This window comes from Microtus pennsylvanicus, chromosome 4 (assembly GCF_037038515.1).
Source record: "Microtus pennsylvanicus isolate mMicPen1 chromosome 4, mMicPen1.hap1, whole genome shotgun sequence".
NCBI classification, from domain to species: domain Eukaryota; kingdom Metazoa; phylum Chordata; class Mammalia; order Rodentia; family Cricetidae; genus Microtus; species Microtus pennsylvanicus.
The window spans coordinates 37,074,686-37,146,774 of NC_134582.1; the positions used below are offsets into that span (position 1 = coordinate 37,074,686).

At 42.5% G+C, this 72,089-nt stretch overlaps 1 protein-coding gene and 1 pseudogene across 2 annotated transcripts; both read left to right on the top strand.

Moving 5' to 3' along the window:
• Positions 1 to 10,906: 10,906 nt before the first annotated feature.
• Fem1c (fem-1 homolog C) lies at positions 10,907 to 32,405 on the top strand. 2 transcript variants are annotated; one of them, XM_075968710.1, is made up of 3 exons: positions 10,907 to 11,045; positions 11,818 to 12,548; positions 29,377 to 32,405. In XM_075968710.1, exons 2-3 carry the CDS (start codon positions 12,005 to 12,007, stop codon positions 30,684 to 30,686), a joined length of 1,854 nt encoding a protein of 617 aa, XP_075824825.1. In that variant the 5' UTR covers positions 10,907 to 11,045; positions 11,818 to 12,004; the 3' UTR covers positions 30,687 to 32,405. The 2 variants fall into 2 exon arrangements, with proteins under 2 accessions (XP_075824825.1, XP_075824826.1); XM_075968711.1 differs by lacking the exon at positions 10,907 to 11,045 and adding an exon at positions 11,338 to 11,661.
• A 39,122-nt stretch (positions 32,406 to 71,527) lies between these two features.
• LOC142848655 (vesicle-associated membrane protein-associated protein A pseudogene) overlaps positions 71,528 to 72,089 on the top strand; it is a 576-nt pseudogene continuing 14 nt past the window's right edge.

The window sequence follows — 72,089 nt, forward strand, 5'->3', positions numbered from 1 at the left end:
ACTCTGCCATCCCAATTCCTTTAACCTGTGGTGCCTAACCTCCCGCCTTTTTATTATAAAAAAGAGATGGTAATGTAATGGTCTGTCCTGTCCCTTTAAGAGACAAGGTCTGGGGCTGGAGAGATGGCTCAGTGGTTAAGAGCATTGCCTGCTCTTCCAAAGATCCTGAGTTTGATTCCCAGCAACCACATGGTGGCTCACAACCATCTGTAATGGGGTCTGGTGCCCTCTTCTGGCCTGCAGGGATACACACAGACAGAATATTGTATACATAATAAATAAATAAATATTAAAAAAAAAAGAGAGAGACAAGGTCTGCCCACTCCCTCACCCTTCTGCCAAGTCAAGTGGATCTTTCTTCTGCTTCCAGCCTTAGTTCCTTCCTTTCTGTCTCTCTCCCAAAGAGGCAGCTTCTGCCTTGCTCCTTCTCCCGGCTTCTCCCCTTTCCCCCTCTTCTCTCTCTCTCTCTCTCTCTCTCTCTCTCTCTCTCTCTCTCTCTCTCTCTCTGCTCTTCTCCTTTCACCCCTTTCCCTTCCATAATCCACTAATTAAATACCCACTTTCTCTGCATGGCGTGTCTCTGTCTCTCACCTGCCACATGGCTCCCTGCCTAGGACCTGCTGGCTCTTGCAGCCTGAGAGCCACTTGAAGAACTGCAGTGTTTTACCACCTCCCTCCTTGTGGCCCACTGCCCGCTGCAGCCACTAGGGGAAAGGTGCCGTTTTATTTTTACCCTAACAATCATCATCATGATTACTACCATTGTAACATGTTGGCCATGGGAACAGTCGAATCTTAACATTGTTGACGGGAGTTTGTAAACAGCAAAAGCAGGGCTTTACCATTTTGCTTTCCAAGGACACTGATGGAGGGGAGCATAGCTGTAGACAACAGAGAAGCCACTGGCAAATCCAGCTTTCAGCCTAACTCTCCTTATGCCAAGGTGAGACTTACAAGCTCTTACCAAAGAAGTTTCTCTAATTCTATCAAGCCCTCTAGATGACTCCAAGAGCAATACTAAGAGTGCCAAGAAAGTTGAAGTCAACTTAGGGACCATATTTTGGGCAAAGCTACACTTCCATTGATCTATTTACCCCTCCAGAAGAGGTTTCAAAAACTCAGGCCTTTCTTTCTCCCTTCCCTAGTGACGGAAGCAGGGCCCTGCCCAAAGTATTGTGTTTACCCAATGTTCCTATGGGTTCACTCAGGATTGGAGCAGCTGCATGCTTTCCCAGGAACAGTAGGTGGGGATTTCACATGGTGGTAACATAGGGATCCAAGCTGGTGATTTTGCTAAGGCAAACACACCCTGAGAATTGCTGTTTATTCTAGTATCAAGATGAAGAACTGTAATAGGCAGGGCTCTTCTGGTCAGGACAAACAGGCTTCTACTGCCAGAACCTGCTGTATACACACACTGGATTAGTTGGGTGTGTACATCATTGTTTTTGTCTGATTTTTTATTTTTTGTAATCTAATGAAGACAAATTACATTCTTGAAAACTCTCTGTTCAAACGCAAACTTTGAGATCGATAAAAGCCTTGTGATCTAGTGGCTGTGGAGCCAAATTTCAGCACTACATCTTCTCACTCCAGGTCAAGTCAGAAGTTGATTTTTGCATGATGTCATAGAGGATAGTAGAAGTCAGGTCTGCCCTGTCCTGTCACTCAGGCTCACATGAATTCCTAAAATATTTTATGGCCAGCCTGCTTCAAAAGCTTTCTGCCTTCGATTCCCACTACTTCCTGGACCATAGTATTATTCACCCAGGAGTAGCATCTTTTAGTTCTGGGGGTTTCATTTTTGTTGTGGTTATTTGTGTGTGTGTTTGTTTGAGACAGGATCTCCTAGCCCAGAATGGTCTCAAGTTTACTGTGTAGCCAAGGACGACTTAGAGGTCTTGACTTCTCCTCCCAGTGCTGGGACTGCCACGTTGGTACACAAGCTGTGGCTTCTTTAAATTCTTAACAGCCAGCCCCTCTTCTGCCTTAGAGCATTTCTCTACTTCTTCATATCTTTTCTTTGTCACTGAAAACAGCCACTAGCCCTTCAGCTTCTGCTTAGTCATCATTGCCTCTGAAAGCCTTCTTCCTCTAGCCTTTGCTCGGCCCACACACAATGCTTCAAACGCAACAGGAGAACATGTACAACACGATCTTGCTCAAATACACTGTGTTCCCAGCCCCCTCACTGGGCGATACACAGAGTCAGCAATCAATATCCATTGACAGAATGAAGTTGGGTGTGGAGAACAGGGCTGTAATCACAGCTACTCAACAGGCTAAAGCAAGAGGATCCCAACTCCAAGGACTTCCTAGAAAACAGAATAGGTTCAAGTTTAGTCTGGGCAACTTAGTGAACTCCTTTCTTAAAGTAAATGTAAAAGGAGGCTTGGGATTAGAACCCAGTAGTAGAATACTTACCTGCTTCATACAATGCATTGGGTTCAACCCTTAACACCAACCTTAAGACTGACTGAATAAGTGAATGAATAGATAGATGGATGCGTGGATAAAAGACGCCTGACTTACATTAATGATCAATCAGAGGACTGTTTTTAATAGGGGCCCAAAAGGCGAGGGATATTCTTAATCCTTAGATTAGACGTCTAAAGGATATGGGAAAGTGCTTACTATTGGGAATAGCGATAATAATTAACTGATTTAACAAAAATAAATCATGGAAACCTGATTGAACTATGTCCACGCAGGATGGAAGCCCAACAGCCCTCAGTTTCAAAGACACAACATCTATCCTGTTCCTGGGAATGTGATCCAGGTTTCTCAAAGGGACTATTTTACAGATCTCTGTAATGTCAGTCTTTAAATGGCTCCTTGAGGGGCTGTACAAAGAATACCCTCAAGACTGACTCTCCAAATAGGAATTGTGAATCAAGACTGGATTGGAAGTATGAGCAGCTACTCTAGCTAGGCTGGAAGCAAGGCCAAGACTTGGCATGAAGCTGCCTTACTAACCATGGAGCAGAGAACAATGCCAGTGGAAGAACTGGACAGGAGCCATTCTTATCAAGAGACACAGCAGCCTCAGTCCGAAAACAATAGGCAAGAGATTTTCCAACCAGAAATGCTGGGAGCTCAAAAACATGTTCATGCTTGGCTTCAGCAAGAAAGTCAAGAGGAAGTTCCCTACCATTAGGGTTGAGGTCAGGCCTGGGATAAGAATAAAGTATGTTGCAACAACAGGAGAAAGAAGCCAGAAGCAAGTAGGACTGGGGGGGAGGGAAAGATACCCTGCTCAAGTCTTAAGAGTAAGCAGCAAAACATGCTGGGCCTGTGTAAGAAGAACCTGAGATGGAGTGGGAAGTACAGAACCAGTGGATACAGTCTCTGTATTAGTGGTTCTCAACCTGTGGGTAGCCTTATCCACAAGGTTGGTCACAAGGGTCACCTTAGACTATCAGAAAACATAGATATTTATATTATAATTCATAACAGTAGGAAAATTACAATTATGAAGTAGCAATGTGGTTGGGGTCACCACAACATGAGGAACTAAAGGGCACAGCATTAGGAAGGTTGGGAACCCGTGCTCTAGATGCTCAGGAAGTCAGAGGACTGGGAATGAGATGGAGCTGACCCTGGGCTAGAATCATCTTACAGAATTCCACAGCACCATGTTGTAGATTCCGCTGAGGGAAGGCAGGATGATCCTAGAGCTGTGAGCACCTAGGGCACTGAAGGGGTTCTGGAATTTGGGGTAGTCATTTTGTAGAGGGCACAGCATGGATAATGATTCATCCCAAGCACATGGTGGGAAGAGTATTTGAGGAGGTGGCTAGGAGCTCCTGTGTGTGTGGGCATCGTATTAGTGATGTGTGGGAAGACAGCTCTGTGTTTTTGCTTCTCCACTTTGCTTGCCTTTGCTTTTCTCAGTGCTGGAGATGGCACCCAGGGCTTGCCCATGTTAGGCAAGTGTTCGCCCACTGAGCATATCTTCCTTCTGAGTAAGCAATTTTGAAATTAAGTATAGAATTGGAGAAGGATGTAAAAACAAAGAAACTAAATTTTGCAAGGCAAGTTGATCTAGAAGGCTCTGAAGGAAGCCCCAGAGGGTCATTCAGGCATTTAGGGACAGGCAGCAGGGCCTCTGCAGCAGGCATTCTCTCCGGGACCTGGACAAGGCCTAGAAGTGCCCAAGACTCAGGCGGGAAGGCAGTAAGAATTCACTGCTCTGTGTAAGATTTGATAGACTAAATGGTCACAAGAAATCTGACTTTTCTCTACTGGTCTGTTTGCAACTGATAGTAACCTGGTGCCATCCGACATCCATCCGGGTGGTGGTAGAAAACTCATGACCAGAGTATGGTATTTAGGGCATCTCATCAAGCCATAAGATAATAAACTCACTGACTCAGTCACTGTTCTATTGGCATGAAGAGACACCATGACCCGGACAACTCTTAGAAGAGAAAGAGCTTAAGGTGTGTGGCATGGAGGGGCTTGTTTACAGTTTCAAAGGCTTAGTCCATTATCATAATGGTGGGGAGTATGGTGGCAGGCACGGTGCTGGGGAAGTAATTGAGAGCCACATCCTGACCCACAGGCAGAGAGAGTATAAGACTGGGTCTGGCCTGAGTTTTTGAAACTTCAAAGTCCACCCTCAGTGATACACTTCTTCCAACAAGTCCACATCCCCTACTCCTTCTAATCCTTTTAAATTCTAGTCCCATTCCCTGGTGACTAAGCATTCAAATATATGCACCAATAGGAGCCATTCTTACTCAAACCACCAAGCTCACAACATTGGTGGTATAGTCAATTGGCCATAAAGCCTGTGTCTCTGAGGACAGAACAGTGAGCTCTTGTATCCTAAATTTTCTTTCCTTCTCATCAGGTACTAACTTAATAAGAAGGAATCATGACTGACACCCACAGCAACCAATCAAGGGACTGGGATTCACAGAAGTGATGTCTCTTCTTTAGAAAAATCGGGGCAGTGATCTTATATAGCCTTGGGCCTCAAACTTAGCAGGCATAAGAATCATTTCTAGAATTTATTTAAAATGCACACTTTAACTAGTTTTATTAAATAAACTATTAAGAAGGCACACTTAGAACTAGTGGGTCTGAGTTTCCAGGAAGCAGTAACGCAGAGGTCAATTCTGCTGCAGGAAGCGGAGGCAGAGTTTCCACTTCATGAGGATTCGGCAAAACAAGCGGAAATGTGATTATGAGGTATCTGTGAGAGATGTGGTCAGTCAGACTGCATAGCAAATGATATCTGATGAGCAGATGCTGAAACTAGACAACTTCTGCTTCTGGCTTGCCAGTTAGAATAGAGTCAAGGCGATGGAGTTTCTGGTAAGGTTGGAGCTAACCCTGGATGATGAGCTAGACATTAGCATAGGCGGGGAGAGCCAGTCAGGGTCATGGTCAGGGATCACGGTAGGAGGAAGGACTGAGGCTCAAGCTGCAGTCAAGGTTACTGATACCCAGAAATCTTTTCCTGCAGTTCTCAGTGTGCTAGTGCTGGCAGGAGTCTGATACTGATAGTAGCCTTGTATCTGAGACTGGCTCTGGCTGGCTCTCTCCCTCAACCTCTACTCCCCCACTTCACTAGGCAGCTCCTTTAAGCTATAAAGAGTCACAAGAACAGATCTCCAGTCACCAAGTGCATCTCTAGTCCTCCAAAGAAACCTGAGATCATATGGCAGGAAGGCTGGACAATCTTGGGCAAGGCTGGTCTGAAGTTGAAGTTGATTCTTAAGCCCTTTTAGATCCTTTCTCACAGTTTACTCCTAGGGAGCTAGAGTTGGGACTGTGACAACCTCTGGCAGTAAGACAGCAAGCGAGAGATAGTTTTATAATGACACAAGATTTCTACCCCATCATAATGAGAAAGTGTTAGCACCATACCAAAGACAGAGTCAATGCCAAGAGAAATGATCAGAATCTGGTGACCAACCTACCTGTTCTGTCTTACATCATTCAGTAATTTAGAGACAAGACCAAAACATAAAGGGGGAACCTAGAATTCTCACTTCTAAAAGGATTCTGCCCTGCATATTTCTATAATTTTAAGCTAACGTGGGCTTCATCAGTTCTTTGATCAGATTGCACTCCTAAAAACTGCCAAAGATCAGCAGCATGGAGAGAATGGAAATTTTGGTGAAGCTGCAGAGAGAAGAAATGGGCCATTAGGATATTCTTGAGGAAGGTGCATTCAGAAGGTAGCTTGGGGTACCACTGCATGGAGAGGAAGAAGAAAAAGAGAAGGGGCCACTCCAGGGCTTCTCTTGCTCTGTTTACAGAATTGTGTTTCTTTACTTCTCCTCCTGCCTTGCAGCTGGGTCTGTTCCTGCCAGTCATTTAAGGTTCAGCTTCACCATCATCTCCTTCTCAGATTTGCCGGCTATGGTTAGAAGTTTTGCACTGTGGGCTCTCACTATTGTTTATATACATATTTTTGCATTATGTATGTATATATGTATATATTTTGAGACAGGTTCTCACTATGCAGCTCTGGCTGTCCTAGAACTCACTATGTAGACCAGGCTGGGCTCGAAGTCACAGAGATTTTGATTGCCTCTGCCTCTCAAGTGCCATGTTCAAAGGTGTGCTCTGCTCCACTATGCCTGGTTTGCAATGATTTGTTTATACCTAGAAATAGCCCACAACCAGCTCTTACCCAGTCCCACCTTTCTGTTCCCCCTCCTCCAGCTCTGTGAATAATGGCCAGGATCTCACGTATGCCAGGAAACTGTTCTATCACTAAACTTACCTCAAACTATCAATTTTTTGAAATCAGGGAAGTAATCTCCTTTCATGCGTTTCAAATTTGGTCTGTTGCCCAGCTAGTTACTGAGAACTAGAGATATTTTTGATTCATCTGTCCTATCATATCCCCAAATTACACCTCGTTAACAAAGCTTACCAATACTGTTCAGATTGTTTCAGAAAGGCTTCTGCTCAAACAAAAGTTGCTAATTGAAAATTCTTAGGATAATGTAGAAGAATTATGCTACCAATTACAGATAATATAGACAAAAAAAATCAAAAGGATGACCAGGTGTATTTGAGAAACTTGGTAGTAGCATTTTACATATACTATGCTAGCAAAAATTAAAGCAAAATGAAACACCAAATGAAGTTTTGCAGGCGGCAGTGTTCCCTAGTTGTGGTATGGCAGACTGACCTAACTCTCTAAAAAGTTGTATGAATACCCATTTCCTGTGATTTGTAACATAGCTTGTTGAAAGCAACTATTTGGATGTCATTTAACAAGATAATCTGTTACCCAGTTAGTAGACAATTTCTCAATGTGGCTCAATAATGTCAATTCACAAATAACTGACAAAGTTCCTTGGGGTCCTTGCATCCCAGAGTAATGCATCGCTTTATGATTCTCAGTGAGTATGAGGTATGCCTGTCTTTGTTTATGACGTGGGAAAGATGAAGCTATTGGAAATGTTGGGAAACGAACTAGCGAGATGCACTGAATACATTTCTTGACCAGCACATAGGTTGTAGGCAAGAGTATAAACATAAATTGAAGGTTCAGAAACCTGAATTGGCCTCAGGACTAATAGTTTACCTATCTTTTAAGAATCCTTTGGAGGAGCCCGTTGGTGGTGGCACACACCTTTAATTCCAGCACTTGGGAAGCAGAAGCAGGCAGATTTTTGTGAGTTCAAGGCCAGCCTGGTAGAGAGAGAGAGAGAGAGAGAGAGAGAGAGAGAGAGAGAGAGAGAGAGAGAGAGAGAGAGAGAGATGGTTCTAGGACAGCCAGGTCAACACACAGAGAAATCCCATCTTGAAAAAGAAAAAAAAAAGAGGGGGAGAAGGCTAGAGAGATGTTCAGGTAAGAGCACTGACTCTTCTTCACGGGCTATTTTTCCAGAGGACCTGGGTTCAATTCCCAGTACCCACATGGTAGCTCACAACTGTCAGCAACTCCAGTTTTAAGGGATCTGACACCTGTACACAGATATATATGCAGTCAAAACACATAAAATAAATAAATCTTTGGCATGAGCGAGGACAGATGCATCACAAAAGACACGTACACAGGCCTGCGGAAGTTGGCTCAGGGAGAGAGAAAGAGAGACGGAGGGAGGGAGGGGTAGAGAGAGAGAGAGAGCTGTAGAGAGAGATAGCGAGAGATAGGGGAAGAGGGAGGCAGTAGTTACTTCTTCAGAAGAGGGACTGAAGGAGAGCGTGGAGCGGGCATGTCCAGCTTTTAAAAGCTGCCTATGCATGCACACAAGGGCTTATGTAGCTGCATCATGCATAGATCACGTGACTATGCCGTGTGCACAGTCACGTAGGGCTTAAGGGCCCCAGTTGACTATGTAAATTGCCTGAGCACTTGATGGTGCATGCACGCCCTGGAACCCGGAAGTGTCAGAGTTTGGGGTGGCTAGACATTTTGCCAAAGCGCTGGCAAACCTAATACTATGGAGGATTCACACCCAGACCAGCAACCATGTAAACTTTCACATCATCTTACTGTAAACTTATTCATCATCTTACACGAGAGAGGCTATTTCATGAAGTTTGCCTTTTACTGGGTCAGGAATATGAAACTGTGACCTATCCTATTAATTTTTATAGGTGGATCATGTCTTAGATTTTCTTAGTAGTATTAACCATACTGTTTTTTTGTTTTGTTTTGTTTTTGAGATAAGGTCTTATTTTGTAGCTCTGGCTGGCATAGAACTTGCTATGGAGATCAGGCTGGCCTTGAACTCACAGAAATCCACCTGTGTTTACTTCTCCAGTGCTGGGATTAAAGACCAGCACCACCAAACTTGGTTACTTCACATTTGAGGATCTTATAGTAAACACACACAGACACACAAACACACACACATACAAACACACTGATTTCCTTGTAAATGTGTCCCTTTTCAAAATTGTTAAGACCATAAAAATAAGACAAGACACAAAGGCAAATCCATTAGAAATTCAAAGTCATCCTTAGCTATACGGGACTTCGGTACTTTACACACACACACACACAAGCTATATACTGTCAAGTCCCAAAGAAAGCCAGAACAAGTCTCCCAGGAGTCATCCAGCCACTAATTTCCTTCCCCTAGTTTCTGATTCCTAGAACTCTCTTGGACCTTTTGCCCTCTCTCTTCTCTTCTTCTTTAGCTTTCCTGCTCCCCCAGTCATGCCCAGATGAAATCTGAACCCTTCTAGATGCCTCTGGCTGTGTTCTTCCTCATATCTATAATAAAATCGTTCTCCTCTACCATACCTAGGAGTGGTCGTCCTCATTTTCCTCATTTTCATGCACATACATAAATTAAATTAAGAAGTGTAAAAGCATGAAAAATGTTCAGAGTATGATAAAGGAAAAAAGCAAAACATCTGTATGAAAATCATGATTGACTAAGTAAAGGTACATAAACTTCTGAATAACAATAGTGACCCTGTAGTCAGGTGGTGGTGGCGCATGCCTTTAATCCCAGCACTTGGGAGGCAGAGGCAGGCGGATCTCTGTGAGTTCGAGGCCAGCGTGGTCTACAAGAGCTAGTTCCAGGACAGGAACCAAAAGCTACGGAGAAACCCTGTCTCGAAAAAAAAAAACTGACCCTGTAAAAACCAAGTTGAATGTTTTTTAAAGCTATTTTTAGTTTTGTGCAGTTTCTCATGATGAAGTTTATATTGATGCTGAAGTTCAGACTTCGTACTCTAGTATTTTCTTTCCCAGTGGTGCTGAAGAATTGTGTGGGCTTAAGGTATGGCCAAATAGTGTTCAAGAGGTTGCAAATTTGTTTTCAAACCTGTTTACTCATGATTCATTGTTTCTCAAGGCATAGTTGAAACGCTCCCCAACCTATCTAAATACCATAAACTCCGGGGTTCTGTTTTTTGAGACAGTTTCCCAGGAGCCAAGAAGCCAGTCCTGGAACTCTGTAGACCAGGCTGGCTTCGAACTCAGAGATCCACCTGCCTCTGCCTCCCACGTGCTGAGATTAAAGACGTGAGCCACCACCACCACCCAGTTTAGATTCCAGGTTTTAACGTCACGAATTGTATAAGCTTATTTCCCGCTGTTAATTCATTTCATTGACTTTTTAATAGTTTTCTTTCAGGCTTTGGCTCAGTTTTTATTATTCAGAATTCAAGAACTCGTTGATTTTTGCCAGTCTTCGTATGTAGTATTCATGACTTTCAGTGGCCATTACAAAACAAATCACGTTTGGCCAGGTCCAAAACACAGGAAGAGACCGAGAGCACGAAATCCCCGACCCACCCTCGGTCCCCAAAAGAATCGCAGTCAGCGAGCCCAAGGGAAGGCTAAACGGCGCGGCCCCGCCCCTACCCGTAGCACGCTGGCACGTCTTCCGCTCAGGCCGTCGCCTCCACCCAGGACGCCCCGCCTCTCCGCAGCACGCAGGCGCACTCTCCTAGGCGCCCGTCTCCTTCGAAACGCCCCGCCCCCCATCACGCAGGCGCGTCGTCGAGTAGCCCTCTCAGGTCCCCGCCCCCTCTCAGGGAGCCCCTCCCCTTGTGTAGCACGCAGGCGCATTTTCCGAAGCGCTCCCTTGGTCTCCCCCCCCCCACACACACACACACTTTCCCCCCCCTTAACCCCCGCTCCCGCCCTACAACCCCCACCTCCCGTAGCACGCAGGCGCAGCCTTCTTGGAGCTCGCGCAGGCCCCGCCCCCTGCCCTTCCGCCCCGCCCCCGCCGCCCTACCCCGCCCCGCCTCTAGGCGGTTGCTGGCGGCGGCCGCCGCCCTCCCTCGACCCAATGGCGCGGCGGCGGCGTCAGTAATGTGAAGCAGTGCACTGGCTTGTCCGGCCCCCGGGCCTGCAGCCCATTACACCCTCGGCCGCGGCAGCCGCTGCATCCCGAACGGCCTGGGAGGGCGGGTGCAGACAGCTCCGCGGGGCGGGGCGGAGCGAGCAGCGCGGCCGGATTCATTCCTGTGGGGCGCGGGGCATGGAGGAGCTGTGCGACCGCAGGCGGAGCGGGGCAGCCTGGGCGACAGGGGCAACGGTTTCCATTTGAAGGGGCGGTCGGAGCCGGAGCAGCGGACGGCGGGACGACCAGCCCCCGGGGCAGGTAGTGGGGGCTGCGGCCTGGGGCCCGGCAGGGGAGGCCTGGGCGGGAGGAGGGCGTCGGGGCGGAAGGCCGCCGACGGGGTCGTTTGGGCCGCCGGGCCCGGGGCGGCGGGCGGCTGGAGGGATGGGTGACAGGGCGATCGCGGCCTCGGAGCAGCCGGCGGCGGCCGAAGTTAAAGGCTGGAAGGCGGCCTCCGGGTTTCCTGAGCGCCTCGCGTAGTTTGAAGGGAAGAAAGCCTTTCCGGCGAGGTTTTAGCTTGAGCGGGCCGCGGGTTGGTGCGTCTGACCTTTTTGTTCCTCGTCGAAAGCCATCCTGGCCACCATGAGGCCTTCCAGCCTCGCGCCCTTGTGGGTTCTCTGCAGATGCAAAAAGAAACATTTCTGAACCTGCCGCGTCTCTGGCTTCTTTCGGTTACTCGCTGGGCGTGTGCAAAGCCTAACCAGAACAAAGCTGGGCTGGTTAGAGCCGGACACGAGGACTCCGGTCGCCTGTAGTGTTTGATTTTCCGCACACGGGGAGAAACTGCCTCCCACCGCAACAGTCTGGTCTCCGTGTGAACCCTTTTGTATCTTCCGATCGCAGCTCCTCGGAGGGAAGGAGGAGAATCGTTCCTAAAGTACGGCCTTTCCCGTTTCTTTTCCAAGATTAGAAAATAGGGAAACCCAGATTGTGTGTGTGTGTGTGTTTGTGTGTGTTTTCCTCTACTTGATAGACAATCCTAAAACTGCTACTTTTTCTTCCTTCCTTTTTTTTTTCCTTTTTAATTCTCTAGTTTGGTGCTCGGCTTCTCCGATGTTGGAATGCGATCGGACTGAACACACTCTTCGGTGGTTTTATATCCGTTCTGGGGCGCGGTGACTAACATTGAACTTTGGCTCCTGTAACTTGCCTACGTGGAGAGTTAAACTGGAGCTTTGCTTTGAAGGATAAATAAAGCTCAGCCTCCCGACTGGACATAAATGGATCTAAAGACAGCCGTGTTCAACGCAGCGCGCGATGGCAAACTCCGGCTCCTCACCAAATTGCTGGCAAGCAAATCCAAAGAGGAGGTTTCCTCCTTGATCTCGGAAAAAACAAATGGGGCCACGCCACTCTTGATGGCTGCTAGGTATGGGCACCTCGACATGGTGGAGTTCCTTCTAGAGCAGTGCAGCGCTTCAATCGAAGTCGGGGGCTCTGTCAATTTCGACGGGGAAACCATCGAGGGGGCACCCCCTTTATGGGCCGCGTCTGCAGCAGGACATCTGAAGGTTGTCCAGTCTTTGTTAAATCATGGAGCGTCCGTCAACAACACGACTCTAACCAATTCAACTCCTCTTCGAGCTGCGTGCTTTGATGGCCACTTGGAAATAGTGAAGTACCTTGTAGAACACAAAGCCGATTTGGAAGTGTCCAACCGACATGGGCATACATGCTTGATGATTTCCTGCTACAAAGGGCACAAAGAGATCGCTCAGTATTTACTTGAAAAGGGGGCAGATGTTAATAGAAAAAGTGTTAAAGGTGAGTTCAGCTTTTTTTTTTAAGTGACTGCCTCCTGTTTTCAGAAAGTTTGATAGCAGTTTTTAGCATCGATGCTGAGTAGGCCTGCATTGTCAGATCTGTGTTTATTAGGTAACCCTTGCAATATTTCCTTGACTGTTACTTGATAGTGCGTTAAACAGATGTGGCAAACGATCCCAGATACTATATTAAACAGCGTTTTTTTCTCTCTTGTCCCTATAGTTACAGAGCATATTAGTGGCAGATGAGCTTAACCTTCCTGCCTTATAATTTGATCCATTTGGAAATAGAGTGAAATGCAATACATTGTTATGAATTTTTTTTTAGAATCACTTTGGAGTAGTGAGTCACCATCTTATTTATTCTAGGTAGGCATCTATTTGTTACTCTTTCATAGAAGGCTAGGCCACGCACGCTGCCTTGCAAGGATTAAATCTGAAAGGGGATATCTGTTTCCCCCCTTTCACTTACTTGGGGCCAACAGAAATCCTTTTATGTAGAACATGTATTTAGTGTAGCAAGATAGAAAATGGATTCTAAAGTCCTGCTCAGGGCTAGACAAGCTAAACAGGGACTAGGTTAAACCGTTGTGGGTTTGTTGGGAAAAATGTAGGGACCGTCGTCAGGAAGAGTTTAGGTTTACAGATGAGGGTAACCTTCACTATTGTATGAAACCAAAGACAGTGATAGGTTAGAAATTCTTCAAACCTTTAACAGATTTTCTCAGAACAATTTTGATAGCCTGAAGATCTTAAGTAAATCTGCGCAACAGTAAAATGATTCTCTACCGAATTTTAAAAAGCTGTTAAGATTTAAAAGTAGCAAAAATCAGGCGAAGAATTTTTCAAACATCATAAATTGGCTTGCATTGTTTACAGTGAAAAATGTCTTGCCACCCCTGCGTTCCAGTCTTAAATAGAAGCCTGCAATCATTTATGGTTTGTTTCTTTTAGAGATAGATGGTGCACCCCCCCCCCCTTTGCTTTTGCTGTTGGTGTTGGTGTTTGTGTCTGCACACAAGTGAATCTTTATCCTAGGTTATGTCGTTCAATTTCAGCAAACATGGCTGACTCATTCTTGTTTTATACAATTTTTCATTGAACATTTATCATTAATTGAGCTAGGACTGTGCTGGGATAAACAACCCTGCTGTGAATATTCTTGAAGAAACTGTATTAGCACACTTCTGTGAGAATAACTATAGTATGAAGCAATGTATGTGCTGTGGTAGAAGGCGAGACACGAGGTGGGGCCCTGTGCTACTGAGAGCAGCTTTTTTGTTTTCATAAAAAAATGATACAAGGCCATTGAGGTATTTTTCATTTTGTTTCGTTTTGCTTTAAGTTTTTCAGAGCAGATGTAAAACTCCTTAAAAAAAAAATCCTGGTGCTGAGACAATCTTTCCAATGATACTTCTAAATTTTTTTTTATAATTTTATATTTTTTAAACATACAGATGTGTGTGTGGTTTTGTTTTCTGTCTTGTTCTATAACCTGTTTTTTTTGATTAGTAAGTTATTTTTAAATTCTTAACCATAGTTCTGTAATTTCAAGAACGAAGCACTCATTTCTTTTAGTACATGCTTGTTCATTTTTATAAAATAATTAAATCTCTTTGGGATATTTGATACTGCAGGACATATAGTAGTGTTTTAACTTTTAAATTTTTTTTCCTTTTATTGAAGTTAGATTTTTTTTCTCCCACACTATATCCTGATTATGGTTTCCTTCCCTCTGCTCCTCCCAATTCTTCCCCCACTTCCTCTCCCATCCAGATCAATTCCTTTTCTGTCTCTCAGTAGAAAACAGGTTTCTGTAGGAATAATGATATAATATACTACTATAAAACTAACGCATTGGAATTGGACAGAAACAAACAAATAGAAGAAAAAGAGCCTGAGATAAGGCACAAGAAACAGAGACCCACTTGGAATCCCTTCAAAAACACTAACCTGAAAGTCACAGTATATATGCAGAGGACTGGTGTAGACCTGTGCATGCTGCCTCAGTCTCTGAGTTAATGTGTGTCAGTCAGCTGATTTATTGGGCCTTGTTTCCTTGCTTGTACTCCATCACCTCTGGCTCTTACACTCTTTCTGCCTCCTCACTCCTGAGGTTCCTTGATCCTTGAGGGGAAAGATTTGGTGGAGACATTTCATTTAGAGCTGAGTGTTCCAAGGTCTCTCACTCTGCATATTGTCTGGCTGTGGGTTTCTGTATTTCTTCCCATCTACTGCAGGCGGAATCTTCTCTGATGATGGCTGCGTAAGGTACTAATCTATGAGTATAGCAGAATATCATTAGGAGTCAAGGGCAGGAGTACTTATTTTTTTCCCTAGGTCTGTCTAGTCTCAGGTTCATGGTCACCCAAGAAGTGTTGGGTATGGGTTCAATCTCATGGACCTGACCTTAAGTCAAATCAAATATTGGTTGGTTACATTCACAAGCTTTGTGCCACCATTGCAGTAGCGTATCTTGTTGGCAGGGCACCATTTTAGATCAAACTGTTAGTGTCTGGCTTGGTATTTATGTTACTCTTTTGGTGGAGTGCATATAGTATCTTCTGGTACCAAAGATGCTAGAATGTAGGGGTGAAGGTTCTTTACAGGTCCCAGCTGACTTCTCTGTGTCTAATGAATTGTGTAGGTGTTGTCTTCAGCAATGGGGCCTTGCCATAATAGATTTGTGGAGAGCAACAGACACTTGGCGGCAACCTTGGTTGTTTGGGACTTCCCATGGGATCCACTCTGACCAACAACCAGATGTAACCCGATCCCAGTACTGGAAGCTTCGTTTGGTGACAAGGACTTGTTCTTTGGGGCTATCTTCCCATTATTTGGCCATTTCATTTAGCTTGCCTTCATTTGTGTATATATTTTAGGAAACTTCTACTGTATTAGGTTTCCATACTACTCCTCAAATGGCCCTTAATTTTAGCTGTCTCTTCCCATATTCCCCCATCTTCTTTCCCTTCCCCACTTGATCCTCCTGTTCCAGCCCACCCATCCATACATAGCTGTTTATTCCCTTTCTTAATAGATTTAATGGTTCCCCCTAGTCCCTTACTCTCCCTAACTTCTGTGGTTCTATGGCTAGTAGTTCGGTTATCATTGATTTAACAGCTGGTATGCACATATAAGTGAACACATACCATATTTGTCTGTCTGTGTCTGGGTTATCTCACTAAGAATGTTTTTTTTCTGGGGGGGGGGTGGGTGCTGGCTCGTGCCTTTAATCCCAGCACTTGGGAAGCAGAGGCAGGCGGACCTCTGTTACTTCAAGACCAGCCAGGTCTACAAGAGCAAGTTCCAGGACAGGTTCACGAGAACCTCTGTCGTGAAAAATAAATGATTTTTTTTTCTTGTTCTATCTTGCGAATTTCATAGTTTCATTCATTTTAATGGTTGAATAATAAACTCCCATTGTGTAAATGTGCCACATTTTTTATCCATTCTTCATTCCATTGAGGGACATCTAAATTGTTTCCAATTTCTGTCTATTATGAGTAGAGCAGCAATAAACATGGTTGAGCAACAGTCTCTGTGGTAGGATGAAGCATCCTTTGGGTATGGGCCCCAAAGTGGTACAGATAGATGGATATCCCATCTTCCTGAGAAACCACCACACTGATTGCCATCATGGCTGTCCTTCCACTAGCAAGGGATGAGTGTTCCCCTTCCTGCATCCTCACCAACGTGAGCTATCACTTGTTATTGACCTTGGCCATTCTGATGGGTATAAGATGAAATCCCAAAGTAATTTTGGTTTAAGAACTGCATACTTGCCTAGCAATGGTGGTGAACACCTTTAATCCCAGCACTTGAGAGGCAAAGGCAGGCAGGCAGATCACTGAGTTTCAGGCCAGCCTGGTTAACATGGCTAGTTCCAGGACAGCCAAGGCTACACAGAGAAACCATGTCTTAAAAACTCAAAATATTTAAAAAAGTAAAAAAAGAACTGCATACTCCTCTAATGGAGCTTTACATTGATTAAATTTTTTAATGATTTTTTTAAGCATTTTTCAGTATGTTTTCTTGTTTGTTCCTGATTCTCTTTACAGGTAGATTGTTGAGTTAAAATACTGAACTTTTTTTTTCAAGGTAATTAAAACAAAAAGGGGGATGGTTAAAATATATGACCTCTTGGTGAGGCTTTTTTCATGTTTTGTTCCTTTGTTTAGGACTTTTTATTTATCAGTTGAATAATGCCCATATTACTGATAGAGCCAGAGGTTAAAGTCTGATTGGGGTGTGTTTTAAGTTCTTAAGTCAGTAGAGAGATGAGTACTATACTGTTTATATTATAGTTACTAAATTTGGTATAGATACCTCTGTAGATAGAAAAGGACCAGCCCGCTGGGCAGTGGTGGCGCATGCCTTTAATCCCAGCACTTGGGAGGCAGAGGCAGGCAGATCTCTGTGAGTTCGAGACCAGCCTGGTCTACAAGAGCTCCAAAGCCACAGAGAAACCCTGTCTTGAAAAACCAAAAAAGAAAAGAAAAGAAAAAAGAAAAGGAACAGCCCCTTTCTCACCACCATTGTGTGTGAGGATCTGTGAGCACTTCTTTCCAAGTGATATGCTAAGTCTGAGTCATTTTCTTGGGTATCAACATTCTTTTTAAGAAGACAAGTAGGGCCAAGCAATGGTGGTTCACACCTTCAATCCCAACACTCAGGAGGAAGAGGCAGGTGGATCTCTTGAGTTTGAGGCCAGCCTGGTCTACAGAGTGAGTTCCAGGACAACCAGGGCTACACCCCCGCCCCAAAATAAGACAAGTAAGGAAAGAGTTTTACCAAATATTATTTCAGATACCTTGTATTTTAAATACACACACAGATAGAAGATTTTATTATTTTGTGTATACTGTATTAAACTTTTTGTGAAGCCACTTTTGGGCCATAATTCTTTTTTTGGGGTGGGGGTTTAGAGACAGGGTTTCCCTGTAAATTTGGTTCTTTTTCTGAACTTGCTTTGTAGACCAGGTTGGCATTGAACTCACAGAGATCTAAGAGTGCTGGGAATAAAGGCATGCACCACCACTGCCTAACTAGACCATGATTCTTTATGGATGTTGGTAACAGATTCTAATATATACACACACTTACCCTCCTGTACTCTGATCTTGCATCTTTGATTCTTTGATAATTGTTGTTTGACTGATCCTGAGATTCTTGGGTGAGGACATGAGGGAAGGGGAGTCATTGATTATCAAAAAGAAGGAACTACTTAAAACTGATCAGGGTTGGAAGAGTATCATAGCTGATTTAGCAGTGAAAAAGGATTTTCTCCCAGTTTTTAGCTCTACTTTCAAAGTGATAAATGCTGATAAGACTAGGTGCAGAATGGAGCAGTTTTTCTTTTTAGTGGTAGTGGGGACCCCAGGGTCTCATGCATGCTAGGCAAGGGCTCTACTTCTGAGCTCCATCTTCAGTCCAGTTTCTTAGAACATACTATGTGTCGTCCATTGGAAAGTATTTGGGAAAAAGATAAATACCAAGAGGTTTTGCTTGGTCTTACTTTAAAATGCATGTGAGTCCTTCTTTCCTTTCCTTTTTAACAAGTAGTTGACAGTTGACTATTACTTAAGCTTTTCCATTACTTTTTAACAGACTATTGGCAGTTTTTTAATGTATTTAAACAGAAGGTGGAATTCATTCATTAGTTGAGAGGGTACCTAAGTTCCTTAGTATGCCAATGGGCTGTTAGACCTAGGCTGTCCAAAGATGACTAAGGCAAGATCCCTGTTCTTGATTCCCAGCCTTTAAGGTTTGATCTCGGAGACAGCTTCATAAGCAGATACTATTAGATGTATGGGAAAATCTTTATCCCCAACAGTACACTACCTAAGGGGCAGTGGTTCCTTCTTTTCCCATAGCATTCCATAAGGGGAGAAAATATTTCAAATATTCAGGAGTATCTTTCTACTTTAACAAAACAATTGATCTAAACCATTTTTAATCTCTATTTTTATCTTATGTATATGGGTCTTTTGTCTGCATGCATGTCTACATCATGTTTATGCAGTGCCTGTGGAGACCAGAAAGGGAGTGTTAGATCCCTGTGGGACTAGACAGACAGCTTTGAGTTGTCACGTGGGTTCTGGGAACCAAACTCAGATCCTTACCACCAAGCCATCTCTCTAGCTCTATTACAGTTGATTTTTAAAAGTATTTATTTATTTCTACTTTATGATGTACATATTTGTCTGTGTGAGGGTCCCTGGAACTGGAGAACTGCCATGTGGATGCTGGTAATTGAACTTGGGTTCTCTGGAAGAGCAGCCAGTGCTCTTAGCCACTGAGCCATTGATCCCTCCAGTAACAATTGATTTTTGAGACAAGTTGGTTTAAAACCAATGACCTCTAAATCTGAAGAGGTTATATTAATCTCCAGAACTGTCACTCAGCACTTTACATTTATGGTCATTTTTAACTTCTTTTGCTACTGTTTCATTTGAGATTTTTTTATTTATGCTTGGAGTTTTGCTTTTGCAGCTCTCAAATGAAGTTACTTAAGCCCTTCATGTCTGTTTTTATATCCAGACTGCTGGGAATTTAGCAAGTCAGAGTGTTGGATTAGGCTCTGTAGGTTCAGTTGGAGATTGGGCCTAGAAGACGTCAGATCTTCACTCATGGGTCAGTCATTTTAGACAGTCAAGGTGATGAGTAAGTTGGTAATAAGGCAATTATTGTGGCGTGTGGAGGCTCTGAGATATGACTGCTAAAAATGAGTGTGCACTGACTACAAGTGCTTTTTGGAGAAAGATAACGTGTAAGGAAATAGAGAGATAAGATAGATCACTAGTTCAGAGTGATTTTGCTCTTTTCAGCGAACCTAAATTTTAATCTCAGCACCCATCCATCTTGGGCAGGTCACAACCACTCCAGCTCCAGAAGATCTGATATAGTCTTCTGGCCTCTGCAAGTACCTGCAAACACCTCTTAGACATAGATACATATGCACAATTCTTTTTAAAATCCAAAATATGAGTATAGTTTGTAAGATAGAGAATTTTAAAAATAAATTTCCCTTGAAATAATGTTGGATTGAGATGTGTTGAAAGGCTTTGATAATTTTTCAGGCTTAGGAAATGATATGGAGATGCATATTGAGAAAAATGCCACTAGAATCCAGTAATTGGGATGTAGGTAGGTATGGATAAGGACCAAAAGGCACCCAGGTTAGAATATAAAAAGAGCAATAAATTCAGGTAAAGAAATTTAATTTTGAGCTGGGTGTGGTGGTGCAAGCCTTGAATCCCAGACTCACAGCCAGGAAGGACTACATAGTGAAGAAACCCTGTCTCAAAAAAACTGGGGAGGGGGACGGGTGGGGCGTGTCATGCAGTGGTATTGTAGAAGATTGCTTTTCATTATATTTTTGGTCTTGAGCCTAGCCTTGAACAGCTGAGCCATTTCTCCAGCCAGATAACTCTTCATTAGATTGCTTTTCATTGTTGTGATAATCATGACCAAAAGCAGTTTAGGGAGGAAAGGGTTTATATTAGCTAATGTGTCTCCGCTGTAATCATAATGAAGGGACATCATGTCAGGAACTGAAGAAATGTGGGGGAACCTGCCTACTGGATTGCTCTCCATAGCTTGTTCGGCTTGCTTTCCTATACCACCCAGGATCTATTGCCCAGGGGTGGCACAGTGGGCTCAGCCCCTCAACATCAATCATTATCAAGAAAATATTCTATATAGACTTGCTTTCAGGCAATTTGATGGAGACATTTTCACAAATGATTTAAGTCTTTTTCCTAGAAAATTTTTGTCCTGTGTCATGTTGACAAAAACAGTAACCCAGCAAAATGTTTCCAATGGAGAAAGAACTAGAATTTTAAAAGCTTTCGGGTACACTGTGAGTGCTTGAGGCTGGAGACATCATATTTTTATCTTGTATATTAGGAAAAGAATCTGGTCCAGAGTATTGGTAAGTAGGCTTGCTAAATGGCTAAGTTGGATTAAGAGAGGAAAGGTTTGGTGGCAGGCAAGCCCTGTGTTTTATAGTCTTTCATTGGGGGATAGGTCCATAAATGAAAAAGGTTATACAGAAATCAGTAGTGTAGGTAGACTTGGTAGGGGTTGAGAAAAGAAGAAAAATCTGTTCGGCTATGTGACAGATAATTGCATTAAAAGATTTGTGAGACTTAATTTGGGCAGGTTTTTATCTTTGGTTCTTTAGTATGATATCATTTAAACACAGATGAAGAGAATATGTCAAACTACAGTGTACCAATCATTTTGCTTTAGCAAATATATTCACATTTCTCATATTTTATTTTAAAAAATGCATTTCTTTCTGGGCAGAGGTGGCATATGCCTTTAATCCCAGCAAATTTATGTGTGTATATATATGTGTGTTCTTTCATCACCTCTAAATAGTTGGAAGCAAACCCAAGGCATTGTTCCTTGATGTCCCACAGTAAGAAGCACTTTAGTGTGGATGTAGATCCATGCATCAGGGACTAAGTCATTTGATCATTGTATTTAAAGCTCTAGCTGTGTGGCGTTGCACATCTGTAATCCTAGCACTTTTGAGGCTAAGTTGGGAGGATCCTAAGTTTGAGGATTGCCTGGACTGTGTTTTGAAACTATGGGAAGAATACTTTTTGTACACTTAAGTGTATAGGAATCTCAACTAGTAAAAGCTCTTTTATAAATTAAAAATTGTTGAAGATAATAGATGAGGGGTAAGGCTTGTCATTGTGGTAGATAGTTATTTTAGTGTACTTGAACACTGTTGAAAGCCGGTCTCTGTTCTTTTGAGCTCGAGGACATTTATCAGCCATTGGTTATCTTCAGCACACCTACTTGCAGAACAGAAGGACTTAAACCTTCATTCTGCTCTGCTGTCTGGTTTTAATTTGGTTTAGTAATAGTTCAATAATTTACTAGTTGAATTCATTAACATTTTTAATGCAGATGTTCAAGTTGATCCCAACTTGCTTTTCCTTTGTTCTCTTATCTCTATGTATCCTTGGAAGACTTGGCCTACTCCTTGCAGGTTAGCTGTAGAAGATGTGTAAATTTAGTTTACGAGAAATATCTTTGTGGTTAGCTTTCTCTGGAGATGAAACTTTAAACTTTGAATTCTCACAGAATTAAACTAAGGTTGGTGAAAGTGAGCAGTATGGGATTTGTCTGCATTTTCTAGCTATTGCCCCCCCCCCCCATTAACTCCCAAGTTTTATCTATTAGCTTTTAGGTGTGTGGTCCCCTCATGGTGTTCATTTCAATCAGATTTTCAATGATTTGTTAAACCTTTTTGCTTAAAATAAAATTTAGGATTTCTTGATATTTTAGAGATTTGTGCCTTTGATATATTAAGACAATGTGTGATAGAAGAGAGACTGAAAGGGAATTTCCAATTTCAGAAGGCACTGTGAGTGTATCCGTCCAAAACATCTCTCTTCTTCCACCTTTCCCTTCCCTTTGGGAAGAATTGTAGTTACATAGGAGCCCATGAATTAGAACAGCTTGGAAAGGGAATTGTAATGAAGTCTGGATGTAACTGGTGTTTTCAACCTTCAAATGAGCTGTTTTACAGATGGGAGCTGGTTTCTGTTCTCATCCCTAAGCTCCAGAGAGTTTAGTCTTGAAAACTACTTCATATCAAATCTTCTGTAGTAGTTTTTTCATCCATCCTGCATCCTGCTGTGGCAGATAGAAACAGTAAAGTATTTACTCTTGTTGTGAGTTCATTCGCTTGTGTTACTGAGTTTCTGTATGTTTCTGTTTAGTGCCTTGTGCAAACACTTAATGGAGGGCACACAACAGTCATAGAAGTTTGTCATTTGTAACATGAGGGCTTGCTTTTTGCCCTGGACAACTGGCTAGCTTAGCCCTGAAATAATCACACAGAAACTGTATTCATTAAAACACTGCTTGGCCCAATAGCTCAGGCTTCTTATTAACTCTTGTAACTTATATTAGCCCATTATTCTTATCTATGTTAGCCACATGGCTCAGTACTTTTTTCATTGGGGCAGGTCATATTCTGCTTCTTCGGTGTCTGGACAGGACTACAGAGGAATGGGCTTTCTCCTTCCCAGAATACTCCTGTTCTCATTGCCCTGCCTGTACTTTCTTCCTGCCTACTGGCCAATCTCGTCTATTTAAAACATGACTAACAGAATACAGTATTGTCCTGCACCAGTCAAATTATTTTTATTCTTTCCTGCCCCTTAGTGTCTCCCATGATATATAATATCCATGGGGGAAGAGAACCGGCAGGACCTTCCAGTACTCCTTTCCTATTCTAACTCACTTCTGCATTTCTCAGCTCCTCAGTGCAGAAAGGGATCTGCCTTTTGGTGCATGTGCTCCACCCCCACTCCTGTCTGGATCACTTCTAAACTAGGCCCAGGTACAAAGTCGAAGAATGAGTCATTGGTCACCATAGTAAGCTAAAGAAGAAAAATGAATTATTTTTGTGTATTTTCAGACATATATTCTACAGTATGGTCTTTGTTTTTCTTGGTCAAAACTATGTTTTACCAGAAAAATGAATGCTTTGATTGTTACTGAATTTTCAAATGACTTTATTGAGATCCAGTTCACATGTCATCCACTCATTTAAAGCATACAATACAGTGGATTTTTCTTTTTATTGTGTTTAATGAGTAAAGTAGCTAGCACTGCAGGCTTTCATGCCCCAAACTCCATATTTGTCTACTTCATTAACTTCTCTCTAGTGATTACTAAGTTTCTTTCTGTCCCTGTAAATCCTCCTGTTTTAGACTTGTATAAGTACAGGTGGAACATATGGTCTCTCATAACTTGCTTCTTTCACTTAGCATAATGTGTTCTGAGCTTACAATTGTAGCATGTCAGTTTAGTTTTTATTATCAAATAATAATGCCTTTGTATAGATCAGTGGCTTTCAACCTGTTGTTCACAATTCCTCTGGGTTGAGCAATGCTTCCACAGGGGTCACCTATGATCACAAAAAACAGATATTTACATTATACTTTATAACATTAGTTAAATTACAGTTATGTAGTAGCAACAAAATAATTTTATGTTGGGGATCACCACAACATGAGGAACTATCTCAGTATTAGGAAAATTGAAGACCACGGGTATAGATACTACCACTTTTACCCATTTAGCAATTGATGAGTACTTGATTGTTTTATTGTTCAGCATTATAAGTAATGCCGTTTATATTTCCATATCTCTCAGATGTATGTCTTCCTAGGAGTAGAATAGGGTTACATTCATCACTGTTTAACTTTTGAGGATGTAACAGGCTATTTTTCAGAGCAGTTGCATAGTTTATATTCCTCAGAATATAGGAGGGGCCTAATGTTTCTGCACTTACCAGCACTTGTTCTTTCTATTTCTAGGATTGGGATTTTGGTTCATATTTTCTCATGGCCAATAATGTTTAGTATCTATTCATATGCTTACTTGTATTTATTTGCCATTTCTGTATCTTAGTGTCTTCATTTAGCTTTGTATGCTTTATAATTGAGCTATTTAGCTTTTTTGTATTACTTAGCTTTAAGAATTGTTTATATAGCTGGACCTGGTGGCATATGCCTTTAATCTTAGCACTTGGGAGACAGAGGCAGGTGGATCTCAGTGAAATCAAGGCCAGTCTGGTTTACAAAGTGAGTTCCAGGATAGCTAAGGTTACACAGAGAAGCCCTGCCTAAAAAAAGAGTTGTTTTTGTTTTTGGTATACAAGTCTTTTATCAGATATATATTTACAATTTTTTCCCATTCTATGGATTGTTTTTCATTTTTGGTGGTATTGTTTATAGCAATTTGAGTTACTTTACAGATTTAAAATTTTCCATTGTAGATCATTTGCATAATATCTGACTTAAAAGAGATAGTTGCCTATTACATTTTTATTTTGTGTTAGTATGTTTGTTTGTGGCACACACATACCACAGTATACATGAGGTGGTCAGAGATAAAGCTGTAGGGTTTACTGATACTGTTTATGGCTTAAGAACTTTACTAAAGATGAAAATTGTGACTTAATTGTAATATATACTAATTTCTTACTTTGACTCTTTTAAATTTAAATAGCAGGGCATAGTGGAACACACACTTCTATATCTTTTTCTCTTTTTTTTTTTGATTTAGGTTGCTTAGTAGCATTTATGTTTAAACATTGCATTCTATTCACGTGGGCTGAAGATAGATAATTCTTGAGACTCAAAAACAGTCCTGGTAGCCAGGCAGAGGTGGCGCACGCCTTTAATCCCAGCACTCGGGAGGCAGAGGCAGGCGGATCTCTGTGAGTTCGAGGCCAGCGTGGTCTGCAAGAGCTAGTTCTAGGACAGGAACCAAAAAAAAAAAAAAAAAAAAACTACGGAGAAACCCTGTCTCGAAAAATCAAAAAAAAAAAAAAAAAAAAAAAAAACCAGTCCTGGTGTATTTGGGTTACTGACTTTGAGGAACATATTGACTCCATTGCTTGGTACAGACTCTTGTGTTTGCTATTAATTAATTTCAGGAATCTTTAACATTTATATCAGTGAAAATGCTCTCTCCAAGTGCTTTTTAAAGGAATTTTACCATGTTTTAACACCTGAGCACCGGGTAGGTTGCTGTTCTGAATATCTTTGGAAGCATCCGCTGAATATGGCTACTATCTTTCTAAATTCTCTTTGCTGTTTTTGAAGCTACATAGCTGAAGATCAGTCATATCATATTAACTTTCTACAGAAAGTCTGTGAGTTAATGTTTAATATGCCATTAGCTAGCTAGCTTGAAATTTAAAAGGATGCCCACTTAATAGAGGTGCCTTTTGAGAAATTATACAAGTTTCCATTATGTATTTGGTGAAGGGAATTATTTTTCTTCAAATGAATTTGCTTAGGCATTGAAAATTGTGTAATACAAAGAGCATTTTTTTTCTTTAAATTTATGAAATTTCAATGTCAAATACCTTTATTTTAAACCATTTTTAAGATTTTCATTTTTATCTCATGTACATTCATGTTTTGATTGCATATGTATTTGTGTGAAGGTATTGGGTCCCCTGGAACTAGAATTATAGACAGTTGTGAGCTGTCATGTTGGTGCTAGGAATTGAACTTGGGCCCCCTGGAAAAAGAACATGTGCTCTTAACTGCTGAGTCATTGTCAGCCCCCAAATAACCTTTATTTTGATTTATGATGCTTGATAGCATTTTTGTTTAAACATTGCATTCTATTTTTCATTGTTTCTTACTTTGAAAGTAGACGACATAAGGTAACCCTGCTAAGTCTTTTGGAACTATAATCTTTGTGTTGTGTGGGTGTTTTAAGAGTTATAAAATATGGGAAATTCTTGAGTCAGATATGTAGTAATTGGCATATATTGCTTAAAATCTGTGATGATAGCTGTCAAAAGTATGGTCTTTGGCATGTAATTTAACACGGGTGACTAGAAAGAATATAATGATTTGATGTTTAAATTTGGATAGAATAGTAATGTTTTACAAAACATTTAGCAGTAAATTTAACACTTAAATGACTGTAGTAAGTATAACAAATAATTGTCTATCAGATTATAAAGAGTTTATACATAGACTCATCTCCGTCTGAAGTAGATGCTTTTTCTTTTCTTCTTTTTTCTTTTTTGAGACCAGGCACTGTGTAGCTCTGGCTGTCCTAGAACTTACTGTGTAGATCAGGCTGACCTCAAATTTACAGAGATCACCTGCCTTTTCTTCCAGAGTGCTAGAATTAAAGGCATAAGCCACTATTCTGGCTTTGGTTAATTTTTTTAAAAGCAGAGAAATTTTTGTAAAACAGGATAAAAGGTTTCATTAACTAGGAATGAAGTCATAAATTAAAAAATAAATTCATAATACTATAAGAGTGACACTTTTTTTCCCCCATTTCCAAATTTTAATCTTTTTATACAATGTATCTTAATCCTGTCTCCTAATTCTTGGGCGGCCTCTAACATGTCTCCCTGGTCCTTTCATGTCCCCTCTCCCTTCCTCCCTTTTTCCCTCTCCACATAGCCTACTGAATCTCATTAGTGTTGCCTGCTGGAATGTTTGGTTGGATTGGTTTTTTACAAGTAATCCTAATGGCAGCAAGTTCATGACTGCAATGGCGGTGTCTAGAAATCAGTGTTTGCGACACTTCCTTTGGCTCAGACGTCTCCTGAACCTTGTGGGGGTATAGATCTCTCACTTAGGACTGAATACTCAATAAATAGTCATTTATTCTCATAAATAAATGACTTTTTGTGTGTTGTTTTCATTGGTTGAATAAAGAGACTGCCTTGGCCTTTTGATAGGGCAGCCCTTAGGTGGGCGGAGTAGACAGAACAGAATTCTGGGAAGAAGGGAAGTGTGGCAGATGCTATGATTCTCCTGCCTGAGACCGACCCTGGTTAGACTCATGCCGGTAAACCACAGTCAAGTGGCAATACACATTAATGGAAATGGGTTAATCAAGATGTGAGAGTTAGCCAATAAGAGGCTAGAGCTAATGGGCCAGGCAGTATTTCAGTGAATACAGTTTCTGTATAATTATTTCCCCAGGCTAAGCTAGCTGGGCGATGGGACACCGCCCGCCGCTCCTCATTACTACACAATAGCATCTTTCTAGCTAGTTATTGTGGGCAGCCTAGTGCAATGGCAGTAGCCTGTATTGTTTGGGGACCCTCCGTAACCTCCTTTGCCAGTAACTCGTAAGGGGGGGGTACCACCTTGCTAGAGATTTCCATTTAATAGCCTGTATCTTCTAGAAGTATTTTCAATTTTTGGCAGGTATTGGTACTGGCATAGAAATGTAAGAACAGAAAGTCAACTTCTTTTCCCTTTGTAGTTAATCCTTTTCTTCAGGCCCCAGCCTCTGTCCATCATTGGTCTGCTACATGTCGTTACTGTAGGCACTATTTTAGTAGTGAAATTTAAAGATTTATACCCACAGATTTTCCCTTTTTGTGTATCTGTGCCCATGTCTCCTGGCTCCCATGTACTGTTCCTTCTGCTAAAAAAGAAAAGAAAATCCAAGATATTTAGGCTTTTCTTAGTAATAAATGTTTTTTATCTGATAATGTGTGTTGTTTTTATTTATCGATGATGTGAATCTAGAATTGCAGTTTGGCAGTTCTTTTCTGTTAGGGGTTTTCACTGTGATTCAGTGTCTCAGCTATGTTCCTAGTGAAACTTTGCTGTTTTCTTGTTACTTTCTAACAGAGAATGAGTGGAAAGCCTTCTGTGGTTTAATGCTTTTCTCTTTGACCCCCCCCCCACATCCCTTTATTGAACCTTAATACAGGTGCCCTCTACCTGTGTTAATTTTGGAGACAGGGTCTCTCCACAGCTTTGAAGGTGTTAAGTAGACTGGTCTGACTGGCTGGCCCCAGGAGTCTACTTGTCTACTCCCTCCCTGGTGCTGGGTTTGCAAGTGAGTGCCACCACAGTCAGCATTCTCTACTAAGGTTCTAGGAATCAAGGTCATTTCCTTGCTTGCAGGGGGAGCAGTTTATCAACTGAGCATTTCCCCAGTCCCCTCAAATCATCACAGAGGAGAAAACAACATACAAACAGACGAGCTGAAGAAAAGGTCCAGGGAGCTGGGTGGTGGTGGCACACACCTTTAATTCAGCACTCACAGAGGCAGGTGGATATCTGTGAGTTCAGGGCCAACCTGGTCTATAAGAGCTAGAGCTAGTTCCAGGGCAGGTTCCAAAACTACACAGAGAAACCCTATCTTGAAGAAAACCAAAAAAAAAAGCCCCATGAAACAATCATGAATATAGTTACTGACACAAATTTCTATATGAGGTTTAACATATTCACAAAGATTTTTTTTTAAAAAAATTGGATATTCAAGGAAATCTGAAAACTACAAAAAACCAAAGATACTGTAGAACTAAAAAAATTCAGTGGGTGTCTTTTTAAAGTGGATTACTCCTAGCAGACTAGAAAATTCATAAACTAGAAGGTGGGTCATAAATATGCTCAGAGTGATGTGCTGCAGACACTTTCTACAAACATTGTATATGTACATACTGAAAATCTGCATGCCGGCTTCACTTCTGATCAATGGTCAAATGGTTATTGTTACCCTTAGATATGATATCTGATGTTTATATCATACTATTTCTATAGTCTGTTAGTAATATGCTAGTGTCTTTTGTCAGTTTTAATTCATGTTTAGGGTGATGTGATAGTGTTAGAATGTTTAGTACATCTAAAAAAATGTTTAAAAAATTAAATTGTAACAGGAAATAACCCATTATGAAAGGGTTTTATTTATCTCCTTTGAAAGTTTATATTGAACCACTTACATATTTTTTAGATTTTAGCGGACTTGTTTTTCCTATGAGAGCAGTGTTTTTAAGAATTCTTTGTAACAAATTTTGACTTTAACAGTTAACTCAGTTGTTTAGGGAAAAAAAAAGCCCACTATAAAAATGAAGTAGCTCCTAAAGACAAGATTTTCCATTTATAAATGGGGAAACTGACCCAGAGATCTGACTGTCTGCAAAGCTACAAATGACTTCATTTTATTTCATCCATTTTTGTTCAGGGAATATCACTTTTATTTGAATATGAATGAGAAGTGCCAAGGGGCCATTGATTAAGGAACATTATCTTTTGACTTTATCTGGGTGTGTTGTTTTGTTTTCCTTCTCATATTCATCTTAGTTGAGTTATTTAAGAAGTTTCATGAGTATTTTCTTTGACTCCTGCTGTGTATCAGACACTAATGTTAGGTGCTGGAGGTAATCATTTTCTCTTCTGTGATTGTAATAGATCCTACTTGTGGCTGATTGGCATTGCCTGTGCTTTCTTTTCAGGTTGCATTATAGCCTGGTTGTTCACAGTGTGTTTTTTTCCCTTCTCTTTAAGGCAATACAGCATTGCATGATTGTGCAGAGTCTGGAAGCTTGGACATCATGAAGATGCTGCTTATGTATTGTGCCAAGATGGAAAAAGATGGCTATGGAATGACTCCTCTTCTCTCAGCAAGTGTGACTGGTCACACCAATATTGTGGATTTTCTTACACACCATGCCCAGACCAGCAAGACAGAGCGTATCAATGCTCTAGAGCTTCTGGGAGCTACATTTGTCGATAAAAAGAGAGATTTACTTGGGGCTTTGAAATACTGGAAAAAGGCAATGAACATGAGGTACAGTGATAGGACTAATATAATCAGTAAACCAGTTCCACAGACACTAATAATGGCTTATGATTATGCCAAGGAGGTAAACAGTGCAGAAGAGTTAGAAGGTCTCATTGCTGATCCTGATGAGATGAGAATGCAAGCACTGTTAATTAGAGAACGTATTCTCGGTCCTTCCCATCCTGATACCTCTTACTACATCAGATACCGGGGCGCTGTCTATGCCGACTCTGGAAATTTTAAACGATGCATCAACCTATGGAAGTATGCTTTGGATATGCAGCAGAGCAATTTGGACCCTTTAAGCCCAATGACTGCCAGCAGCCTACTGTCTTTCGCGGAACTATTTTCCTTTATGCTACAGGACAGGGCTAAAGGCTTGCTGGGTACCACAGTTACATTTGATGATCTCATGGGCATATTGTGCAAAAGCGTCCTTGAAATTGAGCGAGCTATCAAACAAACTCAGTGTCCAGCTGACCCATTGCAGTTGAATAAGGCTCTTTCCATCATTTTGCATTTAATTTGCTTACTAGAAAAAGTTCCTTGTACTCTAGAACAGGACCATTTCAAAAAGCAGACTATCTACAGGTTTCTTAAGCTGCATCCAAGAGGAAAGAATAACTTCAGTCCTCTGCATCTGGCTGTGGACAAGAATACTACATGTGTAGGGCGATACCCTGTCTGTAAGTTTCCATCTCTGCAAGTTACTGCGATACTGATAGAATGTGGTGCTGATGTGAACGTCAGGGACTCTGATGACAACAGTCCCCTGCATATCGCTGCTCTGAACAACCATCCAGACATCATGAATCTCCTTATTAAATCAGGTGCACATTTTGATGCCACAAACTTACACAAACAAACTGCTAGTGACTTACTGGACGAGAAGGAGATAGCTAAAAATCTGATCCAGCCCATAAATCATACCACCTTGCAGTGTCTCGCTGCTCGTGTCATTGTGAATCATAGAATATATTATAAAGGGCATATCCCAGAAAAGCTAGAGACCTTTGTTTCACTTCATAGATGATAATTGGAACAGTACTTCAGCACTGCTAAAGCACGAGTTGGTAACAGTTGTTTCATAAATGAGCACTGTTGTGATAACACCAGCATCCATTTAGCTTGATATCATTGTGCTCTCATTGGCTAACGCATTGTAAGCATCAAATTTGCAGGATTGGTTTCCCAGTATTTAATATAAATATACCGTATAATATATTGTTTGTGAATTATTGAGAAATGTGATATCATATTCAAATTTCTAAAATTGTCTGCCAAAGGCCATTCTGGTTTAGTTTGCTGTTGGGTGGTAGAGACAGAGTTAACTGTTTTCAGTGATGTCTTAATACTTTACTAGTTTGTGAATTTTATGCAGTTGAAAGTCATCCTCTTGGGCTCCCACTTCTTTTGTCTTCAAGTTTTGCCTGTTTCCACATTTTTTCGCCTAACCATTTCTGCTACATGTTCCCTGAACCTTTGGATCCCGCTAGGTCATAAACCTTATGGACTTGTTCACCATTTGCAGACCATAAGTGCTTTATCTTCTCTATGCACCGGCTTAAACTGGACTGTTGTGTGTTGGCATATTCTCTATGCAGCAGTTGGTCAACTTCAACTCAAAACACTGTTTTCTTAAGTTACAAAGTTTATTTCACAAAAATACTCTTAGAGCATGTCAGTTTTTAGAATTGCCGGTAAGCTGTTTGAGCTCAAACTTTTTTTTTTTTTTTAATTTTATGTTTTGTTTGGTTTTGCTTTGTTTCTTCACATCTGAGGTTTCTTTCTTCAATCTACAGAAAGTTTTTGTATGCTAAATTTGGGAAACAAATCTATTACAGCTCATTAACCCAGTTGAAATTTAGGTCTGTCATCTTAGTATATCATGCAGTAAAGGAAGATCTTTCTGAAGTGACCTGCCTTTCCTTCTGCTCCAGCGTTGTCCTGCTTGTGCTGATGGTGTGACTAGGTATAGAGAATCTGCTTCAATTTAACCTCAGAGTCCCATTGAGCTACTCAGTCGTTGAACTGCAGACCACCTTTAGTTACAAAGAGGCTAAAGCATGTCAGTGGCATGATGCTTGCCAAGCCAGACCTAGGCGTTTCAGGTAATTACGGTATTTTAGTATGCAATTTACTGCCATAGTATCAAAGGTCAATAACAGTGTTCTTTCTTTCTTCAAGTTTATGTATATCTTTTAAAGATAACGTGCATGAATTACTTTGATCTCAATTATTTGTCACCCTATTAAACACAAAAGATTGCACAGTGATTTCTGTACCCTTAATAAAAGCGCCTCCTCCCCCTCTTTCCCTCCTTGCCACTTCCTCTCTCCTCAGTTCTTTCTCCCCTCTCCCTCTTATTATTATTATTTTTTCCTATCATAGATTTGTTAATGCCACAGAAAGGGCTCTTTTGACTTAAGGAAAGATAAGTGAAAATGAAAACATTCAGGTAATCACTCAGCACTTTACCGTACTCAGTAGAATTCACAATGGTACATTGCCCTGCAGCTGTAGGAAAAAAATTATTCTGAATTAAATGCTCCTTATTGATTCTAGGGAAAAAATCAGTTTGCCTGTGAACTTCATGATCTGGATCACTTGGATTTAGAGGATGACATTTTATCCTGAGGGTTGATGTAATGTTATTTAAAGAATTGTCATTGCGATCACATTCATCTTTATTTAGTAAAAATTTGTAATGAAGAGTAGTAAATAAAGAACATTAGATGTTTTCATTAAGCAATTGAGGTTTAATTCTTTAAAAAGTATCTCAATTCATTTTACTACATTTTTATTTAAATTTTACTGTTGGAAAGATGAATTACTTATCAGTGGGCTCTTTTTTAATCCTTTGATGAAGAGGTTTTTACTGTGTTTTATTTATTGTGGGGCAAGTCTGATAAAATATTTGAGCTGCTATATATAAGAATAATATGTCATTTAGACAGATATTAGAAATATCAAACTATTTTGAAATCGTCTGCCTCTAACTTTGGTATGCTTGAACTCTCTTTTTCTTTTTTAAAGACAGGAAAGCTTGGCCATTTTGGTGAGTCATCATTGGTTGATCTTACTTTTGGGGTAGAAGATGACAATTTGACCGTAAGGGATTTAATACCTGCCTTCCCCTTTGCCCAGAAGAGTCTGGCTTACGTGTTTTTAGAGCAAGGCTCATCTGACTTGCATCTCATAACCCCGTATGAAATCAGGGTATCTCAGAGTGGCTCCCTTAAGGAAGAGCAGATACCTTGGAACTAGTCTTTAATCCTGAAAGCTGCAGTGCCGTATTGCAGTCAAGGGGTGGCTTTTCCCTTTCTGTTTGTCCACTCCAGAAATGCCATTGGGAGCTCTTGAAAAAGCAACTCAAAATTAGCCAGGATTTTATTTTATTTAAGTTGGTTCAGGAGTGTAACCTCAGATAACTGTTAGGGCCTTCATCAGAAAATCATGAGACTGAATAAAATACACAATTCTTAAGTTTGAGGGTTTGGCTTTGTCCATGGTGAAGAAGTGATCTAATTGTATTCATTTGAATCAAACTAAACTGGGCACTGTAACGTGGTAGTATTGGCTGGTATTAATATGTAAATCTCAACAATGTTTCTCCAGAAATGCCTCTGAGTTTCAGATGTTCTATAATTTTGATCATTTTAATAAGAAAAATGGTTATTTTATCCTGATACCAGTCTCCTTTCCAAAGGCAAATAGATTACAGGTTTAATAATGTCATTTTTTCTTATCCCGAGGTCTGACAAGCATAAGCCCCAGTCAGCAAGATAACTTGGTGCCCTTTATGATTTTGAAGTTAAGTGATTGCTCATTTGCAAAGAAACAATTAGTAATCTTTAAAAAAGAACCGAACTCATTTACTATAAGTTGAGAAATTGTTTATATTTGGAAATTTTTTTTTCCGGTTGCCCAGCAGAACCCCTCAGTTGAATGCACAGGTGCGTTAATCCCTGTAAGGAGTTCCCAGCAGGAAATGGGTGAGGAATAGTGTTCCTACACCCTATACAGTGGCACCGTTACTTGGAACTTGAACCACTTTGAAGTTAGATACTAAGGAAACTTGAATTGTTTGTCATCCTTTTTCTTTTCCTTTTTCCCTCTTGTGTGTCACTAAACAACTAGTTTCTTTCCCTTTTGTTGGTTCCCATTGTGTATCTTTTCAAAGAAGTACTGTATCAGATGCCAGCCAATAAATTGTCACACAATGGAAAAACGATATGCCACAGCATTGTAAGGTTTAATAAAATTAAATTTGCACCAAACTTAAGTATGCTCTTATTAACTCTTAATTCTTAATGGGTGTTACCTGGAAATATATTACAGTGGATTCCGGGATTACTTTTTTGGAAAAACTGCCTACTTGATAATTTATAGCCAATTAGAACTTAGACCATTTATTAATGCTCTGCTATGTAAATAAGATGACTTGTATACAGTTTGTTGCAATGGTTTTTTTTCTGGTAAATACTATAGGAAGGCTAGTGAAAAGCACAAAGGACTACTTTTAAGCTTGTTCTTTATTGTATTAGAAGTGTGTGCAGTGATATAGGCTTACAATGATGGTAAGTTTTCTGTATTTCTGTTTCAAGTGATAAAATCTAAGTTCCTTTCCCTATGTCTTAAGTGATCTAATACAAGATTTTAATTGACCTAGAAAGTTGGTCATAATTCTAAACTCATGAGTATAAATTAGACTCCAGTGTCATAACTTTTCCCCTTTGGAATGTCAATCAATGTACCATATTACTGATAAGTATATATCTCTTTTTGAGCATTCGTCTGTAGTCCTGTCTGTGTGTTAGCTATGGTTGTCCACATCATCGCCACAAATACTAAAAGAAAAATCTTACCAAACTTAAAAGGAAAAGGGTATCTTATTTTTAAGATTTTGAACAACAAGATGTAAGTGAGATCCCCTACCTCACAATGCCATGTTTTGTTTGAGTTTGGCCTTTGGGAGTTAAGAGGAATAATTGGTTCCTGAGTATCATGTTACTTTATTTTATGTTTATCATAAAAGGGCCATTAAAGAAGATTTTCTCATTAAATTATAGGTTTACATTACTATGTGAATTGAATTGGTTTTCCTCATGAGTCCCTTTTAACGATTGATGACAAATGGTTTTGTTAGTACAGTTGGGATGTACTTATTTTCTATGCTGTGGTGAGTGAGAGGTACCCAAGATTTGACATAATAGCAAAACTGAAAATGGAATGATTATTCAGTCTATTTATATATATATGAATCATAAAATTCTCTATTCTTGGTGAAGAGAATTTTACTAATGCAAGATGCTTGAGTTAGTTTTTTTATGAATCTGTTTTCTTTTTCCAGTGCTGGTATTACAGAAATGAGCCCAGTTAACAAGTCTGCTTTCTTGGCCAGTAGGCAGCAATTTCTGTTTATTTTTCTGGTAGCTAGTGTTAAAAGATCTGTGACTTAGATGTGTGGGCAGAGGCTGCTTATTCGTTTCCTGGCTGCCCAGACCTGAAGTAATCACATAGAAATTATTAATTAAAACACTGTTTGGCCAATTAGCTCATGCATATTTGTAGCTAACTCTTACATCTTGAATTAACCTATTTCTATTAATCTATGTATCACCGTGAGGCTCATGGTTTACTGGTAAGGTTCTCCGGTATCTGTCTCCTGGCGACTGCATGGCATCTCCTCTGATTCCACCTTCTTTCTTCCTCTATCTGCTTGGAATTTCCACCTTGCTCTATTCTGGTCTGCCATAGGCCAAAGCAGCTTATTTCTTTAACCAATAAAAGTAACACTATATACAGAAGGACTTCCCACTTCTCTGTCCAAATAAAAAGGAAGGTTTTAACTTTAACATAGCAAGATGAAGGCGTAAGTCACAAAACAATCCCACACCAGTTTGGAATTATGATTAATAGAAGGGTTATTTATTTAAAGGAAAAATTTACAGATCACTGTTCTAGACAACAGCCCTCTGTGCTACCAGGAACAGAGTCTAGTAGCTGGAAGTGGAGTCTGAAGCAGGAGAGAGAGCGCATGGCTACCGCTGCTTTTTAAAGCAAAAGATACCACGCCCAAGTGGGCTGGTATCTTAAAGGCTATTGGCTAAAGAAGCGGAAGGATCTCTTGCAGCAGCAAGATTGCATACAACAAAAGTTATCAATCAAGAATTATAGTTATAATATTTAGTCCATTTACATTTGGCAAATTAAGGAAAATATCTTTGTGAGTCTAAAGTTTTATATCTAATCTATCTTTTATCATAACTAAGGAAAACTATAACTATCTGTTCTTCAACGCTATCAAAGACTGCAGAAGGATATATTACTTAAGTTGGCAGAAAGTGCATCATAAGCAACTTCCAAAACATTAGAGTTGACAGAAATAGCCGGGCTGTGGTGGCGCACGCCTTTAATCCCAGCACTTGGGAGGCAGAGGCAGTCGGATCTCTGAGTTTGAGGCCAGCCTAATCTACAAGAGCTAGTTCCAGGACAGGCTCCAAAGCTACAGAGAAACCCTGTCTTGAAAAACCAAAAAAAATAAAATAAAATAAAATTAGAATTGACAGAAATAACTCACTGCCTTGATAGTCACCCAAAGTTCTGTAACATTGGGGCATCTATCTTCAGCCTACAGGCCCGTAGTATCCAACATACTTTTCCATGAAGCAGGAAATTTGAAAGACTTTCTTTTTTATTTGCAGTTATTCACTTTCTTCAGTATCCTGCAGAATGTCTGGCAGACTCTTTGATGAAGCAGGAACCCTGAAGGACTGTCTCAACTTTAGGGAAATTCAGCAGCCATTTTTCTGTAGATCCCTGCATGTCCAGTTTATACAGCTTACCATCATGCAGTCTAGGCAAGAGCAGTTTCTTGCCCAAATGGCTAGCAAACTCCATAAGGAGAGTTTTCAATGCCCATCTTCCTCTTGAAGTAATTGGTACTGCCAGGAACAGACATGTCTCACTGTTGAGGAAAGTCTAAGTTTATAAAACATTTTATTTTATTTATTTTGGTTTTTCAAGACAGAGTTTCTCTGTAGCTTTGGAACCTATTCTGGAACTACCTCTTGTAGACCGGGTTGGCCTCAAACTTGCAGAGATTCTGCCTGCCTCTGCCTCCGAGTGCTGGGATTAAAGGTGTGCACCACCACCACCCGGCTGTAAAACATTTTAAATGCCATATTCTTTAGTCTTTGGAGTGTTGAAGATTATGTAATTGAAATACATCCCTGTATATATAAAAAACCTAACCAACATGACTATAACCTTGGCTGTTATAGATGACTAATAACTTCTATTTCTTAATTATACATTACATCTTTAAATGAGCTGCACAAACATAATACCTTAAGAGCATAAATATAATTGACCTTAAATTTGTATCAATAAACCAAGATCCATACCAATGCAAAGTATTCATCTTTGTAGCATATTCCCCTTTAAATGTAAACAAACATTTATAAACAATCATTTAGAGAATTTGGGCATTTGCTTGACTACCTCCTGCTGATCGGGGGTGCTGTTAGGTCTTTTATGGAGTATCGGGTGGTAGGTCCATCTCAGCCAGCAATCCTAAAGTTGTCATGAATATTGGACCTTTTATGTCTGAATCGGTCCTTTTGTGTATCTGTAATCTTTTTCTGTCCAGGAGTGCTTCTTCAAATGTTAAGCGGCTGTGGCTAGGACTAAGGCTGCTTTGTCTTTTGGCTCTGTCCAGTCCAACATGGCAGAGGTCTGTTCAGTGCTAGGCCATGCTCACAGCCCTATTTCCAGGCACACAGTGGGTCTGTGCTGCCATTAAGCAAGTTGTAGCACTTAGCTCACAAACCCCATTCAAATGCTTGGTCTTCTGAAAGATCCAGAGCTGTTCATGCCCTAGCGTGAAACAGGAAGCCTTCGTAAGGTAGACACACAGGTTTGCTGCTACCACTTGAGTCAGGAAGGGCTACCAAGAAATCGTGTTTAACTCTGTTCTTTTGTGTCTAGAATTCTTCCCAAGCTTTCTCAGGTTTTATGCAGATATAGTCGTCCCATGTTGTAACGTCAATTTGTAGGGGGAAGCTGATCGTTTTGTTTCCCAGCTGCCCAGACCCAAAATAATGACACAGAAATTAGATTAAATAAAACACTGCTTTGCCAGTTAGCTCATGCATATTTCTAACTAACTTTTACATCTTGAATTAACCCATTTCTATTAACCTGTGTGTCACCATGAGGCTCGTGGTTTACCGGTAAGGTTCTCTGGCATCTGTCTCCTTCGATAGCTAAATGGGGTGTCCCAGACTCTGCCTTCTTTCCTCCTATATCTGCTTGGAATTCCTGCCTTATTCTATTCTGCCCTGCTGTAGGCCAAAGGAGACTACATTAACCAATACAAGCAACGGATATACAGAAGAACTTCCCGCACCATATATGAATGAAATTTTGTAAAGAAATTGTAGAAACTTAGTTAAAGATACAAACTTCTGACTTGTCTATTATCTTAACAACTGGAGTGTTTCAGTACTTAGTAGAAGACATGCCCTGCAGTGTACATTTCCATCAGCCAAACTGTGGACACTTTAGATTTCACTAGTTTCCACTGATGTCCTTGTGTCTGCACCCACTCGAAGATCACTTGCATTTAGTCCTTTTGTTTTCTTAACCAGTCTCTATATTTCCCTTTTTCTTAAATAATGCTTCAAACTATTTTATAGTATATTCCTTAATTCAATTTTATCTGCTATTGCACCAGGACTGAAATGTATGTTATTCTTATTCTCTCAGTGTGTATGTATACAGTTTCAGCCTGGCTTCACTAATGATGTGAACATCAATGACTTAGTAAAGAACATAACTACTAGGTCTCTATATTTTAAAGTTCCTGCTTTTTCATTCCACATTCTATTCTCTGGAAGCAAGTCACTAGATTCAAGCAATGCTCAAGAGGAGAATAAAACTCCACTTTCTAGAAAGGCCCATTTGCATATATTATTTGGAATTCTAATGATTTGATCCTTCTTAGTTATTCAGTCATGTTTCTGTATATGTTATCAATACTTTTTGTCATAACTCAGAAATGATATTTTGTTGCTTAAATTGTTCCAGCTTTTGCTAAAATGAGCCACTACAAGATGCCCAAGGCTGGGGTTATGCTCAATGGTAGAATACTTGGGTTCAGCCTCCCGGCCCCCTCTCCCATACCAGACAGTGGGAACTCATGGCATGTAGACAATAGAAATGAAACCAGGCCTTATACTGTGAACAAGGCAGGCAGGCCTTCTTCACTAGGGGTTCACTTTTTTTGTAAAAAGGGGCAAATGCTAAGATTGGGCCACTCCTTTTGTTCAAGCTTTGGGGGACTAAGGTTTGATAAATCTTCATTACCCATGAGCTGCTTGGGAAGATGTTTTCCTTTGTAAGTGTTCTGGCCTTGAGTTTGCAGGCTAACGTGTGGCTGACTTAACCTAGGAACTTACCCGTATGGTTGTATCATCATAGTGCACAAACATCTTGGTCATGGTTTGGTTTGGATCTTGTAAAAAGGCTGAAGGACTTAAGGTACTTGAGCTGCTGAGGAAGCACTAGGGTGGGTAAAAGCACACCAGCTCCAATCAGTAATAGGCCAAGTTAACCTGAGCAAGAGTTGGAATCAACATGTAGAGCTAGGTAGGATCTGAACCAAGCTAAGACTTCAAAGAGGCCAGACACCATAGCACCCATTAGTGTTTCCAGACTTGAGCAAATTCTTTTTTTTTTTTTTTTTTTTTTTTTTTTTTGGTTTTTCAAGACAGGGTTTCTCTGTGGCTTTGGAGCCTGTCTTGGAACTAGCTCTTGTAGACCAGGCTGGTCTCGAACTCACAGAGATCCGCCTGCCTCTGCCTTCCTAGTACTGGGATTAAAGGCGTGCGCAAAATTCGATGTAGCACAAGTGGCCTTTAAGTTTTTGCAAAGTAACCTAGGCAACTATTATCATAATCCAAATGTCAGCTGTGATCTACAACAAAGCTATTGGGAAATCAGCGTCTTACTGAACTGTATATCCTCCAAAGTCAAGGGCAGTTACTCTAGCAGACCTGACTTCTCCGGTTATGAGGGAGTATCTGGGGCCATTTCAAGGAATTAAGTTTTTCTTCTAAAAGAATCTCTCCCCATTTGTCTTTATTTACCCTATACTCTTGAGGGATTTGGTATTTGCCTGAAGTCATTTTCATAACCATCACAAATGCACCTCTTTTGCCGGGCAGGTTTAGTCAAGGGGCTTCTAGTCTTTAAGCATTCTGGCCTACTCCGTTGATGAGTCCAGGAATGCAGACAGAAGAAAACAGCACATTTGTAATGAATAACAGGTTAAGAGACCAGAGTTTATTTGCTTTTTGTTGGGATTGCTACTTCAATCCCAACTGCTATTACTGCTAACAAGTCCTTTAGATTCATCTCGTATTTTGTCTGTGCCAGCCCTGGAATCACTTATTGCCCCAAAACATTGTCCACCTCTCATGGGAGAACAGTTTTGTGCAGTCTGGGATGTGTGTGCTGGATGCGCTTGTTGCTGTTGGGACTTGGCTGCTTCTTGACCTCTGTGAGTCAGCCTAGCAGAGCTCGGAGTGTGTCCTAACACGCACCTCTGAAATGGGTCTGTTTTAGGATTGGTTTGACTTGGTTCCATTTGATTTGGTTGAGTACAGTTTTAAACAGTCTAATCGTGTAGTTGAGGCTGACCTGAAATTCCCAGCCCTCCTGCCTCAACTTCCCTAGTGCCAGTACTCTAAAGCAGGCCACAATGTCCAGCGCTGCCTGTGTAATTATAAGTTTTATACCAATATCTCTTAACTCCTAATCCTGCCCATTCAGGTTCATTCTAGTCTCCCCTTTGGTACCTTTCCAAAGAAAAGCTAACCTCTTATTATTTACAATGCAGTTGTGATTGGTTTGGTGTGTGTGTGCGCAACTGTGCTTGGACACATGCCACTGTATGCCTGTGGAGGTCAGAGGTCACCTCAGTAGGAGTCAGTTCTCTCATTCCAGCAGGTGAGTCTCAAGGATCACGCTTGGCAGCAGATACCTTTACTCACTGAGCCATTTTCCTGACTCCATTAATGGCTTTTTAAATAGGTGCCATAGGAATCAAGGTAACAAAGTGATAGCAAATTCTGACTACCAGCTGTAGCTCGTCATAAAAAACAAGCATGTTAGCCAGGTGGTGGTGGCGCACGCCTTTAATCCCAGCACTTGGGAGGCAGAGGCAGGTGGGTCTCTGTGAGTTTGAGGCCAGCGTGATCTACAAAGTGAGTTCCAGGACAGCCAGGACTGTTAAACAGAGAAATCCTGTCTCAGAGAAACCACAGAACAAACCAATGAGCATGTTAAAAACAAGTAAAGTTGAAAGCTGTCGTTTCTTAACAATTGTCCTCTTCTTCTCAGTTGGGCCTCATGTTTTCCAGACTGTCCTCCTACATCGTCTATTAACTGAATTTTCCTCAGTTTTCAGACATCATCATTATGCTCAAATTTGTGCTTTGTTTTTGCAACTTGTGTTTTGTAAGTCGAGCTCAATGGTGGATGCCTTTAATCTCGGCAATTAAGAGGTGAGGGCAGGGGGCTCAGAGTTCAAAGTACTTCATTATACAACAGCTTCAAGGCCGACCAGAACTACGTGAAACCTTGTTTCAAAACAAAAAAATCATAGAACTCGCCTTTGAATGTGAGTGTATGTTTGCAAATGACGTACAACAAATCAGCTCATTACCACTGATTCATCCTGTGTCGTCCTAAACCCTGCTCCCTATGGCAGCTGGAAATTACTCAGATCTCTTTGTTCTTTGCAGTCTCAGGGATTTCAAGGGATTTATTATTAAGATGTGGAATTGGCTGAAGAATAAAAACAAGGAGGAGATCAAAAACAAATATTAAGGTTTTAAAGTTTTGTTAATCTTTTTAACCATCTAGAAGTAATTAAAACTTTTTTTTAATCTGTGAAATTGGCCCAGGAAGAAACAGTTCCTTAGCCACTGCCTATAAAGGAGATTTTACCTTCAAAAAGAATGTTTTTCCTTTTGTAAAAATCAATTCTAATATTTTCATTTTGTAACCTCTATGTAGACTGTTCCCAATATTGTCATACATCGTGTTAGTTACTTTCCTTATTGCCGGGGCCAAATACCCAACAAGCCACTTGAAGGAAGGGTGTGTTTTGGCTCTTGGAGGGTACCAGCTGTCATGGGGAAAGTCTAGAAGTTGCTTGCTCACATCAGGGTAGACCAGGAAGCAGAGAGAGGGGAAATGCTGGCACTCAGCTGGCTTTTCCTTTTCCTCTAACTACTCAGTTGGGGCCCTTCTGTTGACCATCCTTCCAAACAGACACACCCAAAGGTGTGCACGCTAGCCTGAGGCCATCATGTCCACTGAGTGCCATTTTCAGGTGAGTGCGGCTGGGACACTGAGGAAGGTATTCAAAAAGTTGAGACCAAAGCCAGTAATTGTTGAAAGCAGTGCGCCTTGTTCTGCTTTGTTTTTCATCTGACACTGTCAACAATTCTATCTTAACATTTCAGGCATTTTTAATTTATTTATAGTTGCTGCCACTGCCATCTTAATGGCCTTTATTTGGCTTTTGTTTCCTTCTCCCTACCCTTAAGGAGATCGCTTCCTGTGGTGTTTTTCTTCCTCCATTTGCTTAGCGTTTACACTTTCTGCTTTTTAGGTTTCTTACCTGGCTACCTTTATATATATATATTTTTTTTAAATATTTTATTTATTTATTATGTATACAATATTCTGTCTTTGTGTATGCCTGCAGGCCAGAATAGGGCACCAGACCACTTTACAGATGGTTGTGAGCCACCATGTGGTTGCCGGGAATTGAACTCAGGACCTTTGGAAGAGCAGGCAATGCTCTTAACCACTGAGCCATCTCTCCAGCCCCCTACCTTTATATTTTTAAAGTGAGTACTGGGTTGAATTTTGTTTGGACCCCGAAGATTTGTCTGCCCAGAACTTCAGAGCATGAATGTATTCGGAGCAAATCTCTGCAGATAAAATTAAGGAAAGAATCCCAAGATGGTGTCGTTTGGACTAGGGTAATTCTAACTGCAGCAGCATATTCTTAGAAGAGATGAAGGGTGTGGTCCTGCACACCTTTAATCCCAGTATTCAGAAGGCAGGGGCAGGTGGATCTCTCTGAGTTCAACCAGGCCAGCCTGGTCTACAGAATGAGTTCCAGGACAGGATTATACAAAGAAACCCTGTCTCAAAAAGACAGGAGATGGGGGAGAGAGAATCTTGTTTGTTTGTTTTCGTTTTTCGACACAGAGTTTCTGTGTAGCCTTGGAACCTATCCTGGAACTAGCGCTTGTCTTGTAGACCAGGTGGCCTCGAACTCACAGAGCTCGGCTACCTCTGCCTTCTGAGTGCTGGGATTAAAGGCGTGCGCCACCATCGCCCGGCAATAATTTATTCTTATAAACGAGGAAGAATCAACACGCAGAGAGCAGAGCAGTGCTGATACCTAAAACCAAGGGAAAAGCCCGGAGGTGACAAGCAGGAGAAGTAACAAACCAGCCCTGGTCATATCATAGCACAACTACAAAATGCCCAAGATAGGGAACACTCAAAACGAAATGAGAAAAAACCCTCACCCCAAAGAAACAAAGAAAGACAGACGTCAGCAGCATTAGAGGCTGGAAAGACCATGGCTTCACAGCTTCAGAGCGCTGGGGAAAACAGTCACAAAGAGGCCCGACAGTGTAACACTCACACTTCCTCCTAACTTTAAAGGAAGTAGTTGAAAAGGGGGAAAACTCTGAACCATGGGGACAGGACTCCAGCAAGAGATACTGCTGTCAACAAACAATAACCAACAAGCCACAACAGAACCCTTCCTCGGATGAGAGGTTTTAAAAAACAGTGGACAAACTTACTTATAACTATTTTTTTTTAAAAGAAATAGTGAGGGTGGTTGGTTAGGTCAAGCCATTCGGTGGTGCAGTGCACAGCTTAGCCAAGCCAGGATGCTTGGTGTCAAGTCCCACGGATCACCATAACAACCTCCACATCAGTGGTTTAAGACAGCAGAAATTTGTTGACCATGGTCATGAAGCCAGAAGTCTCCAAACCAAGATGGTAGAGTGTGTGTGTGTGTGTGTGTGTGTGTGATCTACCTCCCGAGTGCTGGGATTAAAGGCGTGCGCCACCACCGCCGGGCCTTTGTGTTTCTTGTTTATGACAAATACTCGTATCTGGGTATTCCCAGCTGGATTATAACAGTGTTAGCTTTCAGAATTCTCTTGTACGTGTGTTAGTACGTGTGTTAGTGTGTTAGATCTCTGTGAATTCGAGACCAGCCTGGTCTACAGAGCTAGTTCCAGGACAGGCTCCAAAACCACGGAAAAACCCTGTCTCGAAAAAACAAAACAAAACAACAACAACAAAAAAAAAACCAATAAATTATTATGCAGCGCTAGACTTGTAAGTCTTAGAGCTTTTCTCGGGTCTTCCTCTTCTATTTACTGGACTCCATGGCTTTCTTTAGTCTGACTTTCAAAAATTCTCTTATTTACACTACTGCCTGACATATTAATTTTCTAAATTTCATTGCTTTTGTTTTTATTACTAGAAATTCTGCTTCCTCAATTTACCTGTTCTCTCTCTCTCTCTCTCTCTCTCTCTCTCTCTCTCTCTCTCTCTCTCTCTCTCTCTCTCTCTCTCTCTGCAGCTTCTGAGCATCTCATTTTAAACATCCCACTGCATGCCCTCTCCCCACCCCCAGCCCAGGTTCTCAGGGTGCTACTCCATCTGTTAATCCTAGACAACTCTCTTGTGTTGGTTGTACCCTTTTCTACTGTATTCAGTTACTATTTTCCCAGGTTAAAGAAAGAATGTGTCCACAGGGATTTGGGAGTGTAGATGCATCAGGGCCTAAGGATTCCCCGAAAACAAAGTTTGTATTTGGTTTTTCAGTTGGATTTGTTTTTAAGATAGTGTCTCAGGTTGCCGGGCCTCACCTGAAACTTGCTATATAGCTGAGGATGATCTTCAAGTCTTGCCTCTACCTCTTGAGTGCTGAGATTACAGGCCTGGTTTGTGTGGAGCTAGAGAGTGACTTCAGGACTCCCCGAAAGGCTCTACCGGCTGAACTGGTACCACCAGCTGAGCCCCAACCGCCAGAATTGGGTTTTCACAAAGTTTCCATTTTGGACATCCTGTATCAAGAGAACTCTGGAGTCTATTAAAGTGCAGGCCCATAGTTCCATTTTGTCATGGGAGCATTTGGGATTTGATACAGTACAGAGCAATGGGTAGACAGCTTCAGTTCCTGCTGTTTTACTAGAAGGCTGGGTTTTCTTGGCCTCCTTTGCTGAATCTCTTTCCTGGCATGGTGTGTGGATTTCAGCTCCAGCTTCTTGTCAAACAGGGACTGAAGGAGATCCCTCTTGCAAATGCTAAACCAGCAGTCCGGCCAGCCATTTGCTTCTCTTCTGGCCCTATTGGTGAGGCTGTTAGTGCAGGTACTGAAGGCTTTTTCTTTCAAGATCAGTTACCTGATTAAACTCATTTGTCTATTTATCCAGGAACTTGTCTGTGATTCTCATTTCCAGCTGTGCTGAGTTACCACTATTGAAGTCAGTGAGACATTTACTGTCTCCTAAATCACAGCTGATTCAAGGCCATTCTTACCCTGATATTCTCACTAGAATTCAGTTCTACTCTGTGAACATAAAAATGTAAAATTGGAATTGTGCTGAGAATCATGCATGACCTTGGGCACACCCATGGTGTTCGGTTCTGAACGTGATCATTATCGTTCCTCTGCCATAACAGAAAACAAAGTTGCTTGGAGCAACCCACACTGAGACCAGTCTTTGGAACTGAAAACCCTTTGACACACAGCCTGTCTGCATTTGCGGTCACAGATGTAGGCCCAGCTCAACTAGGCCTTCCTGCAGGGTCCAGGAGAAGGGGGAGGGGAGGATTTGCATGATGCTTTTCCTTTCATTTGCTAGAAAAACTCGCTCCTGCCTATGGCCAGGTACAAAGTACACTTTTTTATCTTTATTCTTATTTGCTTGTAGAGATAAACATGTTGGATGTTGTCTCTACTAGTCAGTTAATTCGGTGAAGCCACTAAAGGACCCTACCATACGCTGTCTGCTTAGTACATTGGCCCCCAATATAGTCCATTTAATGCATAAATACATTTATTTTTCTATCCCATATACAGATAGAAAGAGTGCCTTCCGAAGGCCCTAATCTCACATAGATGTAATGACAAAGTGTACTGTTGGGTTGAGCCCAATGCATTATAGACAGTGCGTTTGCTAGGGTTCTCATGCTCTTCAGGAGGTTCTTAATTCATAATGGCAAGGTTGCTTTTAGGTATAGAACACGCAAGCCATTAGGTGTCAGGTGCCTAGAAAATTTAGATCCATCAGATGGGAACACACTTTAAATAATTGTGACCACATTTGTTTTGCTTGCTGGTTGCCTAGCAACCCATAGGGCAGGGCATGACTGAGGTGCAGTCATGGAGAAGGTATGGTCCATTGCTCCGATTATCAAATAGCTGGAAAATAGTTTGGCCCCGGTTGGTAAGAAACTCATCTGCTCGAAAATAGCTCACAGCTCATAGGCTCACTTTTACTACATTGAATGCTTTCAACTTGTCTTCGAAAATATACAATAAGCACATTAAAGGGTTAAATGTTAATCATGGATGCATTCACGTTCTCTTGGATTACTACTAAGGGATGCCTTTTCTAGAAGCTTAAACGCCTGTGTAACTCTAACTATTTGTTTAATAGAACCAACCAACTAAGTCAAAGGGAATGAGGAGCTGAACGTATCGCAGAAGCTTTAAGGGAATTAATGGATAAAGTCTCAGAAAACAAATATGACACCATTGCTTCCTTGCCTACTAGCTGTGTGACCTTGAAGGCTCAATGTCATGTTAGGAGTTTTATGAGGTATAAATAACATAGCTAAGCAGAGCATTTGGCACACAATGTCTTATAGTAGCTGCTAGAAAGTAGATCATTAAAATATTTTAGATGATAGATTTGTTTTTTGGCTTTTGACCTTTAAATGGACCATACATTCGCAATGAACTCATTTTATATTTGGAAAAACATAAAATTCTTGCTTTCTGTGGTTTAGAATATCAATCTGAAGAGTACAGCTGGTATTTGGAGCAAGTAATTGACAGGCTTTCTTTGAGAGATGAACTGGGGGCTGGTGGGAGGAAATAGCTTAGAATTAGAAAACTTCATTCTTAATTTTGAATCATGACAGTCAAAGCCATGGGATGACATCAAGATTCTGCAATATCTGTTAAAAATGACTCTCAAAACAACATAACCTGGAATGAGAAATGAGCTAAAAATGTCAAAGGCTTCCATTTGAAGGGTCTTAATTGTGTTCTCTTTCATAGGTGGAGAACTGACTTCTAATTGACATGGAGAGGGAAATTGGCCACATTTTCAGTATTTTGAGCAGATTCCTAATGCCCAAAGGGAATTATGTTCTGTCTTCTATTGCCTGTGGGAAGCGTGTTGCTAAGAAACAGGATTCCTGATCCATTCTAAGGAAAAGCAGCTTGTCATTTATCAGAGCACAGACAATGAAATGCAGCAAAAGCAATGTGTTTTCAAAAACTAAGGCTGTTAGTGGCCAGGGCATTTCTCGTTGGTTATCAGGTCCATCTGATTGTGAGCGTGTGTGTTGGCTCCTGAGGTACATACCACATGCAAACCATTTTTTAGTGGTTGGCAGCTCTGATAGAAAGAGCTGCAGAGTTTGAAGGCTGGAAGTAAATGCACAAGCTGTGTATATGAGCAGTGGGCCATGCCCTTCAACAGCCATACCTTAAGGTCTGTCCACCATAACCTGTGGAGTAGATGTGTTATGTCCCTTCAGATGGAGGGAATGAGTTCATCAGAAACTTAACGAAAGTTACAAGGTTAACAGTGCCAATCTGATTAACCTGAAGCCTGTATTTTTCTGGGTCCAAACAGAGTATTTAACACTTCACTTCCCAGGCATCCACCTCCACTGTCAGAGGCCAGACAAGAGCGGAGTCCGCTCACCACTGCCAAGAGATGAGACACATTTCACAGCATTCAGAACCAGGCCTCCATTTCTGGCCCTTTATCTTCTGAATAGGAGTTTCTTCATTTTATTTTTCTTTTTTAGATTTAGAGGTATTGTTTCCTCAGTTGAATAGGCCTCTTGCCAAAGATCTGTAAGGTATGGGAAGCAGGGGTGTTGTTGCAGTCTGGCACCCTGGTGGGGTCTCCAGAGTCCCGACTTTGTTGCCATTCTATCTCCCTGCTTCCCACCTTTCGGGTTCACCTTCTCAACACTTGCATCCACTTTCTCCATTACCATAGCTGGCTTCAAAAATAGCTTGTGGGAATCAATGTTGTATGCAGAAATAGTAAGATTCATTCTTTTAACGGGAATTAATTGAGAAGGTATTACGTGATAGGCAGCATTGCAGGCAATGAAGATTCAATAGTAATGAAGGCAAGTCCCGTTCTGATGGAGCTTGTTCTCCCGTGGAAGAGAGATACACGGTACTCTGTGGTTGGTTTCTTATGCAGTGGAGAGGGACGGAGAATGAGTGGGAATGGATTTGTAGAAAGGGTGAATCGCAGAAGGCTATCTAGGGACCTCCCAATCAAATTGAGACCTAAAGGAGGGAGGAAGAAGCAAGCCAGGCAGCCTTGCGTAGGCTGGGAGTGGGCAGCAGAAGCAGTAGAAGGCCCTGAGGTAGGTTCCAGGCTGCTGCTTTAGAAATGGGAAGAACATAGCTCAAGACGGGGGAAAGGCTGGTGGGCATTTTCAGGCTTTGCTGGTCATGTAGAAGAGAGTGGATTTTATCCTGGGTATGTCGGGGGAGGCTGACCCGAAAGTGGCATGTTCTGTGTTATTGAGAAAGATAAGTCTGTAGACTGAAGAACGCATTGCTGTGAATAGAAGCTGGGAAACCTCAGGAGAGGCTCTTCCTGTGCCCCACACAGAAGATGAAGGCGATAGAGGCTAGGAATCCTGGGAAGAATGCAGGGCAGTGCAAGGGTACCAGCCGGCGATCAGCAGGGATTCCCAAGGCTACCTGGAGGAGGCATCAGAGATGCTAGACAGATGTCACTTTCTTTCTTTAAGATTTATTTTTCTTTTATGTGTATGGGTGTTTGACTGCGTGCCTATCTGTGCACCACTTGCCAGAGGAGGCCAGAAGAGAGCATCACATCCCCTAGAACTGGAGTTCCAGACCGTCGTAAGCTGCCATGTGGATGTTGGGACCTGAACCTGAGCTGCCAGAGCAGCAAGTGCTCTTACCTGGCTGAGACATCTCTCTAGCCCCAGATAACGTTTTCTTAGCATTCTAAGATGTGCCTCTCCGGAGCACAGCAGCAGTGACCGGCAGAGCATAACCCAACCAGGGGCACTAAAAGTTGAAGAATTAAGAAGTTTCATTTAAATTATTTTAATTGTGTCTTTAAAAGAACAAATTTTGTGAATCATGAAGAAAAACAAAGACGCTTAAATAGGTGAGCCTTGTGTGTGGCTGTTGGTTCACATGGAGCACAGAAGTCAACCTCACAATAAAATGTGGGCATGTTAGAGACTCTGGGGTGGGAGATGATGACATTCAGATACCCATGGGTGGAATATGCTTCTTCCTGACATGACAGCAGTGCTCCTGGAGCAGACATTAGCGATGTCTGGTGGCTATCCAAGGGCACAGACGCTAAGGGTTACAAAAAGCAAAGTGTGGGCCGCTGATGGAAAAGGGAAGCAAGACTAGAACACAGCTGCAGGCATGTGCACTGAGAAACCGCGGTAAAGGGAGGGCTCAGAACCTCCCCTCCCCGGGGTGAGTCCTTTCCCGTCAGCAGTCTGTCCCCTGTCCCCATTGAGCTATTATATCAACAAAATTAATTCTGTGTTAATTGCATAATTGTGTGCTATTAGTGTTATGGAATTAGTATATAAGGTACAGAACAAAGACGGAAGCGACCTTCCCAACAAGTCACCTGATAAAGATGGGTACCATGCACCATCCCACCACTGCCCAGGATCATGTGCCTGCTTCCTAGAACAAGAGCTTCCGGCTTCTGTCTGGGAGACAGTGGCTACAGCCCTGGCTGGTTCATCTTGTCCACACCATCTGCAGTAAAGCAATAAGATGTACAATTATTGGGATAGCAGTGTGAACTTACCGTGAACGTTAGTAAATGGCCAATGCCCCCACAACCTGGCAGTGACCGTTTAGGAGACTACTGTTGATTCTCCTACCTCAGCCGTCAGAGCAGCCTGGACCACGTGCTTCTTGGTCCTTCCGCTTTTTCTCAGCAAGTTATCAATGCCTGCACTCTCCTGCTGACCCCTGCCTCCCTTTTCTGGTGACTTAGCAGGGGTTCATTTCTATTGCTTACAAATGGAGAGCACGAGTCGGAAACAGCTATCTCTTCTTCATTAAAATTCTGCTCCGAGTATAAACTATGTTTAAGCAGAAGGATGTGCGAGCAGAGTGCTGTGCTCTGAGTGTCTAATTCTAGCTGTGACTTCGGGGTAAGTGTGCCAGGCATCTGTGCATTTAGACACGGTTGCACATCAGCTCTCGTGACATTCACGGAGAGACTTTGTGTGGTGTAGCTGCTCATTTAAAGCAATGATGTTCTCGTGCTCCAAGCTGCCTTTATATCGGGTTTTAAAGCAACAGCGCTCTGTCTTACCCGGTTTCTTGAAGGTCCACATTCACCTTGCACGGTCCTTTTTGGCTCTGAGTTCGCTCACAACTCACTGTCATTCTGTTCCGCAAGTCTCTTTTAAGAGAATTTGTACTATCCTAGGTTGGCCTTAACAAGTACGTTGAGAGGAACAGGCCATGTGGACATGGTTGTTAGGCAAGGCATGAATAGGGCCTGTCCCAGCGTCCAGTGGGGAAAGAGGAGCTTTTATTCTGAAAGGTCGGAGAAGAAAAGAGTGTTCAGTTCCTCTTCTGTCTGTTTGTCAAACGTGTCCCTCGGCAAGGTAAATCCGTTACTTCCATGGTGCTGCCTTGGTTGAAATGAAGGATCTACATACAGTTACAAGAAGTAGACAATAATGCCACCAAGGTGAAGAACAACTTGACTTGTAAGTGACGTGAAAGACAGGAGGAGTGGGAAGATAATTTACTTATGCAACCTCGTTCATGCAGAAAGGGTGACGGGGAGGCAGTGCACTTAACACATCATAAGCAAAAGCCTAGTGAAGTGTGAGTAGTGTTCGATATAGAAAGTAAGGTGTTGGGTGCACTTGCTGAGACAGCATTGAACCGCGATTGAAATACACTCTTGGAGAGCTATACTAATCAACCTCTTGCATCTCAGCCACTTGTCTCAAACTTTTTAAATGACAGACAATTAGAAGGATCCCTGCTACCCTGCCCAATCCCTTTACCAAGCATTTCCACTGTCTGCCCCTTCTCTACACCCCTTACTAAGAACTAACTGATTGTGGGGGCTGATGATCTAGTCCACATTAGTCTGGCAGCTTTCCTAACAGCTATACTCTCCATCCACTGTGCCCTGAAGTGTGGACAGCTGATTTAGGCCTAGACCCCACAGGCACTCCAAGAGACCTGTGTCTCTTTGTTCTTGCTATCTGGGGTAACAAGGAATGGGGTGACAGCTTCCTCTGGCTCCTCTGCAGGTGTGCCCAAGGTCTAGGTCCAGAAAATTCACAGTGGAATTCCATCAGGACGTCATTTGGTTCAAGCCATCAATAGGCATCATGAAGAAATCAAAGCAACATTTGATGGAAGGGAAGGGGTTAAAGGAATGGACCAGGAGCCTCTCAGAAGTGGTGTGACAGACTTGAGTCACACATGGCCTTCGTTGGATTTAAAGCCCACTGGGGGGGGGGTGAGATTGAGAGAGAGAGAGAGCGAGAGCGAGAGAGAGAGAGAGAGAGAGAGAGAGAGAGAGAGAGAGAGAGCGCCCATACCTGACATTGCTGAAATGCCAAGAGACCAGATAAACTATAGGCCCGAGGGCAAAACCTATTACTATTATTTAGCTGAAGGACATAACAATAAATGACCTCTACTGACATATTGCTATACCCATAAATGAGTACATCACTCAACCTGCATCAGGGAAACTTCTTGTACTCGATGAGAATTAACACAGAGACTCACAACAGGACAATGTGCTGATGGTGAGAGACTCTGGCGGGCTCAGCCCTAAATGGGATGTCTTCATCAAACCACTCCCCTCAGGGCTCAGGGGTCTATCACAAAAGAGGAAGCAGAAAGATTCTAAAAGCCAGAGGTGGTACGCAGATGACTTCCTCCAGGGAAGCATTATCTTCCAGACACAAGAAGGCTGACGCACTTAAGAACTCACGGAGACCATCACAGAGTGCACAAGACCAGTATAAGCTTAACACAGACTGAGGGCCGGTAAGGAGGAAGGAAGGTGGACAGGAAGTCCCACCCCTAGCTGAGGAACCCTCGGCTTTGGATTGCTGTGTGGAAAGGGAAAGTCAGCTTTCTCCAATGGAACCACACTCCAGGGCCACCCCATGCCTAGGCGTCGTTGGCTAACACGAAACAGATTGCATGTTTTGCTTGTGCACTTTTTGTTTGGCATGTTTCTGTCTTACTGTTTTTGCTGTTTATTTTAGGTTTTTTTTTTTTTTTTTTTGAGAAAGGAAATGAAACTGGGTGAGTAAGGGAGATGGGAAGAACCTGGGCGGAAAAGGAGTTACAGGAGGTAAAATAATATAAACAAAATAATATTATATGGAAATTCTGTTTTAATTAAAGAAATTTGTTTAAAAGAAACTGAGCCGTGAATGCTGTGTACGAGATTTGAGGACAGCATGGTCCTGCAGCGGGTACAGCAAGGGCGAAGGCCCTGAGGATTGGCTTGGCTTTCCAGAAACAGTAGGCAGACAGGGAGGATAGTAAAGTCTCTGGTCAGAGAGAGGTGGTGGTTCATGTAGGAACACAGACCCTGGAAGGAGTTTGTTCTGAACTAGAAGAGAAAGGGCTGAGTGCGCTGAGCATAGACGTGACATGGTTACCCACCATCGTCTTCCTTTGTTTATTCTCTCTACAAATAGGCGTCTTTAAACAGGATTAACACTTTAAAGCGCCCACTCACGACTTTTGGTGTTATCTTAACACTCTCTTATATGTGCGTGAACTGAACTAAGGTGGCAAAATGGCGCCTTTGTAGCTAGAAAACCTAGGACCCCAGAAGGGACCTGGAAGGCTGGCTAGACCTGTGTATAATTCTGTGCTTAGATACTTCCAGTTCTAGGGGACTTACTGTTTCGTATAATTTAAAAAAAAAATTAAATTGTCCTAACACCCAGGAGGTGGAAACCAGAGAATCAGGAGTTCAAGACCACCTTCCCCTGTGAATTCAAGGCCTGCCTGGGCTATATGAGACTCTGTCTCAAAAAAAGGTGCTTAAATGTGACTCTAGAGAGAGACAGATGCACACAGAGAGATAATCTCTCCTCATCCTTTCTGTTATAAAGTAAAAATGAGTCCCGTTGGTGATTTATCTCAGTGTTAGAGTGCTTGCCTAGCATGCTCAAGGCCCTAGTACCACATATCAAGTAAGAAATAAACGAATAATACATAAAGTTCGTGAGTCTCCTTAACATGGAGTCTCTCTGGAGCACTGCACTGTTGGGAGCAGCTTTATCAGCCCTGTACCTAAAGGGTGCAGGTATATGTCCCTTGGCTGTTGGGTCAGGATAGATTTAAGTGTTCATCAGAAACCACTTAGAAAGGGAAGCCTCATTCCATTTGTCTCCCAGGCTGTTGCCAAATGATACTAGAAGCCCTCGGAGCCCATCACCTGGCTTCTGCCAGAGCCCTGCAGGTTGCCTCGCCAGCCTGTGCACGTCTGAACCTAACCGCCGCTGCATTCCACTCCCGCCCTCCATCTAGGTCAACAGACTTAAATAGACACGAGGAGAGAGGGCGGTGGCCCAGTTCCAAATACCTATGCAAATATCAGCTCCATTCTGCCCTGGGATACTTAATTTGGAAGGACCACACACGCGGGTTCTAATTTCATCCTTGGTGGCACACCCCTTTCTACTGTCTACCTACTAAACCTGGCTTTGTCCTAATACTGACATTTTTATGTACTTAGGATTAGGATGCAACTATTTGTTGATGAACAAGACTGCTTAAAAATGGGCTTCTGAATAAAACTTGCATCTTATAGTTCGCCACAGAAAGTGTCTTTATGTGGGAGGAGAACACTGTAGACTCTAAAGTCATTTAATTGGTGGCTGCGGGTGGTGGCTAAATCCCAGCACTTGGGAGACAAAGGCAGGTAGAGCTCTGAATTTCAGGTTAGCCCGATCTATCTACATAATAAGTTCTAGGCCTGTCAGGGCTACATAGGGATACTCTGTCTTTAAAACAAAGTGAAACAAAAACTTTGATTGGAAATTGACCCTTAGTCCTAGGAAAGAATAAAAACATTAATCCAATAAAATGTTTTGTGTAGGGTTTGCTCCAACCTCTTGAGAGCTTTGCTTTTTACTTTTATAAGTGATACCCTTAACAGAGGTAGTTGCAGAGGGCCTGAGTCTGTCACTTGGAACACCTCCAGTCATCCTGGGATCTTTCTTCTCATCCTGCTACTATAGACTGAACATCTGTGCGCCCCATCCATTTCTAAAATCCATAATTTGAAATCTGGTCCTAGTGGGATGGTAAGAGTTGGGGCTTTGGGGAAGTGAGTAATGATAAGGGTAACCCACTGTGAACAGCATTAGTTCCCTTGTGAAACAGACCCAGAGGAAACTCCCCTGAGCCACCTATGAGGACACAGTAAAAAGGTGATCGTCTATGAACTAAGTCATGGGCCCTCAGGACTTACCATTCTGCCAGTGCCTAGCCATCCAGCCTCCAGAACCCACAGGAAATAGACTTTGATTGCCCAGGCTACCTGATCTATGGTATTTTTGTTAGCGTAGACAGTGGACTAAGACATTTGATGTTGCAAGCGCTTGAACGTAACATCTTTTACTCTGATGTGTTTTCTTAGAAATTCAATGGCCACAGCTCTTTGTCAGGGAGAGAAAGCTATCATACACAGATGATATTATTTTTGGTCATTTGGATTTTATTAGGAAATTGAGGGTACAGCTGAACTCGGATTTTCAGCAAGCATTAGCCACTGTATACACATGTGTTTTTCTTTTCTGTAACTCAGTGAGCTCCCTTCAACTTTCATCAATGCCCTCGTCCCCTTACAGGAAACCAAACTTCATATATACACATACATATATACACGGCAGCCACATTTCTTTCTTCAAAAAATGAGTACTTTCTCTGGCCGGGCGGTGGTGGCGCACGCCTTTAATCCTAGCACTCGGGAGGCAGAGGCAGGCGGATCTCTGTGAGTTCGAGACCAGCCTGGTCTACAGAGCTAGTTCCAGGACAGGCTCCAAAGCCACAGAGAAACCCTGTCTCGAAAAACAAAAATACAAAAAAAAAAAAAAAAAATGAGTACTTTCTCTTCTTCAACATTTCCAAGAATCCTTGGGCTTATTGGAATATTTGTGGCATCATTTGTTCTAAATAGTGTTCCTATTGTTCACTTAGTGGTCATCATGAGAAAGAAATAATATATCAAATAGACTCATATGTTTTAAAACCTATCCTGTACTTAATAAACTATAAATATACAATGAAGGGTAATAATCAATGAATTCTATCTGTATGTGGGTATATTGTTTGGAAGTAATTGTTACCCTTTTAAAGGGGATTATCATAGACATAGACACATGCATATGTGTGCATGTATGTGTTTATCTCTGTGCACGTGTGTATGCTTTGTGTGTGTGTGTGTGTGTGTGTGTGTGTGTGTGTGTGTATAGAATGAGGGCCATTTCAATCCTATCAGATATGGCCACCGTTGAAATCCTGGTGTACTTTCTCACTCTTTGATGGTGGAAACTTCACAGCCAACCACTCTCCGGATAAGGCAGACATTCTCTGAAAATTGTGTTTTCAGCTTTCATCTCAGAGAAATGACACTCAACAGATAAGTGGATGTGGTTTATTTAAAGAGACTCTTCGGATTCTGGAGCAAGTGGCTACATTGACATTCCTCCGATTTTCAAGGTACATGTGTAGCCCTCATCTATTAAAGTAACCTTGACCCTACCCCATTGAACCTTGGGGTTTAAGGATATATGTCTGAAAGTAGACGCAATAATGATTTCTCAGTTATTTGAATGGCGGACTTTTTGCCTGTTTGTTTCTTACCACGTGTCTTGCTTGATCAGGAAGATTTTCTGAACTGCATACTTATTGCAGTTTCTTACTTCTCTGCTTTCACTAATGGCCTACAAATATCCCGAGACCCCTTTTCTTCTGAAGAAAGGCCGTTAAGCTGTAAAGTCTGTGGCTAAAGTTCCCTTGCCCTGGAGCCAAAGTTCAAGGGCCTCAGCTGTTTTTGGAAGATGCCGCATGCATGTTTCTCAGCACAGGCTCCAATGTCCTAGACTAACTAGAGAAGCACACACACTTGCTTTTCCCCTCCTGTCCAGGCAGGTTCTGCACCAGGTCTCAGCTGCATGGACAGATCTGTGGAGGAAGAATAGACTTGAGCTTAGGGACGTACTGGCTGCCCGCAGAGGGAAGGCAGCATAAGGGTTTTGCCCAGCAGGCAGAGCAGGGAATCTTTTCATTCTTCCTCTGGACAGAAAGGTTCTCTTGACCACACGTGTTTCAGCTTTGGGTTTTTTGAATTTTACAAAAATATATTGGAAGGTTGTTAAAGTTAACATTTTGGTTCTCCAAAAAAGGATCATAACACAAAATCAATTTAATATCACTTCAGTTTAGCTGAAGTGCTGCCTCCAGGACTGTTCCAAGGGCAGACTTGTCTGTGGTGTGAGGGAATGAAGAGAGGACAGACACACAGACACAGAAGAGCTGGAATCAGGTTGTCTGGCCTTTCTAATGGAGAAGCCTCAACACCTGGGAAGTTCAGCATGTTTACTGTATACAGTTGAACAGGAAGATGGGGTTATTGCATGCAGGTAAACAAGGAGCCAAGGGTTATGGTTGTCAGGGTTTCTGTTGCTGTCTTAAAACACCATGACTCAAAGCAACTTGGGATTGGAGGAAAGGATTTATTTCACCCGAGGTTCCCTAGCAGTTCATTATCAAACATGACGAAGGCAGGAAGTCACACAAGGCAGGACCTGGAGGCAGGAGCTGAGGCAGAGGCCTTGGAGGGGTGCTGCTTACTGGTTTGTTCCTCATGGCTTGCTCAACATACTTCCTTTAGAATCCAGGACCACCAGCCCAGGATGACAACACCCACAACTGACTGAGTCCTCTCCTATGAATCTTTAATTAAAAAATAAATTCCCCCACAGGCTTGTGTACATCTTATGGCAACATTTCCTTAATTGAGGTTCCTTCCTCTCTGATGACTTTAGTTTGTGTCAAGTTGACATAAGACTCTCCAGCACAATGTTATACAGCTGAATCAAGGAGGCGGGCTGGATTTATCTCAGTAAGAACAGTCTCTTTACAGAGGTTCTCTTAATGCTGTAAGTATCTGGGGATGGGGTAGGAGAGAACACTATGGTAGACATTTTCTACACATACTGTCAACATCTGTACACAGACCAGAGGAAGACTTTGCCCCCCCTCTGGAGTGTCATTCATGAAGAGTCATTTCCCCATGGGTCTGAGGTTATGGTCCTTGACATGACTGGCTCATATCACCAACACGTACGTACTCAAGCCTTCACACACTCAGGGCCTCCACTTCCTAACTCTAAAAAAGTATTCTCAAGCCAAGCATGGTAGCACAGACCTTGAATCCCAGCAGAAACAGGCAGATTTGTGTTGTGGAATATTAGTTTAAGATGTCTTACATTTGTTTATGCTGTGGAATGTTTGTTTAATGATGCAAAGATGCATTGCATTCTATTATGCTGCATTTGTTTAACTCTGTAAAGCTGTGTTACTTTGTCTGCCTAATTGGTCTAATAAAGAGCTGAATAGCCAGTAGCAAGGGAAGAGAGAGAAATAGGTGGGGCAGGCAGAGAGAAGAAATAGAAGAGAAGGCCAAGTAACAAGAAAAAGAAGAGAGGAGGACATGCAGCCACACAGCCAGAAGGAAAGCAAGATATATAGAATAAAGAAAAATAAAAAAACCCAAAGATAAAATGTAGTTAAAGAGAAATGGTATAAATTTAAGTTAAAAAGCTCACTAGAAACAAGTCAAGCTAAGGCTGGGCATCCGTAAGTAAGGATCAGTCTCCTTGCATTTATTTGGGAGCTGGGTGGTGGGCCCCCAAGAGTTAAAAAACAAAAACAAAAAACAACTACAGATTTGTATGTGTTGGAGGCCAGCCTGGTTCACATGGAGGTGTAGATCAGCCAGGGCTACATAGTGAGATTCTGTCCCAAAACAACAATGAATAAAAAAAAAATACAAGAAAGACACACACTCAGAAAAAAGTGGGGGAGGGGTGGTCTATAAATTGAAAAGTATCAACTGTACAAAAACCCTCAGTAAAATCTTTTATTTTCCTTTGATCACCCTTGGTAAAACTTCATAGAATTCCCTGGAGAACCATTGGTCTGGAAGTGGCCAACAGACTATTCACACGGCCATTTTTGTGGCTACACAGAACACTCACTCATGCACTGTTGTCTATGCTGGCTTTCTTGTTACAGTATTGATCTCACTAGTCCTGGCAGTCGCCAGGCGGTGGTAGCACACACCTTTAATCCCAGCGCTCAGGAGGCAGAGGCAGGTGGATCTCTGTAAGTTCGAGGCCAGCCTGGTCTACAGAGCGAGTTCCAGAACTGGCTCCATAGCTACTGAGAAACCCTGTCTTGGATAACCAAAACAAAATTAGTTCTGGCAGTCATCATGTGGCCCTCAAGCCTAGGTTATCCACCATATATATTGCCCATAGGAGTCCTTTCCGGAAGAGTCTGACATTTTTAGAGATCATTGTTTTTTACACTCCCCGAAGTCATTTGCAACACATTTAGTGAGTCCCTGTTATACAGCATGCTCTCTTCTAGATGGTGGGGAATACGGCAGTGACTTAGAGAGACATCTCCTCAGCATGGACACAAAAAAATGAACATGGGATTTGTGTTCAATGTCTTATACAGCATGAAACTCACATGGGTGCGGCACTGATGAGAAGCCAAGGCGAGCGTGCCCGGATGCACACTTAGGAGGGGTGCTAAGGGGTCATTACCAGTTCTCTGTTGCTCCTCAGGCTGAATGGCTTTGATGGCGGCAAACTTATTTTAGAAATTGTGCTTAAGTACCTATGCCAGGACCCACTGCCAGTACTGTGTGGGGCTGCAAAAGAAGCCGGAATTCCTCACAGAGCGTGGTAACCGGTTACTCCCACTGGAAGAGACCAATAGGAGGAAGACTAGAAAGCTACGAGACTAAGTTTTGTCGTAGGCTGCCGACTTTTCACAGCCCCATACCATAAACATGAGCTTAAGGGCACACCAGGATGTGAGCTAAGGCTGCAGGAGATTCTTTCTTTAGTAGCTGGGGGCAGCGGATGTTTTTGGGTATTTTATCTGCGCTGTATAAGTCACTGTGTTGGGGATGATTAAGTACTGATTAAGCTGGAAAATTAGTAAAGGAATTAAAGGTAACACTGAGTCAGCAGAGAGGAATTTGGGCACGGTGCTCTTCTCCTAGGCTAACAAGGCCTGACTATAGAAGATCTGTTTATTTTTGATTCGTGCCTCATCTAAGCATAAGGCATTCTTTTCCCCATTCCATGTTAGAAAAGCCATGACACAAACAAGCCATCATGCAGAACGGTCATCTACTCCCGTTTATATCTCTGGCCAGACCAAAAGAAAACAAAACAAAACAAAAAACAGAAGCAAAAATACTCTGTCTAAACTTCACCACCAATATAACTTTGTGGCTTTTCAGGAAAAGAAAGAAAAAACTGTGCCTGAATCATTATGAACACTAAAATGCTACAAAGTTTGGATCGGATAATGAAAAGTGGACCCCAGATCCGTTTTCAGACGGTAGAGGTGCCTGCTGTTTTGCTTGTTCTTAGACAATCCGCTCCGCGTTGTAAAAGATGGCAGAGTTCTCACGGTCCCTGGGAGAGCAAAGCTAATTCCTGGTCTGTGGGAGCATGTTTGTATTGCAATGATCTTAATTTACCCATAAATAAATTATTCTCCTCCGAGGCCCATATAAATATAGTTTTAATTGCATGCCAACTGTTAGGCCCAAATTAGACCACTCTGGTTCGTCTCTGCCAAGGCGGGGGGTGGGGGGTGTTCTGGGATATTGGAGTTGAGATTTTTGTGGCTTTGGGAGAGAGTAAAGGCATGACGAGTTTGTGGACTCCTGGCTTCTGGGTCAGACGGAATCCGTGTTCAGATGTTTCCCAACAAGCCCAGCCAGCAGCTATGCCAGCCTTTTTAATCTTCGCTCTTCCTTTGAACCCCCGTGGTCCATTTGCACAAACGAAGCCACGGAATGAGTCAGAGACTGCCCTCTTGGCTTCTTCCTGCTTTCAGTCTTTCTTAATTAGCAGAAACAGGCCCCGCTTGGAAAAGATGTTTGTGCCCTAATGACGAAGTGCCTTCAAATAGTTGCCCTCTAAAGGAAAAAGTAGGGCGATCTTACAAATTAACTCGAGCACTAGGGTATATAGGCCATGTGTGGAATGAGGTTGACCCCAATAGAAGTGAGGTTGGGAGCCAGTCGGGGATTTGAACACCCTCCCCACTGTCAGCACTCCTCCCACCATCTCATCCCAACACAGCAACTGAGGGCTCCAGGCACGAGCTTCCTGTTTTCAGACCGAGAAAACAGAGACTAAGGACATGTGCCTCAATGAGTTGCTGTTCTTGCTAAATCAGATGCTCTTTAGAAAGAGGGTAGCGAACACAATTGCTCCCCGTCTCAAGTTCCCAGCGAGAAAAGCGCACACTCGCCTCCAGCTCCGCTTTCCCCTGTCCCATCTTTCTTCTGCCTGCGGAATGGCAAAAGCTGAGGTACCAGAGTGGGTGAGGCGAGGGGTTAACACTGAACTCAAAATCCAGTGCTTTTTCCTAACACAGTAACGACTAGAAACCACAGCAAATAACCGGGATCCTGGGTATCAAGTGTGGTGATGGACAGCAGGCATTCATGTCTGTTAGTGCCATGACTGTCCGGAAGCATTCTTTATGCCCTTGCGCTAAAGCACCAGTGCCTTTTTAATCCTCGTTTTATATTTTAAACAATTAAAAAAGTCAGTCTTTTAAAAGGATTATTCAAGCAGTCTTGAAGGATTTCCACGTTTTCTTGAAACACAGATGCTATTCTTCCCTCCTGCTTACTGGTTAGAAAGGAATATACTTGGGGCTAGGGTGTCGCTCAGTGGTAAAGCATGTACTTACCATGTACTAGGCTCTGGGTTCGGTTCCTGACACCAAAACAAACAAATAAAGCATTTACCTATATAAGCCCAGAATACTGACAATTACCTGCAATTTTCAATTTTGCCGTTATAGTAGTATTCAGTTAATCAAATAATAATTTGAATTCTCCTTTGGGAGTGCATAGAGTTTCATTTCACTTTTGTATAATCCCTGTTCATATTTGCCGTGCCTTGGATTTTTTTCCCCCTGACAGATCTGTTCTTCCATGTTTCTGGGAATGTATAAGAATTTTTCACAAAATTGACTAAAGTTTCTTCTTAGGTCTTGCCCAGTGTTGCTGTACCAAAAACGTGTGACACCATTTTGCCTCTTCATCACTTTGAATCTCCTAACTTAGTTATATCTCAGAATCAGAAAATAGTGGAGAGAAACTGAAGCCCGAGAAATAGCAAATTCTCAAGCTGATTCCAGACTTTGATTATCGATTTCCCAGTGATTTATTTAAAACAATCCTATCTGCTTAAAACTGTGCTCCCGGGAGTGGATTGCACACAGTTCTTAGTCCCTGCAGGACTGCAATGGTAGGTTCAGCCATACGATACTGCAGTGGTGGGTCCAGCTATGCAGTATTGCAGTGGTGGGCTTAGCAACGTAGGGCTGCAGAGGTGAGTCTAGCCATGCAGTACTGTTGCACTGGGTTTGCATCTATGGGTTAATCAACAAAATGTATTTCTTTATTTTCCTTTCTGGGTAGAAAACACATGTGCTCTTTTGTAGCTTCTAGGGGACACCTCCTTGCCTGTTTTCCTCACGTTCACACATGCTCTTTCAGGAGGAACTGCAGCAGAGAAAGCTGTCAAGAGTGTCCCTCCATTCTCAGTGCCCCAACTAGCAGGCCCTGCCACCGTTGGATCAGTTTGCCCACACAGTCTTTCACTGGCTCTCTAAACACACGCATGCGTGGATGCATATGCGATTCCTCCACAACACACATGGTTCATCACAGTGGTGATCCACTTGTTTGTCCCACTTCACCGTACAGTCCTGGTCATTATTATCAGTCAGTGCATCAGGTTACGTCTTCTAAAGGTAGTTTTCTTCCTTTGCTTGTTGCATGTGTATGTGAATTTTCACTCAATATGTTTTCATTATTGTATATTAATTATGCGTAATGAGGGAAATTATTTTCATACATGTGAATAATGTATGTTGATCATATTTATCCCATTTTGACCATCTCTTGTCCTCTTTCCCACTCATTCTGACCCCTTTCTTCCCAAAGAGCTCCTTTTTCATTTCCATTTTTTTTGGGGGGGGGGTGTGGAGTGAGGTGTCTAGTTTTATTTGGAAAATCATGGGTGGAGGCTAGCTTGCAAGCCTACCGGTGGCTACAATACTGAAGAAAGTGTCTCCCCCTTGTCAACCACTATCAATGTATAAAACCATAAGAGATAGATAGATGATAGATATAATTTTTCAGTGCTTAAATAATTTTTAATAAATAGAAATCAAACAAACTCAGAATCCTTATGCTCACTGAATCATGGACTGAATGCTTGTTGGGATCCGGTGCTAGCCCGGACTCTAAATTATTTCTCTCGACCAGACCCCAACATAAACTATCTTTCTGGACTGGCGTGTAGGTGCGGAAATAAAGACACAACTCACATGGTTTTATTGGGAGGGAGATTCTCAGTGATCCTTCATGAAGTCCTGAGTTTACATTCTGAAGAATTCTCGGGGAACCGCCGGAGGATCTTGGGCGGGCCGCTCTGGAATCGCCCAGGGAATTTGCAGCATTTTGAAAATTTATTCTCCAAACAGCCTTATATACCAAAGCATAAACTGAGTGGGAAATATACCAGCATTCTGTTTCCTAGGTAACCAGGAGAATGGCTTTTAGTCACATCCACAATTACCTGTCTGCACTGTATGCTAGCTGTCATGTAGGCTTGAATCAGCATCTCTATCAGGCATCCTCCAAATTACAAAGAAAGGAGCAAAACAACATCCTGACCTTTTGTTAGGGCAGTGACAGCCTGTCTGGAAGGCTACTTGACCATCCTCAGATACTGACTATGGCTTTAGAGCCTGGCTGCCACACCAAATAGAAATAAGGGCCTACAAATACTTCTGCCTACCAACACCCAAAACTTCCTAGGTTCAAGTTCCCAATACCTAGTGAGGCTATATTTGGAAATAGGACCAATGTGGAAGGAACTATTATAAAATGAGGCCATAAGGATGGGGCCCAGAGCCAGATCCATTTGGATTAGTATACTTTAAGACAAGACACCAAAGAACTTCTTAGTCACTAAACCTACGCATCAATAAAGACCAAGCCAGGAAGAAAGTACTCATCAGAAGCTGAATCAGCACATTGACAACATCATTATCGCCATCATCATCATAACCACCACCATTATCATCACCATCATCACCACCACCACCACCACCACCATCATCATCATTTTGTCTCCAGAACTGTGAGAAAGGGAATTTCTGTTGTTTAAGCTACCCAGTCTCTGGGATTTGTTTACAGCAACTAACTGGACTAAGACAGGGGAATCCAAATTCTTTGTTGCTTCCCTTCCTGTTTCAGTTTTAGAAACATTTACAAAACAAAAAGGAGGAAGAGGGAAGGAAGAGAGAAGGAAGAGGAAAGAAAGGGGAAACAGATGTTGTCTAGAGGTTTTCTTTTGAGCATGCTTGGCAAAAACGATGTTTCCAAGCCTAGCATGAATAAACACCAAATTAAGGGTCCGACAGTCTTAATAGCTGATGCTTTAGAGGTAGCAGCCATCTGATGCCCCTGGCTCCCAGCATGCCAATTTTCCTTCGCAGATTCCTTTTTATTTCTGCTTTATGGACCCAGAAAAGAAAGCAAAAGCCAGGAGGGGTCCTTCCCTGGGGGGAACTGCCTCTGGGAAGGAAATTGACTTGGACTTGGCCACTGGGTGGTATCCCCCAGACATGGCCCCCTGTAGGTGATGTCCCAGCAGTGTGGTCCAGACAGAGCCGAATGGGACCTTGGCTGTAAGCAGTGTCTATCCTAGATTTAAGCAAGAGAGGTCTTTGGACTTTAATGGGTCTCACACTGATCTGCAACTTCACCTTTGCCCATCCAGAACACATGCTCATCCTTGTAGACAATACTCTGGGTGCCAGGATGCTGGGGTTCCCTGCTTATGTGCCCCGATCAAACCACCACCGTTGCCTTTGGGGCCCTTGGGTAGGCTGTGGGTGTCTGTTTTGGGGAGAAGCACGGTGAGTAGAAAGAACTTGTGGGAGATTCTCGGCAGTGTTCATGAGGCTCCTTGTAGATTGAAACAGGATTAGGGCTGGGCCAAGATGAGAACATGTCAACAGCTCAGTGTTCTCCTTTATCAAATATCATTTCTAATAAGTGCTTTTCAATATTCTATAACTATTTAGCTTTGCCGCTTCAGTCCCAGTCCCCGTGGGCTGGGTAAAAACTTGAAAAACACCTGCACATTTAGCTCTGTTTTATGATAGGAATTTGAAGCACTCTTAAGAGATTGTCAGTAGTGGTGCATAAGGATTTCTGGGGAAAACAGATCACAGGGATTAAGATAAGGAGTGACAGACAGGAAAAGTTCAGGTCAAACAAAGAAGGAAAAGCTTGGGCCATGGAGCCCTGTCTTAGTCTGGATCATTAAGACACAGTAAATGCAACATCTTGGCAATGCAGATTGGGTTCGGGTCTTCAGAACCTGGTGTTTGGAGCCTCTCATCCCTGTAGGGAATGCTGGGGACACTGATGTTAAAGGAATGTGGCTTTCAAGGGATGGACCATGGCTTGTCCCAGGTTTTGTTGGTGGCCTTGTAGTGACCTTTGCAGCAAGAGAAGCGGAAGAGAACTACCACGTCAGCGTCAGCGCATAGGAAACAGGAAGCTGTCCAACAGTCCCTGACCTTGACTCACAGTTTACCCTCGGGCTCCGTCCGAATTAACTTGTTTATTCTTCATAACTTAATTAGCTACTACTCCATTTTGCAGGTGAAAAAAACTGAAGTGCAAGGTGGTTTATTAACAACTCCTCGAGATGATGTCACTCCCGTGTGAGAGCAGGAATCCTGTTTGTCTCGACTGCAGCCCTCATGTGTCCCACAGTGCCCAAACTGGTGACAGTTCTGAAACAGCACTCTTAAGGCCCTTGTCTTAGGGATGCTCATGACCGGAAAACCAGAATCGTCTCCTTCCTGTGTCGGTCCTTTCTGCTGGTCCTACGTGCCCCACAGACCGCTGCAGCATAGCTAGCTCAGTTAGTATGCCATCGTATCATTAACACTTGGTGAATGTTCACTCCTGCCAGACATTATGGAGCTTGTTTGTGCATTATCTAATTCAATCCTCACTATAGCCTGCAAGATAAGTGCTTTTTCTTTTATCATTTCTGTCTTACATTACTGCTCAATGGAGTTAATCTTTCGAAGGACTCACAATGGTAAGTCACCAAGCAACATCTGAAGTCCCAGACACTTAACTTTGGTTTGTTTTTTTTTAAATCATTAATTCTTGCAATCCAACAGATGATTTGTTATGGTTGTTTTGCTGATGAGGAGCTTGCAGTTTAAAGTGATTAAGTTCTGTCCTGCAATTGGTCAATGGAGGGCACAGACTGGGGCCTTCCTGGTTGCAGGCCTGTGGGTCCAGGCTCTTCCCTACTCATGTGCCTACTCGCCCTCAGACTTTAGCTCTTCCTCCCCTACCCCTTCTCTGTGCTGTCCCTCCCCCAAGGCTTTGTTCTCTTCTCGGTGCCACTGTATCACCTAGAAATAGGGAATTGTGCTGGACAGTTTGATGTCAACTTGACACAAGCTAGAGTCATCAGAGAGGAGGGAGCCTCAATTGAGAAAGTACTTCTGTAAGATCGGGTTGTACCCCAGCCTGTAGGGCATTTTCTTAATTAGGGATTGATGGGAGAGGGGCCGGTCCATTGAGGGTGGAGTCACTCCTGGGCTGGTGGTCCTGGGATCTGTAAGAAAGCAGGCTGAGCAAGCCATGATGAACAAGCCAGTAAGCGCATCTCTCCATGGCCTCTGCATCAGCTCTTGCCTCCAGGTTCCCGCCCTGTTAGAGTTCCTGTCCTGACTTCCTTCGATAATGGACAATGATATGTGTAAGCCAGATAAACCCTTTCCTTCCCAAGTTGTCTGTTCATGGTGTTCTGTCCCCACAATAGTAACCCTAACTAAGACAGGTATCCTGCCTTGGCCCTGCCTTTTAGCAATCCTAAACCTCTGTTGAGAAGATGCCGACTGTGGCGGGCACAAAGCAGGGAGACTGTCACACACACAGCGCCTTTCCAGCTAGTTTCAGTCTACCGCGCCAGACTGGAATACTTTCCTACGCAGAGCTCATGGGCTCAAACTCTGTTCCTATGAAAGTCCGATGGGGCAGGGTGGGGAAGCCTCTGCCACCTTTAAGCCGAGGCAGAATTGAATATTGACAACGTTTTGTCAGATCTTTAAATTTGATTTTATGTGTCTGAGTGCTTCCTTTGCCTGCATGAATGCCTGTGCACAACCTGAATACCCGATGCCTATGGAATTCAGAAGAGGTTGTCGGGTTCTCTGCAGTTGAAGTGGCATATAGCCGCAAGTCACCATATGTGTCCTGGGAGGTAAATTTAAGCCGTCTGGAACAGGGTTCTTAACTGCCGAGCCATCTCTCCAGACCCAGAATCCTGAAGATGTTAACACAAACACACTGTCTACAAATCAAAGCAGTATGGGGGAAAGACAGACAGACATGTTGCTAACTTCAGTGATAGGATTTGGTCTAGAGCAGCGGCTCTCAGCCTCCCTAATGCTGTGACCCTTTCTTTAGTACAGCTCCCCATGCTGTGGTGACCCCCGACCAGAAAATAATTTTGTTGCTACTTCACAATTGTAATTTTGCTACTGTTGTGTAATTACAATGTAAATATCTGTGTTTTCTGATGGTCTTAGGTGACCCCTGTGAAAGGGTCATTTGACTTCCTCAAAGGGGTCTCGACCCCCAGGTTGAGAACCACTGATCTAGAATTTAAAATTCCGTGATGTTTGCTTGGTATGTTGCCTCCTCTCCTGTAGGCTGATCTCACTCAGAAACCTTGGCCCTTCCTCTTCCACCATGGTTCCCCTCTCCTTTCTGCACGCAGATCTGAGTTGCTGTCCTCTTTTCCAGGTTTCAGTCTAAATCCTGCACACTCCTCAGGAAGCAGGAAGCCTTTTGAATTTTTCCTGCTCAGATAAGGCCCCTTTCCCTAAAGCTAGCTGAGGCTCTTTCTCCTAAAGTTAGCTCACCGTTTAGGAGGTATGATGACTCCACTCCAAGAGGCGTTATTCTGAAAGGAGGTTCCACTCCTCTCCCCAACCCCTTTGGGCTTCTGGCCTCCTGACAGGACTGGTCTCTGTGGGCAAGGCTCTCGAGATGTCGGCACACCCATGGTGGAGGTCAGCTAGTGTTTTGTCTGACCTCCATCCTTCCTTCTTTCCCTGGAGACTTCACCTCAGATCTTCCTTTGAGTGCCTGGAGAAGTCGACTAAATCTGGCCAATCATGTATTTCATCTCTCAAGTCATGTGATTTGTTGAAAGAGAACTAATTCTGAGTATACCATAAGCAAGCCCCAACATGAATCACCACAGGACTGCTGGGGCTACAAAAGAAAGGAAGTCACCCAAATAGGGAAGAAAGAAAGTAAAGTTTCTGCCATTTGCAGAAGACATGATTGTATCTCTAGAAAAATCTAAATGCAACCACCAAAATACAGACCTTCACAAACTCAGTAATACTGGGAGATACATCACCAACACACAAGAGTCAGTGTGCTTTTATGAACTAAAACTGAACTCTCCCAAAAAAGGAACAAGCAAACATTTATGAACTAAAACTGAACTCTCCAAAAAAGGAACAAGCAAACAAACAAAAAGTGCTATTTTAGTACCATTGGAAAAAAGAAACAAAAAACAAAACAATAACAACAAAAACCTTAGGAGTGGATTCAACCAAGGAGGTAAACAATCTATAAATCCACACCAAAAAACTGTGAGAAAATGAAAGAAATGCAGGAGACAAATGGATAGTATGGCCCATTCATGGATTGAGACAGTTAATATTAAAAATACCTACACAAAAAATCAATCTAAATAATTAATCTAGAATAATTAGTGCAATCCCTACAACAACTCAATATTTTCTAGGAATTTAGGAATTAATCCTAAAATTCGTATAAACCCCCAAAGACCCTGAATATCTAAGAAAAACATGAGCAAAAAGAAGAAAGTAAGGTACCTCGCTGCCTAATTTAAAGTTCCACTCTGAAGCTATAACAATCAAAGCAGCATTGTACAGCATAACATTACACATAAAGACCAATGGGGCAGAATAGAGAACTGGTTAATAAACTGTGAATTTACCATCAGCTTTAACAAAAGTGTCAAAGGTGTCAGCGACACACAGTGAAGAAAGGATGGTCTCCGGGGGCCGAGGGATGGCTTAGCAGTTAAGAACATGCACTGACCTTGCAGAGGACACGTATTCAGTTCCCAGCAGTCACACTGGGTGTTCCACGGTAGCCTGTGACTTTAACTCTCGAGTTATCGGACGCCTCTGGCCTCCGCTGAAGACACTGCATCCATGTGCAGTTCTTCATAACCCCACATGGACAAACACATAGAACTAAAGACAAAAGAGGAGAAAAGGTCTTACCGAGGAAGGAGAGCCCATGTGTGAGAGCGGAAGTGGACATCCACCTCCTGTGCCAAAGTCAACTTGAGCGGATCAACCGTGTCTCTAAAATGTGAGGCAGAAATTGTGAACTTATTAAAAGACAGGGGTAAGTCTTCTTGGTACTGATTGGCCTGGACAGTGCTTTATTAGCATGGCTTAAAAGCAAGGGCAGAAAAAGTAGAAATAGACAAATGGGACTACATTTAACTTAAAATGTAAAGTCATTGCAAGCTAGGTGTGGTAGTGTACACCTGTAAGGATCATGAGTTCAAGGCTAGCCTATGTTACAAAGCAAGAATCCTTCTCAAGAAAAATTTTTTTAAAAAATAAATCACAAAATCTTACGTGTGTGATATGGTGAGTTGATGAATTAGTCTGACTTAATAACTTACAATACATACACATATCAAAACATTCCATACCATAATGCATGCATTTTCTATTTGTCAATTATACTATAATAAAGCTGTAGGGGGCAAAAGGCTCTCCTTTTCTAGAGAGAGACTGTCTCTATGTTTTCTCTAATTTTCTTGGGGAGACAGGAACCAGTGTTCTGTAAACAGCTCCAATATAAGGGAAATTCAATGAATGTTTAGCAAGAGAGAAATGAATTAACCCAACACATCATTTTCTGTAGACAATACATTTCTCTCTCTCTCTTTTTTTTTTCTTATAGTGGGAATTGGACCAAGTAGAAACCAAAGCCTTAACAAGCGAAGTTTTTCAGTCACTGGATTATTAAACGATTTCATGCCTATTAGGAAGAGAATTCTTGCTACCCATAACAATGGATGCTTCACCTCCTTACTCCTCCTTTGGTACTGGAGAGTGAACAGGAATCCTGCCTGTGACCTCAGCAGCCTAGGCTTTGCTTGGGATCCAACAGTTCGTGGTCCCTTCTGAGTGGGATGCTGAAGGCTGTTATAAGGTCACACATCTTCAGATAATAGAAGTCTATGATGAATATCTAATTTTGTGGCTGTGCCATGGCTTTTGAATGGACGTATGTACTCTAGACTAGAGGCATGGGGAACCCCAGTATTTGGGAGAGGTGAGAGACAGGCAAGGATGATCACATTAACAGAATTAAGCAACTGTCAACCAGAAGATGTAGCAACTTCAAAAAGTGGAAATGGTATTTCTGGTCATGTCTCCTCCTCTTCTCTCCCCACCTTCCTTTTTGTTGTTTTGGGTTTTGAGACGGAATCTCTAGTAGCCTAGGCTGGCCTCTGACTAGATTTGCAGCAGAGGATGACCTTGAACTCCCTAATTCTCCTGCCTCCAGCACCAAGTGCTGGGCTTTCCGGGCCTGTGGTTCCATGCCTGGCTGCACCACTGTCTGGGTTGTGTCCCCTTCTCTTTGCTCCAGACTGAGTCGTCAGTCTGTATAGCACTCCCTCTTGGCTGAACCCCATGCCTTGCTCCTGGTTTGGCAGGAACTGACAGACAGTGTTGCCTGGAAGCCTCCTGCCTCACGGTTTACTCTGGGAGAAGGAAGTTCTGTGGCTCTAGGTTAGCCTTGACCTAGTGACCCAGAATAGAGATCTGTACTTCCCATCTTTCCTTGGCACAAATCCCATGAGAGAAAGGAATGGACAAAGGTGGGATGAGGCTGGGGGGGGGGGGCAGGAGTTCTCCATTCATTGTCTCTCGGGTCTGACCACTGATACATTCCTTTAGTGTAAACACCACCTCTTGAGAGGGAAGTCTTTTAAGTGGAAGATGTATATAAACTTCCAAGAAAATTAATGATGCCTTCTCTTTGGACTGAATCCTTTCTGTTGCTGGGATAAACACCATGACCAGAAGCCACTAGGGGAGGAGGGGGCCTGTTTTAGCTTACACTTCCAGGTCTCCTGTCCATTCCTGAGAAAAGTCCGGGCAGGAACTCCAGCAGGTGTCTTTAGAGGACTAACCCCCCCTCCCCGGCAGCCCCATGCATCTTAGACAGCCCAGGCTCACAGGCCTAGGGATTGGTCTCCTCACATCAGCCGTCATTGGTGACAGTCTCTCACAGATGTGAACATAGGTTTACGCTCTTCCCAGGTGACTCTAAGTTATGTCAAGTTGGTGACAAACATCCTTGACAAACATCCTAGGAAACTAGTGTGGAGGTGCCCCTGCAGTAAAATTTACTTATTGCCACTAAATCATACATCTAAAAATGTCAAGAATTGTTAATTTTTTAATGCAGTGTGTAGTATTTTTCAACATTTTTCTAATGTTCAGGATTTTTTTTTTTTTTTTTTTTTGTTTTTCGAGACAGGGTTTCTCTGTAGCTTTGTTGCCTGTCCTGGAACTAGCTCTTGTAGACCAGGCTGGCCTCGAACTTCCAGAGATCCGCCTGCCTCTGCCTCCCTAGTGCTGGGATGAAAGGCGTGCGCCACAGGAAAAATTTTTTAAAAGGACATTACACTGTGGGTAGAGTCGGAGAGGGTTAGTAGAATTCAGATGTGCTTCTCCGTACCCCATGGTTAATACACATGGATCCTCCTTCCACTAAGAAATGTCGACACTGTTCTTTGACAGTTGAAGCTCAATAACCCATGTTTCTCTCTGAGGCATGATTTTATAAATCTCATATTATCACCCCACCCCCACCCCCAGCCAGGTGTAAAATCCAGGGATGGGAGAATGCCCAGGATGGGAACGCGCGTGGTGGTCACGGCGGTTGTGACGCGCAGACCTGGGATCGCGAACCGCCGCCGGCTCTGGTCCCCATGGCGTCCACCTCCCGTGCCACCGCAAAACCCTCGCAGATCCTGGTCCTCGACCCGCCTAAGGTCCTCAGGTTCAGAGGTCCCTTCACCACCGTCGTCGTCACGCATCTTAAACTGCACAACCCGTCATTGAGGAAAGTGTGCTTCAAGATGAAGAGCACCAACCCTCGCTGCTACTGCGTGCGTCCCAACAGCGGCGTCGTCGAGCCGGGCTCCACAGTGACTGTCACCACCATGCTGCAGCCCTTCCGCTACGACCCCAGCCGGGAGGTTAAGCACAAGTTCATGGTGCAGACAATGTTTGCTCCCCTGGACACTCCGGATCTGGAGACCGTGTGGAAGAAGGCGATCCCCGGTGAAATCATGAATTCGAAACTGAGGTGTGTGTTTGAAATGCCAAAAGAGTCTGGAAAAGGGGACGAAAGCTTGAGACTCAGAAAGCCAGCGCAGCCCATCAATCCCAGGGTCGCCTCCACCACACCCTTGAAGAAGAGTCGCACCACGCCTCTTCCTGTTGTTCTGCTTGTGATTGGAGCAATTTTCATTGGCTTCTTTCTGGGGA

What these genes read in the sequence shown, in the direction of transcription:
- Fem1c (XM_075968710.1), top strand. Translation starts at nt 12,005, where the DNA reads ATGGATCTAAAGACAGCCGTGTTCAACGCAGCGCGCGATGGCAAACTC. An exon ending in TAATAGAAAAAGTGTTAAAG is followed by an intron (nt 12,549 to 29,376) that starts GTGAGTTCAGCT and finishes CTTCTCTTTAAG; the next exon opens with GCAATACAGCATTGCATGAT.